The 70694-nt window shown below is 42.6% G+C and overlaps 5 protein-coding genes across 5 annotated transcripts in view; 3 read left to right on the top strand and 2 right to left on the bottom strand.

The window, feature by feature from the left end:
- Positions 1-15848, top strand: part of nlgn2b (neuroligin 2b) — a 31135-nt gene extending 15287 nt beyond the window's left edge. The window contains exons 4-8 of the mRNA XM_070843860.1: positions 10109-10294; positions 12928-13193; positions 13311-13464; positions 14289-14655; positions 14906-15848. Of these exons, the coding sequence (XP_070699961.1) occupies positions 10109-10294; positions 12928-13193; positions 13311-13464; positions 14289-14655; positions 14906-15848 (1916 nt within the window). The remainder of the gene's footprint in view (positions 1-10108; positions 10295-12927; positions 13194-13310; positions 13465-14288; positions 14656-14905) is intronic.
- Positions 15849-22198: 6350 nt separating this feature from the next.
- LOC139213266 (endonuclease domain-containing 1 protein) lies at positions 22199-23819 on the bottom strand. Its single transcript, XM_070843925.1, has 2 exons — positions 23493-23819; positions 22199-23196 (listed from the first exon to the last, which is right to left on the bottom strand). Exons 1-2 carry the CDS (start codon positions 23793-23795, stop codon positions 22588-22590), a joined length of 912 nt encoding a protein of 303 aa, XP_070700026.1. The 5' UTR covers positions 23796-23819; the 3' UTR covers positions 22199-22587.
- A 10220-nt stretch (positions 23820-34039) lies between these two features.
- kdm6bb (lysine (K)-specific demethylase 6B, b) lies at positions 34040-47670 on the top strand. Its single transcript, XM_070843933.1, has 19 exons — positions 34040-34158; positions 35672-35728; positions 35954-36158; positions 36280-36525; positions 36635-36790; positions 36875-37153; positions 37278-39877; positions 39970-40096; positions 40867-40972; positions 41787-41992; positions 42978-43135; positions 43226-43294; positions 43387-43535; positions 43639-43753; positions 43845-44032; positions 44178-44319; positions 44396-44522; positions 44636-44806; positions 47502-47670. Exons 1-19 carry the CDS (start codon positions 34040-34042, stop codon positions 47523-47525), a joined length of 5244 nt encoding a protein of 1747 aa, XP_070700034.1. The 3' UTR covers positions 47526-47670.
- A 4926-nt stretch (positions 47671-52596) lies between these two features.
- Positions 52597-55993, top strand: tmem88a (transmembrane protein 88 a). Its single transcript, XM_070843825.1, has 3 exons — positions 52597-53122; positions 54528-54853; positions 55462-55993. The coding sequence occupies exons 2-3, from the start codon at positions 54545-54547 to the stop codon at positions 55747-55749; spliced, it is 597 nt and encodes a 198-aa protein (XP_070699926.1). The 5' UTR covers positions 52597-53122; positions 54528-54544; the 3' UTR covers positions 55750-55993.
- Positions 55994-57532: 1539 nt separating this feature from the next.
- On the bottom strand, positions 57533-69769 carry pcolcea (procollagen C-endopeptidase enhancer a). The gene is made up of 9 exons (XM_070844058.1): positions 69587-69769; positions 66755-66863; positions 66403-66661; positions 59060-59184; positions 58815-58951; positions 58387-58730; positions 58227-58304; positions 57977-58147; positions 57533-57873 (listed from the first exon to the last, which is right to left on the bottom strand). The coding sequence occupies exons 1-9, from the start codon at positions 69673-69675 to the stop codon at positions 57743-57745; spliced, it is 1443 nt and encodes a 480-aa protein (XP_070700159.1). The 5' UTR covers positions 69676-69769; the 3' UTR covers positions 57533-57742.
- Positions 69770-70694: the final 925 nt, after the last annotated feature.

Here is a 70694-nt window from a genome sequence, read left to right as displayed (position 1 = left end):
ATTAATATGCACTCCTGCAGAAAAAGCAGCCAGGATCTGACTTCACCTACCACTTGGTGGCTTTGGTGCACGTTCAGCCATTGAAAACAGAATTGAAATGTGTCTGTTGCTTTCAGTGTATTTTTGGATTAAGGGGTATTCTATTTGTCCATTCTGTTGGAGCTTTGCAGTGCTTGCTTGGCCGCTGAGTGTGGGCTGAGCTGTGTGTGTATGGGTGTGTGTGTGTGTGTGTGTGTGTGTATACCCAGCCCTTGTGCTGCTGGATATCAGTGGAGTCAAGTATTTACATTCTCCATCATATTTTGGAGGTGTTTGCACACAAACTATCTGTGACTGTCACTGCGGTTGCCAGGGTGGGTAATCAGATCTTGTTTATTGCATCACGCCTGTTTCAACATATCAGAATAATGATAAACAGAGAAATGGGAGTAGTTTAGGACGCCGTCCAAGAGTTGCAGCGAGTATTAACAGAGGGTAACATGATCCAGACTGTTATTGACAATGCCAAAGGAGAAGCACAGGGACAAGGACACACCGAGGACCTGGACCTGCAGCTTTATTCAGCTCCATTTCAGCTTGTTGTGTGGTCTTCTTCACAGCTGCCAGGCAAATTGTGACCGCTAAGAAGCCGAGCATGACATTCGCCGCCAAATTTTAAATCAGGTGTTGTTGAATATAATGTTGAATTACACGCAGATCGAAACGCTTTTCAGCTGTATCTGTATCTGTTTGCCTGCTTTACACACATCTCAACCTTAAACCGTAAACTGGCCGATTTACATTAACGCTGTTGCTGTGATTCGTGCTGGAGATGTTTGAAGTGCACTCATGCGATGCACAGTCTGTTTAATACACCGAACCTCCACACACACACACACACACACACACACAATCATCAAAATACCTACAGAATACATACACATAGAAGTGGGGAGCGATCCTGCTGAGTGATTATGAGGGATGACGCAGTGTCCTCGATTCCTTGAACATTGTTGAAAATTTCGGCATGTGGGCGAATGTGTGCTCGCTCTCTCTCTCTCTCTCTCTCTCTCTCTCCCTCTCTCTCTCTCACTCTCACTCTCTCACTCTCTCTCTAAGATATGCTTTAAATGGGTTACTGTACTAAGGCGATTATCCTTGTGTGTGTTTGTATGTTTGTGTAGCATAAGCATGCACGTTTCAGCACACAGATCTCCCCTTGTGCACGTGACAGTGTGTAAGTGTATGTGTGTGCCACTTGGTTGCGTGCCGTGCGTAAAATGAATAATGCACCATCCATCTGAATTTTTAATAGCACTCCTCTCTGACACTGAACTCGAGTCAAAGTAAGAAACACTAACACACCGTATTTTAATAGTTTTACGTTCTAATCTTTTTGTATTATCCAGTACTTAACACACACTGGAGCTTACACATGCCAACCTCATTTCATACAATGCCTGCGCCTTTAAGAGAGTAATAGGGAGCGAGGAATAAGGGAAGAAGAGAGAGCAGGGAATAGAGACAGATGAGCGAGGGAGAATCATAGAGAGACAGTGAGGGAAAAGGAAACAGAAGGGGGGAGATGGGAACAGTCTAAAAATAAACCGTCAGAAATGCTTTTTTAAATCTGCAGTGATGCAAAGTATTCATTCAAATAAATGCTCCTGCAGTGTGACCACAGCACCCTTGCATATGGTTTAATGCCATAAGCTTTCACTCTGGTGCGACTCATACACATGTAATTTTCCAGCAAATTACATAGTATCTGGACTTTTCTTATTAATTTATGATGCACCCTGTCGTTGTGGAGTAAAATGGGTGAGTGAGAAGAAAATGTCTGCTGCACACAGCCTGGTTCAGAGGTTCGGTGACAGTTGAGATTCCAGATTGCTGTTCGGCTCACCTTCTCCTACCTTCCTCCTGCTCCAGGCCCAGAGAGCCTTCTGATTTGTGTTGCATAGCCATCTGTTCAGACTAATTAACTAATTAACTAATTAATGAACTCTGGGGAAAGGCCCACCATCGTGGGCTCTGAGAGGGAGAACATTTTTCACCTCAGGAAGAGAGATGAAACGCTTCTTCTGGAAACGTTTCTCTGCACTTTCTACCCAATTTCATCTTTTCACTTTTACTTTACTCTACTAAGAGCGCGCTATTAGTATTTAAGTATTAGTCTAAGTATTCGTGTTTATTAGCAAATCAACTACCACCATTGCCACACTTTGAGTAAATACAAGATTTTAAGTTTTGCAAAATTCATTGTTTCATTATGTAAAGTTTGTGCTTAAATGTTTAAGTGGACCTCAGTCTCTCTGCAATTACATCCTGAGATTGCAGAGCTGTTAGGTTAATTCTACAACAAAATTATGAATAATGAATGATTGATTAAATATGTGCTTTACTGTATCATGCTGTGCTCAGTGTACCTGCTTTTTACATTGCTGTTTTAATCTATTTTCATAAAAAACCCTTCCAGGGACAGGTGCTGCAAATTAGCATCTGTTATAATTAACACTATAATATATGATTGGATTAGTGATCTATTCATTAGATGTTTTGACCATTTTCAGGATGTGCATCAAGCTGTAAGCATCACATGTTATCACCTTGTGAAGTTGAGATGCTCGTATTTGTAGCAGTACATCCAACAGACACTGAGCAACAGTAACATTCATCTGGAAGCACCAAGCATGATAGCATTCACAACACTGTGCATCGTTTAAAGCTGGTAAGGCTAACCTGTTAGCAGGAAGTTGTTTATTTACATGTCCACATGCTGTACGTGTTTTGGTCTCCACCAACCCCTGAAGGAAAAATCTGGCTCTGTAGCTCCTAAATGCTTCAGTATGTTCACCAGCTAGTTTGTTTGTCTGCCATTTTTGCACTGGAGAGGAAAGATAGAAGGAATTTATCAGACCGTTTTCCATTGAAAACACCTGCCTGCTGCAGCTGGACACAAGCTTGATGAGAGCAGTGAGACAGAACCAAAACAAGCTGCAAGCTGTAAAACCAAAACAGTGAGCTGAAAGATGCTAAATGGCTGCAGAGTTGGGTGATATGTCCCTTGATCCATTGTTAATGTAAAAATATTGATTAGAGCATCTAAGGTTGATGCCTTGATTAACTGTTAAGGTGTTTGTTTGATTTTTACAAGAAAACTTGAGTTGTTTAAGCTGATGACTAGACTACAGTATTATTTAAAATAAGTAGAGATCATGTAATATCTCAGGCGATCAGATATCCCACTTATAATACCAAATAATGGTTTTGATGAAGTCTTGCTTCCTATGAATCAACACTGATTTATCCAAAACTAATGTGCTCATGCAGCCTACCCTCTTGGTGATGCCCTAGTAAATACTGTTTTGTATGTTAATGAATATTATTTTACAGGCCCATGCACATGAAAACATTTTTAACACAAGCCAAACAGTATCAGAGCTTCCACAACTATAACTTAAATTAGTGAGCCTTGGGCATCAGTTCAAATACTGTTTCCCGCTGTTCTCAGAAACATCCCTTTAAATATGCTGCCTTCTCACAACTCAGCTGTCCCTAAATACAAATGAAACACACCTCCCACTCCCTGCACAGAGCCATAATCTTCCCACTCTGCGAGCAATCGTTAACACTTCTCTCCCTGAGTTTTGCCTACAGTGCGCAGATTATGATGACAGCACAGAAAAACATAATCATTTTGATTGCGTGTCATTTTGATTGTGACTCAGTTCACGTGCAAACCACGATTTTGCATCTACAAATTAAATTTAAACATTACAAATAATGTATTGCTTTTGCAGAGACTGCTGCAATATGCTTAATTCGCTTATCTGCTATCTGGGACTTGTGGCAAGTGCGATGATATAGACTGTGATGAGGGAGTGTGACGGTAAACTCGTGTGTGTTGGAGCCTTCAGATTCTTGAAGAATAAACATGACGCCAAGAACAGCTGCCTCCATCGTATAGGCAAAGTTCACATTGAACCTTAATGACTTATTGATATATTGACCGAAACTGACACCAATCTGCCTCCTCGGCTGGCAGCCAGTTGCACAGCTGGACCAATCAAATACAAGGAAGAAAGCTAATGCAGCGAGTCCTACTTGATGCTCAACATCTTACACACCATAAAAAGTGTCAAAGTCAAATTTAAAATGGCAAGGTCTCCACGGAACCTAAAATATTAACTGTACGTGTGTCCATCATGAATAAATGTTCATAAATCACAGGAAAAGCTTCTTATAGCTCCAGAACTTGCCTGAGCATCATCACAATTTTAAGATTTCATCAATGTCAAAGTAATCCAGGGATAGTTTTCTGTACATCCATGGCTACTTTGCAAAAAGGGATTGTGTGTAGCTAATTCGGCATACCTTTAATGCTGGCAATTTGCCAGAATGTAGTAGCTCACACAAATGCCACCACTTAACCAAGCTATATACTAGAAAATCCTTGATATGACCCCAATGAGTTAGTGTACTTTTAGTGGAGCCAGTAAATAGGAACTGCTTGTATATCAACATTAATGTATTATTAATGTAACGCTTTGCTAATACTTGTGGCACTATCACATATCAAGCTGACACAAGTATATATGATTAATTCAAACAGAATTATGTTTGTGTCATTAGCTTTTGCGATTAAACATTGTAAACAAGGCTCTGTTTTAAGGCTTTAATTCATTCCTCTTTTTAATTCTCACTGAGAATTAAAATTTTCATCAGTGATCAGTGGGTGGAATTTGCTTTGAAAGGCTTTGAAACTCCTTTTTGCAAGGGTGAAGTTTGAAGCATTGCTTTTCAAATTTGCACGACAGCCTGGTTTTATTGCACAGCATGGTACCGTCTCAATGGGCCTTTGAGAGTAAAAATTGAGTGAGATAAGCAAGGTAATAAATACAATGACACTGGAAGCCTATGGGCAGTGTACTGAAATGACATTAGTTCAGCAGGAGGAAGCCCAATTACAACATAATTTCATTGCTGTGTATACTTGACATAGACGGTTACATAATTGAAATGGAGGTGCCAGCAGGTTGTCAGATTGAACTTGCAGTGCCAACAAGGAGACTTACCAGGTTTTTGTTTAAAAAAAAAAAAGAAAAAAGATTGATAATTCAATGAGAATGTAAAAGAGGTGAAGGCTTTGAATCACACAATGGTCATACAGCTCTTTTATATAGTAGAAAGAAATAAGACAGCAGCCTCCAGGGGGTGCTAGCAATACTGTATACCTTAAGTCTCAAACAAGACAGAAAGGTGTTATCATTTAAAAAAAATGAACTATTTAAACTACATCCTTGTTAACGCAGATCCAGACTCTTGTGAGAATGTAACATTATGCTGCACGTTTTGTAATAATGTCCATTGCTGCATTTACTAACTTGTGGATGAGAGTTGGTGTTTTTATTGGCAGAAATACTTTCAAATCTTTTAAAATGAGATGTGAAGTTATCAGTGCATGCTGCACACGGTGCAGAGAAAGGTCACATTCATCCACGCTTACATTCATACACAGTAGATAATCCCCAAGGTTGCCGCACAATACTGAATGATCAAATCCACTTTATTCCAAACATCAAAACAGATTCTTTAGTCTTCAGCGTGCATGAGACATTCACCACCTGCTTCTTTGCCTCTACTTTTGCTTGATTAATTTAGTGACTCGTATATACAGAAAAATTGCTTAGCTTCCCCTCTTCAATTAACCTTTCTGTGTGTACAAAAGGACAATATCTTCCCTATGATTTTTGACTTCTCTCATCATCCCCTGTGTGACGTCACAGTGAAATTACATAATATGCCCTTCAATATATTCCTTTCACCTCTCTGTCATTTAGGATCTGACAGTAGCTTTGGGCAATATTCGTTTAATACCTGTCTTGTGTCTCTGGATTTTTTTCTTTTTTATCCCTTTTTTATATCCCTTCCTACCCCCTACCCCCCCCCCCCCCCATCCCCTCCCTCTCCTCCTGTTCTTTCTTCTCTGTTCACAGAGTTATGTTCACTGACCCACTGCAGCCATTCTGTTCTGTCCTAAAACTCATTCTGCAGATGCATGTTCCCGTCTCGATGGTCAAACAGTCAGATGACTGACCGCACTTCGGTTCGGGACTGTGAATTTGTGAATGGTGCCGGCTTTTACAAAGACGGTCGACAACAGAGGATGTGCTGAATAATGTTAAAGTACATAAAGTACATTAAATGTAGTGAAAGCAGCCTCTTGATGGAAAGCTGCTGCACTTTTTTGTACAATGCACCAAATAAATTAAGTAAAAAAAAAAAAAAAAAAAGATCCTTCTGAAGCATGTCTTTTTCTCTGTATAAATACATCTTCTTCTTGCAGATGCATTACTATATCAGTAAGGGATAATGGCTTTTACCGTTACTGTACATTAGAGCACACTAAGTGCTCCCACTGTTTTTTGTATCCAGTTGTAGCATGTATTATGCTTTCATCACTTCACAAAATACACTTTTTTGAAAGATTTTTTCCATCAATGATCGAGAAGATATATGAGCGGAAGCAGCAGTTGTTATCAGAAGCCCTGGAGGGACATTTTATAGGGCACTTTGCATGATACAATCAGCTGTAAATATTTTTGTTTTAAATTTCCCTCCATCAGTTGCTCACTACTGCTCTGTCATCCATTCATTTCCCCGTCTTCAGCCTGTATCTTTACTTAGAGGGTGATGACTCTCCTCACAGTTCCTTGGCCGTTACCTAAAGCAAGTGTTGAATATGCATGAGTTCAGCCTCATAAACTGCTGCTCTCAGCGCTAAAGTCAGTAGGAAGCCCAACTCAGCAGATGGGGGGGAGGAGGGGGGGGGATCAGAAAGAAAACTTAGTGAAAGAGAGGAGAAGAGGGAACTTGTTTGACTTATCTTCAATGGTGGAAGATAAACCAAATTTCCTCTCTTCATGTTGCCCTTGCACAGAGGCGCTAGCTCTGGCTAGCATGCTAGTCGATCCACTCAAACTGCGTGTGTGTATTCACTCTGTTTTTGTGCTCATGTGCGCATGCATGCAGCTGTTTGTGTACTTGAATATGGGAGTGCTTGAATGTGTGTATGCAAGTGCCTTTGTGAGTGTCTGTCCATATCATTTTGCCTGAAGCCCTGGACAGTTGCCAGGCAACTGTGGCAGGCAGCTCAGCACTCGGCTGGGCAGCCACGGAGCAGACGCTTCCACATGCCTATGGTTTTGATAAGCGGCACAGGTCAGCGCTGATTCGCTACCAGGTCACAGTCACATCAGGCTAAAAGACAGTCAATTGCTGTGATGATCTAAGGATGATACAATTACACTGTAACAGGCAAACTATATATTAATTATTGGGAATAATCCTTTCAAGGTAATATTTCTTCCACATCATTGATACAATTGAAAGTAACATGATTTCGATGTTTTTTATTAATCCATCCAGCACTAAACACTGCACTATGGAAGCCGAGAGCAGCTTCTCTTAAATTCAGTAATCCTATTATCTCTAGATCACAATTTAATCAAGCGGTGGTTTCTCATGATCATTATCTCTTTATCATTAGGTAAGAAGAGAGATTATTGTTTTCTCAAGACTGGGTCAGTGTTTATGGTTGCATATTGTGCAACAAGGATTCATTTGTTCTCTCAAGATTAAAAGATAATTTAATCGTGATTCTGAGACATTGTGAAAGAATATCAGCAAACATGGCTGCCCTTAGCGTCTTTATTTGTGCTCTGTAAGTACAACATCCAGGTCACTGCATCTGTGGACCAACATGAACACATGGCACAGACACATGACATTTTGATGAAGGTTTACCTTAATCTACATAAGATTTAATTATTGCTCTTTGTGCAAACATACTCGAGCTTAAATACTGTCTATATTGTTGGATGTTAGTTCTGTACCAAAGTGCAAAGCCACTGTGTTTTACTTGCAGTTGTTTTTCTCTTCTATTTCTGGACAGTTATTTTTGGCAGCCCACAAGTGTTTTTTATCCTTAATGTGTTTTGCTTGTAATATTCTTGTTCATTAGAAGTGAGAAATGATTATGGGCTGATATATACCAGCTAAAACTGTTTACCAGGGCTTAACCTATCCAAAATAATCTTAATAAGACAGCAGACACCTTCCTCTGCCCCTATGAAAAATGAAAACAATTACAAACATATGAGCAAACACTGCACATTGTTCTCATATTTAATGTCCAAATGTAAATCACGGCAACACACCACACTGAACAAAAATAAAAGAATATGGATGACACTCTGTAATATGAATTAGGATTAAAGCAGATGAACCTAATGAAAACAGTCCAGGCTTAAAGAGTTGTTAACTGTAATGGAAGTACAGTGAAGAGTGTGGAGTGAGATATGTGTGTGTCACGCTGATTGTTGAACTGAGAGGTCAGTTTGGCAGGTTACCATCACCACCACCATCACCATCACTGCTGTTACCGTCATCATCATCACCATCACCATCACTTACATTATTAACACCAACAATAAAACTGAGTTTGCTGGTCAGCACACTTTGTTTTCTGTTGACTCCCTTTACTAAACTTTATGGCTGTCCCATTCTCATTCAGTCACATTAATGTATCCCACACAAGGAAACTTACTGAATTAGGATCACTTTGCAGTAAAATGTGTGCTTGTGTTAAATCTGCACCAGGAAAGATGAAAATGTGTCCAACCATCTTATCCAATAAAGTGACACATTATGGTTGGAGAAAAGAAAACAGCTCCATCTTCCTCAAAGTTACAATTGTCAGTATGTTTTATATTATTAACGTTACTGCGTGTATGTGAAATGGATCGCTCCAAGTGCTGAACCCACAGAGAATTATCCCCGACTCCGCAGTCTCCCTCAATTCTAAGGAGGTGTACAGCATCGTCAGATCTTTGTTTTGCTTTTGGGGCCCGCAACTTGTTTTGGTTCAGTTTATATCAGTTTATGTCTTATCAGAGTCATTTTCAGCCTCAGCAGGCAGCCCTTTTCTGCGTAGAATGCGTGATAAACTCACTGTAGAGCATTTACCAGCCAAAGAAGCCGTATATTACCGTCAGCGGTTGGTGGAGACCAAAAATGGAGCTAAAAGGAGAGTGAATGTTGAACTCACATCAGCTAAGTGGCCAGAAACACGACTCCAAATCAATTATAATGTCGATCTACAACTGGCCACACCTATGGTTAACACTGGTAATGCTAATGATGTCTTAATAATACATGTCCTAGAAATCCATTTAAATTGGCATGTTCAGCAGAACTCATTATGAACTGCTACTCTGTCACTAGTAAGTATAAATACATTTAATAGCAGTCGCAGAATAAATGCCAGCCATTCATAGTCAGAAATGTCAAAAGTTGTGTCATAATAATCAAAATGTTAAGGATTATATTTTAAAAGGGTATGGGCATGGGTACTTGTGGGAAATTCTGTTCATGCACAGGGAGTTACACCAATAATATAATGTCAAAATATCTAATAAAATTTACTATTAAGCCGCACTGTTAATATGAGAGAATCAAGAGGTGAAATTTCATCATGTCCTCCACCCCTACAGTGACTAATCTGACTAATCTGAGGAGTGTGCAATTTACTGAAATCATTTTTGATGCTTTCTGGGTATCGAAGTCATCCAAATGGGAGCTGCTTGAAACTCATGTCATGTACTGTAATTCAGTATCATAAGAACAAAGGATTCAGTGTGTGTGTGTGTGTGTGTGTGTGTGTGGTTGACATTTTGTTCAGTTTACTTTATCTTGTTGTGGGTGTGCACCTACTGTGTTAATGTGTGTCCTGGAAGTAGGTGAAACATGCCTTCTGTTGCTCTCCTCCTCTCTCTGCTGACAAGTTCTCTTAACTGTGTTGTATTTCCAGCGTGGGTATTAAAAATGAGTAATTTGGCGAGCTTTCTGTGCGAAATCTCCTCAGACTTGCAAGGAGTTGGAGGCTGAGAAGTTCAGGATGCCATCTTCTGTTTATGTGGGATATTTGTTTCTTCAAAAAAAGGCAATAAATGCACAGGATTATGTTATCCTGTGTCCCTGAGTTTCTGCCCCGCTCCTCTTTCTGCATATAATATGTCTTTTTTTCCTCCTTTCCTCTCTGTGTTTGTTCTAATTTACCCTGCAGGGTTTCTGAGCACAGGGGACCAGTCTGCTAAGGGGAACTATGGCTTGTTGGACCAGATCCAGGCCCTGCGCTGGCTCAATGAAAACATTGGCCACTTTGGAGGAGACCCAGAGAGAATCACCATCTTTGGCTCGGGAGCTGGTGCCGCCTGTGTGAACCTTCTCATCCTCTCCCACCACTCTGAGGGTAAGGCTCTGTCACTGTCATTGTCACATTAATAGTCATATACCCTGGTGAAAAGGGGATTAACATTTCAGGACAGTGTGGGTAGTGTATTTCTTTACAGCACATGTAAGTAATTTCAATGAACAGCCTAAACCAGATAAAAATGTATGGCAGTAATATTTCCCCAAGTAAGGGCATGCAATATTCAGATATGAGTCATCTACTATTTGCAGATATATAGTATATAAACATAGATATATATGTTTTCAATAAACATGAAAAACTGCAAAGATTCAGTAATTTAAAAGAGACCAGATTGCCATTCTGGACGGTGCTTGAGCCGACAGATGGATGAAAACAGTAAGTTATTTGCCATAAAACCATTACTCACCTTGGGACACAAGCTCTGTAATAATCCCAAATAACGTCATTCCACGAGGGACTAAGATCACTGAACTGCACTGACAAAATTGTCCTTCTCCTATAAAACTAATCCTGTCTGGACAAGGCATTAGGAATAGATACAATATATATATATAAATAGAGCTCATATGTTTTTCACTTTGACTTCAAATGAAGAACATCACAAGCTCTTTCCATATTTATTGTTGTATGTATACAGCATCATATGATTGTGTTTCATTAGGAGATTTGGTGATTCTAAGCAGACACATTAATAATGTGTCTCAGTGAGGGCTGGACCAAAAAGACTGTTGTCTTTTCCAGCTGTATTATAAAATAATTCCCTTCCTTTAATAGATGGGCAGCTTAAAGTGCCCCTTTTGGTCAGTAATCTTGCATTTTGGGCTTCTAAGAGCTAAATAACAGAGTCTTCAGTTCACGTGTCTAATGTTTCACTAATGCTGCAGGCAAGCGCGACTAAGTGGTAAAAAATTTGATTTAAGGAGTGTATTGAAAACACTTCTTCTCTTTTGTTATATAAATACAAAAGCAAGGAGTGCAAAGTATAAAAGTGTTTCCTAAAATCATGGCACCCTTTCACGGTAATTTTTTCCCCACTCCCATAGTTCCAAGTTAAATAGATGTTAGTAATACATGACAAAAATTTATGTGAGCCTATTCTCAACCACTTCTAAAGACAGAGGATAATAGTTTAAGGATATGTTGCTCTGCAGATTAGCTGATAAATACTGAATTTAATCTATCCAATGAATAAAAATGAAGTATGCTAGTTGGTTCAAATATTTCCTTTCATAGGTATTTAAGGCGGTGATGTAGACGTTTTGCCCTACATTTGAAAATAATATAAAAATGCAGTTCATGTCACAATGCAAAAGGATACAAGTAAACCCTGTGGTACCCTTGGCCCGTCGTCGAGGCACCGCCTCTGGAACCACTGCAGTGTACCTCTTATTAAAGACTGTACCATACTTTCTTTTGCTTGTTTTAATGGCAGATCTCAAAAATACCCACCAGATGTTTGGTCACTAATCCTCTGATGTGATCTTGGTTGGTAGAGCTCAGACGGTGAATGACACTATATACAAGAATTCAGATTATGTTATTACTGAAATGTTAACCTTCCCGCTGATAAACTGACCTTGAACAGATAAGATAGATAAAGATGATCTACACAGTATGAAGGAGAGTGTGCGCATGGGGACACACACATATTTTTGTTTAAACATGCAGGAGGACATGGAAAAGCATTTCAGTAACTGGGCAGTACTGGCCAAGTTGGTGGTTGTTGTCAAGGTGCCAGCTAATGCTGGCTGTGTTGCATGCTGTCCACAGACAAGACTAGTGTATTTGAAAGCATATCTTTATATCAATGTTGATGGCACTTTTGTAGACTAGTTTTTTTAGTTCATATTTGATTATTCTGGTCGACATCAGTAAATTTTTGCTCAGTGATAACGGTTGGTTGTCTTTATGGGTTGTTATGCATGGATGTGTGGTAGAAATCCTCCTCTACTCCATTTTGAAGTCAGGCTGTAACACCACAAAGTGGAGAAAAAGTTGGAGGGTGAACAGTTTTTAAAGGTACTGTGTGTGTATGTGTGTGTGTGTGTGTGTGTGTGTGTGTGTGTGCAGTGGAGAGATGAGATGAAGAGTGGAGCTGGAGCTGCAGCTGAGAGCCTTCTTAATTGATTTCACAGGGAGAGGAGCGGGGGTGGGGCACATGCAGAATATGGGGGGGCTTAATTATTAATGACAGAATCTGCAGATAAAACAGAGGGACAGCAAGCCACTTTACATAACAGTGCAGCGGTGCAACAGTGCGAGCAGTTTTCTTTCTCTCTCTGTCTCTCTTTCTGTCTTTCTCGCTCTGTCCAGTGAAGCCATCCAGCCCTCTGCTGTGTGCAGAGTTGTCACCATTTTTCCTGCTGCTGTCTCGTTGTATGTAATGGAGGCGCGGCATTCTCCTGCCATAATTTTCACAAAGATTTTCTCCGGCTATTAAAGCAGCAGAATATCTTCTTCATCTTGCTTCGTATGTAAAACTCTACAATTGCTCCTCCTCCAACATATGCATTATTGAAAGCACTCACACTGTAAGGCCTTGAAGGCCCCATCAGCTGCTTGCAAAAGTGTGTCAGAGGGAAAAAAATAGTGTTGAACTGAAAGAGAATAAGCGATTGCATGTTTTGTGTTGAAGCTATACCTGCTGTGAATGGCCCTGCTCTGTGTAGGCCTGTTCCAGAGGGCCATTGCTCAGAGTGGCTCAGCCATCTCCAGCTGGGCCGTCAACTACCGACCTGTGATGTACACCAAGATCCTGGCGAGGAAGGTTGGCTGCACTCTGGGGGACATGGCTGAGTTGGTGGACTGCCTGAGGAGGAAAAGTTTCCGGGAGCTGGTGGACCAAGACATCCAACCTGCACGCTACCACATCGCCTTCGGCCCCGTGGTGGACGGTGACGTGGTGCCTGATGACCCTGAGATCCTCATGCAGCAGGTCAGAGCTGATTTCACTGGAAATCAACCAGTGAATGACTCTTGTGTTTCTTTTGATAATTTCCTTGCATTTGGTGTGTGACCACTCTGTACTGTGTGTGTGTTTTTGTGACTCCAGGGAGAGTTCCTGAACTACGACATATTGCTGGGTGTCAACCAGGGAGAGGGCCTGAAGTTTGTGGATGACAGTGAAGGAGAAGACGGAATATCAGCAGCCTCGTTTGACTACACCATCTCCAACTTTGTGGACAATCTATATGGATACCCTGATGGTCAGATTCTACCACCTTTTGCCTTTAAATGAATAATTAGTTTAGTACTCAGAAGTACTCAGACCCTTTACTTAACTAAAAGTAGCACTACCACATTGTAAAAACACTCAATGACAAGTCATGAGTGAAATTCTACTCAAGTAAAGCTACATAAGTATTAACAGCATAATGTAGTTGTATTTATCAAATGTGTGATATGAGTGATATTCAGTTATATTGTTGGATTAGTATTACTGATGCATTTATGTGAAAGTAGTATTTTACTGTTTTAGTCCGTTGTGGTGGAGCTAGTTGCAACTATTTTACATACTGTTGTATTCTAGTATCTAAGTTCATCATATGAATGAATGAATGAAATATTTTGCCTTCAGTTGTGGTGAAGTGGAAGAAGTACAAGTACCTCAAGTTTCTACTTAAGTACAGTACTTGATTAATTCTATTTAGTTATTTTCCACCACTGCTGCAAGATGACGGCATAGCGCGATTATAATGTTATAGATAACATGGGTTTGAGTTTGCCGTTTTATTGGGGGGGGGGGGTACAGAGATACAAAAAGCCACTGACTGGACAGATAACTTCTTTGACCATTTATTTGCTGGGATGAAACTACATGCTAATGTAGCAAACATTATATAATACTATCAAGCAGTGAGACAGGACGTGGAAAGAAAATCTAACAACACACCACTGTGGCGATGACTTACTTACATTTACTATATTTGAATCAAAGAAAATTCCATCGAAATCCCTCCACCAAATATTGAACATAACCACGCACTCTGCCTCTACGCACACACTCACTGTCCTTTTTGTTTCTTTCAAGGTAAAGATATCCTCAGGGAAACCATAAAGTTCATGTACACAGACTGGGCCGACAGGGACAACAGTGACATGCGTAGGAAGACCCTCCTGGCTCTGTTCACGGACCATCAGTGGGTGGCCCCGGCCGTCGCCACCGCCAAACTGCACGCCGAGTTCCAGTCGCCCGTCTTTTTCTACACCTTCCACCACCACTGTCAGACCGAGGCGAGGCCAGATTGGGCAGACGCCGCCCATGGAGACGAGATCCCCTATGTGTTTGGGATTCCCATGGTGGGAGCCACTGACCTGTTTCCCTGCAACTTCTCCAAGAACGACGTAATGCTCAGTGCTGTGGTCATGACATACTGGACCAACTTTGCAAAGACGGGGTTAGTATAATGACACATTTAAGGAATGTTCTTTGATATTAAGTGAATTTATTCCGTGTCAAGTAATCCACTGTGTGTGCAGTACACAGTATTAGCAAGGTCATAGCTCAGCTCAAGTAGCACATCAGCTCTTGTGGTTTAGTATATAAGTGTATTCGCAAAACACATGCAATGCTAAGTTAATAGCTTAGTGGTAATTAATCATTTTTAGCATAAAGAATATTTTGATTCTGTTGTTTCTGTCTCCCAGGGATCCTAACCTACCAGTTCCTCAGGACACCACATTCATCCACACCAAGCCCAACCGCTTTGAGGAGGTCATCTGGACCAAGTTCAGCTCCAAAGACAAGCAGTATTTGCATATCGGCCTGAAGCCTCGTGTCAGAGACAACTACCGGGCCAACAAGGTGGCCTTTTGGCTGGAGCTGGTGCCACATCTCCACAGCCTCCACAAAGAAATCGTTAGCTCCATCACAACCCGACTGCCACCCCGAGGCACCAACCACTGGAAGGGCCCTCACAGCCCTGGCACCCACTCTACGCGCCACCCTCCACCTATCTCCACCTATCCGCCTGACCCTGAGCCCGACGGTTCAGAGAGACCCCGTTATTCTCCCTTCCCCAGCGAGACTAGGGACTACTCCACCGAGCTGAGTGTGACAGTAGCTGTGGGCGCCTCGCTTCTTTTCCTGAATGTGCTGGCCTTTGCCGCGCTTTACTACAAACGGGATAAGCGCCATGAACTCATGCAGAGACGCCACCGCCGACTGTCCCCGCAACGTGGCACGACAATGGGCATGGGCATGGGCGTCGGAATGGGAGTAGTCGGGGCCCCACCGCACAATGACCTGGCGCTGAGTCAGGAGGAGGAGCTAATGTCGCTGCAGATGAAGCAGCAAAGAGTGGAGCTGGAGCACGGCACGCCTCTACCGTCCCGCGGCGTCCATGGCGACCTGGAACCCCTGCGGCCTCCCGTGTGCCCGCCTGACTACACGCTGGCCCTGCGGCGGGCGCCGGAGGACGTGCCACTGATGACAGCCAATACCATCACCATGATCCCCAGCACCATCAGCAGCATGCAGCCCCTCCACCCTTTCAACACCTATCCCCCTGTCCCGGCCCCCTCCACTACACCTGTACCCAGCCACAGCAACAATGCCCTGCCACACCAACACTCCACCACCCGTGTATAGGACCAGGCACAACCCCACTCCGGGCTTACAGAGACGCACCACACAAACTGCTCCATACAATCTCCACTCTCACCACCCTCTTTTCTTCTTTACTATATCTTTGTCTCTTTTCTCATTAAGCCCTCAAATAAAGCTGCAGTTTGTAAGATTTTAAGCAGTGAAATACCTCTAAAATGAAATCATGAATCAAGGAGTTGATTAAAAAAGCTCCTTTGCCAAAAGCCTGTCATCACAGGTACATACTGCTTTGCCCTGTTCCAGCTCTTTCAAGAAGTCTTGCCTGGGCGAGCCACTGAACGCAGCTTTAAGCTTGTAGCTCTCTCCCCTCTCAAAGAGGAACCGAGCTGATCACAATCAGTCAATCTTACGTGTAGCTTGGTTGTTTTGCGCATGTGTTGTTGTTGTCAGTGTAAAAACTATGTTTGACATAGAGTACATATATTCATTCTCATTCATTTAGTGAAAAGATAACACAGTAGCGAGCAGCTTTGCACGAGGCGACATATGCCCCAGCAAGCTGTCTGTCATAAAGCGGTGATTTCTTGAAACTTACAAATTGCAGCTTTAAAGGCCCAATCTGGAAGTGGAATTTGGCACCCTGTGTTGAGCACTATGTCCCAACAGCTGTCTCTCTGTTCTGATTTTGGAGACTTTTGTTCAGTGTGAAATGTATTGACAGCACTGGAAGTACAAGGATGAACTATTTGACATTGAAGCATGAGTTTTTCATTGATTTTACCACTTAATTTCTGCTGCTTACAAATTTATGTACCTGTTTTCAGTTATAATGCGGTCTAAATGCAATCCAAATTCCTGCTTTTTAAAAATCTGTATACTCACAAATGCTGCTTTCAAATCATTTCCAGATTGGGGCTTCAACTGTTGGGCGGTACAGGAAATAACTGAATCATACCCAGTCTGTGGGATGCAACCTGGAATCCAGGCTGCCCATTAGAACTCGCTGCATCTCCGCCGCACAGGCTCTAATCACGTCCATTACTGTATTTGTTTCTCACTCATTATCTCTGTCTGTATCTCCATCTCAGCCCATTTAACTGCTTCTCTCTTTTCGCTGCCTCACGCTCTTTCTCTCTACGCATCTGCCCTTGTAGCTCTTTTTATTAAAACCATCGACATAACCCGTTTCCATCCTCACTTCTCTCCTCTTTCTCACAATCACTTCTAGACTCTCTTTTCCTTTTGGAGTCTTTTATACAAAAACACAAATGTAAATGATGTATTATTAATAAATTGTAAGGATATGAATGAAAAAAAAAGATATTCTGATATCTCGTTTTTACCAGCATTCTTGGTGCCAAGTACTGTGATAAAGTTCCTCTTTCACGGGCGTCCAGTGGACCGCCTGGAGAGGTCCATCCTGACTGTATCTTACAAAAGGAATTACCATCATAAAAAGTGCCAACCCCTTCATCTTTCTTTTTGATCCACACACTTTTTTTTTTGTTAAAGTACACTCAATGTTGCACTGTGGCTGGTCTCTTCTTTAAAGGGAAATCAGATTCAATATATCCTCGTTTGAAAAAAAAAAAAAAAAAGAATATAAAGTTTTATTAACTACTTTGCTGTCTGGAATATTTGCATGATTTTTTTTTTTTTACAAAGAGTGTGGACAGAGACATTTGTTTGTCATTTTGATGATTTGCCTTGTTCTTCATTGATTTTCTTTTATTTTGAAAATCATTTTCATTTTCTATTTTACTATCAGCTGCACTTTGTGGTACTTCAAAAAGGTATTAAAGTATTAAGAGATGAATATTGTGTAAAACTATGATTATAACAAAGAGAGTAAATATTTCCTCTTTATTTTTCTTTATTTCCTAACACTGAGGCTGTGCTGCAAAACTACCAGAGAGACTGATGAAAGCCCTTTTCTTTCCTCCCTCTTTTTGCTCTGTTTCTCTTTATCTTTTGCATCTGTCAAGTTTGCAGTCACTGTATCTCAATCTCACCTGAAGATAGCACTTTTTTTAAGTTACAAAAAAAAAAGGCGCAACTACTTTACATGAATAGTCTAAATAAGGTTTTTGTCTGTGACTGACATGAACCACATGCTTCAAGTGTTTGAAGACTGCCTGACAGTTATCTTTTCGTCTGCTCTTTTGTTGCTTCATGTTCCTCCCCCCCACCCCTCTGCACGGTGGGAGACGGGATAAGGTATATTTATGATGGTCAAAAGGTGAGAAAGCCTTGTATGCGCGTTTCACATCTTTCGCACAACTGAACACAGAGACGGGTCACACTCTGGACAATTCTGAAAAAAAAAACCCCAGTGACATTAGGACAACACTGGACAAATGCAGACAGTGATTTAATGGCGATAGCTTGTCGGCTACGGTATGATCTGTCAATGCACAGAGGATGCATTCTAAAAAACCTGATTTTAAAAAAAAATCTTTAATGACAGACATTACTCATACACCATATACCACAAAAGCAAGGCGAGCGGGGTTCCTTCCCCGTTCCTGTGATGTTCTGTGTCCCGTCTGCTTAGGATACCGACACTCTGGAGCCAGACTGCCATCCCTCACACTGGACTGGAGCGAGCTGCGAGGACAAAAGAACAAAAACCAACACATGAAACAAACTGTACATTTTTTAAGTGTAAGAGAACAACTTGGAATTTGTAAATATTATGTTTGTCGTTTGGTTTGAGTGATTGGCCGGATCTTTTCTTTGTGACAACAGGTGCAAGTTTAGATGACTTACATGATTTTTAGCACTCATGCGTATGTTTGATTCTCCTTTATTTCCTAGATCTCAAGGGCAAAATTCCAATACGTAATGGGCACATGAATACATCTATTATCTTACGTGAATGAGGAAAAGTAAAAACATAAAAAATCACAGCATGGTCAAGGTCAGCTTAAACACGAAGAGGAATGCTTACGGCTCAGGTTAGCTCAGATACTGTGGTGATAAAATGCATATATGGCTGTCGAAAGCATAAAGTACACACCTGGCACTATCCCATCAATTATAAAGGCAGCTTTTGAGTGAAATGAGTCCTTTCATTGGTGAAAAAGCCAAAGAACAGCTGCAGAGAACAGACGAAGGAAGGGGAAAACAGGGATAATTTGAGAAATGAGGCGAAAAGCAAGAGATGGGGCGGATGTTTCAAATGTGCTCAAAACAAACCACAAATCAAGGAATTTTGCTTGTGATTGCTGTTGGATTTAATTGTTAGTGTCTCACGTTGTCTTAAGCATTGTCATACAGTATAAACCTGTAATTGGGAGGTTGTGAAATCCTTTGTACTCTTTTGGTCTTATTTCAGACTCTAATCATGGTGGTTGTTTTGCTACCTTTTGCAGTTTTGTCTGCACATTCTGTTTATGGGATTATTGACCCAGCTGTCTGATGTGAGTTTGAGTTGCCCACGCTTCCACAAGCAGCATTACAAGGACAGTATTTTTTGTTTTGTTTTGGGTTTGTTTTGTTTTTTTCAAATAAAGGTTTGGACAGCCAACAGATAATGGAAGCACACTCACCAAGTTTACATGTTTACACTACAGTTATGATGTTGGCTTAAGGTAAGGAAAAAAAATCAGAAAAATAAAAAGCATTACAAGGATCCAAATATCTTCTTACTATAACATTTATTGCTGGGATGGTAAAGTGAAGGCTTGCACCTGTTTGTCTGTTTCATTTAGTCTGATTCAGTAACCTGCTTGAAGCTCAAGATACTGTGAGAGAGCATAATGACCAGAAGGGGTTGAAAGAATTAAAGTTAATATTTCTATTTCAAATAGAGGCTATTACACACTGTATGTTGTGTATCTGAACTGGAAAACATTAAAAGACATTCTTAAACAAATTCTTTGCCATTTTTGTGACATTGTCAGAGTATTGAAGATGTATTACATATGCTTGCCACTTGGTGGCAGAAGAACCCAAAAGAGTGACGGTTAACTGGCAGATGGTGATTTACACAACCAGCAGATACTTACTTCACTCTAAGTCATGTTTCTGGCCTCCTGAATGTCCAAAACACACTTAACTTTTAGCTCCTGGTTTGGTCTCCACCAGCTCCTAAATCTGGAGTTGGCTAAGCTAGCTAGCTTAGTTATTACCATAGTCAGTTTGCTATTTGGCAGTGCACAGCAGCAATATCAAAGTGTATGGCTCATGTTTGCTGCCCATCGCTGCTGGAAACAGTTGACAATGGAGAGCCTGATTCCAACAGTGGCTAAAATGCTCTGTAGGTTGTTGGTTGTTTGGGTCCGTCACTGCCTGCGACTCCTCGCACATCAGGTCTTTGAACTCACTGACAACATTTACAACAGCTGCTACCAATATGTTTTTGTCTGGTGTGCCCCCACAGACCTGTAAGATGAGCTCACCGTTCCTCTGAGTTCATTTTGAAATCAGTTCAAACTGTTCATTTGAATGGCTTTTAAACTGGATGCTCTTTCAACCATCTATCCTTTATTGTGAGCTGATTTTTTTTTTTTTTTTTTTTTGTAGTACTTTCCACACTCTTGATTAGAACATAATTCAGATGTCAGATTGACTCAGTATGTGGACATATATTTTTCTTGAGAACATAATTTCTATTTTGTCTAACTATCTGAGCTACTGCATACTTTTTGCACCCCTGGCAGCTGTAGGAGTACCCTCTGGGGTACGGGTACGCCTGGTTGGGAATCACTGCTTAGTTAAGCTTGACAGCAGTGATGATGGTTGTTGCTTGTGTATCCTCCTAACGCCCAGCTTCCCATGATTTCTTTCTCTGAGCCAGTGAGGTCTGACTCTCGCACCATGAGGTCTTCAAGTTATCTGAAGGATTTGAATTTCAAACCCTAAAATGACATGGCAGCACCAGTTTTATGAAAGGAACTGGATCTGTGTTTCTTCAGCTGTTGTGCACAACAGATCAATATTACAGTGAGCACACTGGAACAGACGCACTGGTCCTGCTGGATAAAGCATTTGTGCTAATGTACGACTTTCCCTCCATTCAAGCCTTCTTTGCCACCAGATACTTATATTTCTGAGCTGGTGAATAAGGACCTATATACCCCAGTGCACCACTTTTTACCTCTCCAGAGTCACATGTTGCGCTCTACTCAATTGGTCTTTTTTTGTGATTACAATCTTTGGCATTATAAAGGGGTAAACTACACATAATTACCTTGGCAACTAATGAAGACAGACCACTTTAATAAGTAAACCCTGCCTGCAGCTATGTTGGAAGTATTTTGTTTGGATTAATGTACAAGAATTCTGTGAAGGAAAGGGGGAAAAGCCCAGTCTGACCTTACGCTTGTGAACAAAACTACCATATATCCATGTTTCAAAGCTTTTCTATATTTAACAGTTTTTCAAAACTTAAACAACAAACTCTTACTTTAGGATTACAATACTAGCTTGAATTATTGCTGCAATAAGAAGCAAGTTATTAAACCCCACTGGGTCTAATAACCCTTGTGGTGGATTTGCACTGTATTAAACACAATCATCATTGTCATAACTTGTGCAGATTCATCGTAAATAGACTTCACAGTTGTTTGGATGACTGTTGCTTTCGGTGACATCGTAGCATTTTTCTTTTGTGCTCATGCCTATTTACCTGTGCAGATAGTTACTGTTAGTTCCCATGTAAGCAGCGAGCACAGAAAATACTTTCCCTCCTTCACTAGATGGCAGTGTGCAACTACAATGTATAGAAAAGGCCTGCTGCATCACAAAATGACTGCCTCTGACCCGCATAATCATAACCTCTGTTAAGGCAAATAAAACTCTGCCTCACTGCCCTTCCTGTCATTTTGGGATGATGACTGGTGCTCTAACAGGTCAGAGAGGATCGTCATCATTAGAACTGCACATAGAAACGTCATTCACAAAACGCCTTTTCACATCTACAGAAATAGGCGTCACGTGGAGCCAAGAACTGTCCTTGAAATGATGAGGTCAAACATGCCTTTATGATTCCATGTCCACAGAGATATTCACATATACAGAAATCTTGCGTTGGATTTCCGAATCTTGGCTGTCTTTAAATGATGACGTTTTTAGGGTCTCAGATTCTGTTAGTGCTCTATGGAAACCTTAAAGAACTCTGCAACAAATGTATGTGACTGTATTTGACTTTTTAAAAAAATATTATTATTATTATTATCATCAGTCAGTGCTTTAAGTCGACATTTTCCAAGAATTTAAAGTAAATGATGACTCTAGTATAAGATGGTGGCTTTTCTGTCTTTTAGCACACGTGTGATTTTTCTCTGCTGTCAATACAAACTTGTGTTCATCCTCCATCTGAAGTTCAGTACTTCACACATTCAAATGTTTAGTGCATAAGTGATAAACGTGACACAATCACAATTCAGATCAGGAAACTGAGATGTTTTATTAAATGAGCCAATTTGCATATAAGCTCCCACAGACATCAGACTTACAGTCCCTCACCCAGCAAAGTAACTCTCCTGTAAAATCTCTCCTTTTTTTTAAATTCTCTGTAAGAGGAGAAAGAATGAAAGATCAGATCCATCAAAAAAAATTAACAATTTAGTTGCTTTAGAATTTCAAGAAGTTTTAAAAGAGCACAAACACCCTTGTTTCCCCTCCAAAGGAATAACTGAGCTGCAGGGGAAGTTGTAAATTAACATTACAGGGGATCATCTGATGAACAGGACTACTCTTGAGCAGGAAAGCACTAACTTCTACTATTGACCAAAGAGGAAAACCAACAGGAGGTAACCCAGAGGTGGGAGAGTTTTCAGATGGTGTGTTGGAGGTACAGAGGGAGGGGTGATGGAGAGATGCAGTTGTCATAGAAGATCTGAAGGTTCTGGTCGACATCCATGTTGTTTCTCAGAAACATCTCCAGCTCCTGGACCGACATCTCGTGGACGCTGTTGCCCTCTTTGGCGTTTTTGGCCCGAGCCGCTTGGGACGGGAAGCGGATGCGCACGTCGTGGGGCGCGTTATGGTCGTATTCGGTGCAGCAGTAGGCGGACCACACGTCCTCGGGGATCGACACCCGGTCCTGGTTGTTCCGGCGGATCGTGTTGCCCCTGGTGGTCACCCCGGTGACGACGAAGGCCGTGCCGCGGCAGAAGTTGTTGAGACGCACCCGGATCCGCTCTTCGTACTCGCGCCAAGGCCCGATGTTGAACTCCCGGATCTCCGGGACCACGTTGGTGAGGGTGTAGGTGGCGGCGCGGTCGTGCGGCGTGGACTGGTGCTGGTCCGGGTTCAGGTGACCTCTCTCGTACAGAACCACGTCAGAGTAGTCATCGAGGACCGCCTGGCTGTCCTCGAACTTCATGTGCAGGTATCCAGTGGGGAAGGGCAGCATGTTTCCATTCCCATCGATTTCTGCCAGCTGGGGAGACACAGAAGAGCACTGACAGTAGATGTTTGACATGCTGGGAAATTCTACTCAGCCACAGTGGTCTATGAGGCCTACTGGTTTCCCCCTGATTCTGGACTAGACCTATTCCAAGCCTCTCCAGCTGCTGCCAGGCCCTCTTTGACATAGACTTTAGACCTCAGATTGAGCCCCCTGGTTCAGCAATGGTTAAAAACAAAGACTATTGAATGAAACCCCTCTGTACGACTTAAGTTTTTGCTATTTTTTCAGAACAAACTGGAACTGCTGCTCAAAGTTGAGCCTCTGACCTGTGGCTCATACATCCAGGGGTAGTCCACCCGCCTGTCTCCCTCTGTCTTCTTGAAGGTGTAAGCTGAGTAAACCGGAATCCTCTTATGGGGGTCATACAGGGTCACATAACGAGGCCTGTCCGCGTAGCGTTGGCAGATCTTCTTCAGGTGGACGTCCATGAACCCCCTCGGGGGTGTCCCCATGTACAGGGAGTCCTTGCATCGCTCCACGTGATTGAAATCTTGAACAACGGTTGCCGACGCCGGAGGCAAAAAGCGCATCACGATGAGAGCCCAGGCCAAAGGCGTTAACGTGTTCATGGTTCAGGAACGTCTCCTCTGTGGCTCCTGCAGCATCAATGACAGAACATGTTCGCAGATCTGATTTAAATGTCACAAAGCAGATATGCAAAGCAGGTAGAGAGTGACCAAAAGACAGGCCTTGTAGCACAAGTGGGCGTGGATGTGCTGGTCACTGCATTGCCCTAACCTCATGTTCTATGATTATATAAAAAGCCGTGTTTCTTCTCTTAAGTATTATGCTAAAATGTGATGTTTTGTAGGCTTTATTCTCTTTTTTAAATAGGACTACTGCACCAAACCCACGGATCTATTGGTCAGGTTAAGGGCATCGTCTCATTGGCTGTTTGAACTGAAATGGCAGGTTTGTCATTTCAGTTCTTCATAGTTCAGTCATAGTCATTATTCTACATATTCCTCTTAATGGCACAAGGACTTCATAACCAACACAGCTATAATGAAGAACTAGCAGCCACTACACCTAGTGGTAGCACAAAACTACCTGTCAAAATAACCTGCCCTTACAAAAACATTTTGACCTCGCAAGATCCTTTTCCTTCCAGTGATGTCAGCATATTTGTACCCTACTTTAGAGGACGACATCTTTTTGGTGGGTAATAATAAGTAATAAGTGAAAGTCATTGTCATAGATGCCTGAATTCTGCAGAGTGCGGTGGTGAAACACAGGACGGCGTAAATGGGAGAAGCGCTATCAAAGTCATGGTAAAATGCAAAAACGGTCCAATCTGCCTCCGTGACGAACAAAAGGCCTTCAGTGACCAGCGAGGTTTACGGGTACTATGCTGCTCATCACGAGTGGTGGAGATAAAGCGTAAAAGTTTAACTACAACATAGCAACAGACATTATCAGGGCCGAGGTCTGAGCATAACCGTTCCTGTCCATGTTTGCTATCACAAGCCAATCGAGTGCCTAATAAACCAACAGTGAGGATGATGAACTTGAAGAGGCAAAATAAGAAAATAATAAAGCGCTCTATAGAAGCTGAACAAACTTGAAGGAGTATTGCATAGCAAATGGTTCAGTGTTCTGCCAAAAATGGGTGCTTGACCTATTTTGGCAGCTCACTGTGTTCAGAGCAATTAATCAATCTGACGCTCTCTTCCTGTTTCCAAAGTTTATTTCTTCATGTAGTCCTTCATAACAGCTTGGACACATTATGGAAATTCTTCTTCTTATCAAACATATTTAGCACCACAGTTTGATGGCTGTGGCTGCACAGTTTTCTCTCTTCGCACTTCTGCAAGGCATTGCAATCAAGTCAACAACAGGCTTGTGCGGCTTGGCGGTTCTATTATTTATAACAGAAGGGTCAGATTGGTCAATCACGTGTCCTGTCGGTGTCCTCGATATCCTCATACGAAGAAGATCATCACATCATCAAAATCAGTGATTGCCAAACAGGAACATCTGCACTCCCTTTCTATACGTCCACCCACTGCTGTCAGTTGTATCGCTACACTCTGGTCTTAAAGTGCATGAAAAGTTGAAACAGCTAAAAAATGATGAGCTATGTGTTTCCCTCCTAAGAACTCATGATTGGTAACTGAAACTGTTGGATGCCCTTTGCTGTCAAGAAACATCAGAGATTTGATCAATGTGTTATCTTGATACTGACTAAAATTTAAACAAGTAAGCTAAGAATAATAGTTCAACTGTTTGCTAAAAGCATCCAAATAACACCCTGACATCATCCAATCATCATAACAATATCCACCTTTTTATCCACCTTTTTATGTCTCATGCAGATGGCAACTGTTTGTCAGATTAGCTGCAGCTACAATCCTTCACTGCCCTAATAAGTCAATTTGAGAGACTGAGTGTTGTTATTCATGGAGGGCGCAGCTTGCCTCTCTGATCTAATCTTGAGTTATGACAATCATAACTTATGTAGCTGGGGCTGATGATGCACTTATGTGAACAGACATTTTTCAGCTGTCAGCATTTTTACCAATTAAAATTATAAATTCAGACCAAATGCAAACGCAGCTCAGCTGCCCTCTGCTGCTTCTCCAAAGAGGGAGAGCATCTCATCTCGCTGCTCTTTCATGTCTTCTTCAGTACAAACTGACACTACCGGCCATGACTGCCCATCAAACCGGTCTGAGTTTTCATCAGACAGCTATTATCAGCTTCTCTTGAGTGGATTAAAGATACTCAGGTCCTTTACAAAATAATAATAATAACGATAATTATAATAGATTCCTCTATTGTTTCTGTGTTTCTCAGACTGGCTTGGAAATGCGGTCAGTCAGAGTAAAATATAAAGACATGACAGATGAAAGATGTGTAATAAGCCCAGTAGAGTGGAAAAGTGTGACTGCTCCAGGCTCTTGGGGGATTTAATGGCAAAGCAATTAAAGCTTGATTCTGGCACTGAGAGCCACACAATATGTGATGGGAAATATAACTTCATATTCTCCAGTCTACCTCCATGCAGTAATACATACTGGCCACTGGGAGGCAGTGTAGGCTTGATTGTTACTTATCCCCGTTTCCTGAGGATAGAAGTGCACACATTTTTAAATCCAACAGCATGTGCAAGACTGAAAAGTGCAAAAAACATTATGATCGCCGTTTTGAACTGAAACATTGAGTCGACACAAACATGTTAAAGCATGAATCCAGTCTGTTTGGGATTATACTCACAGTTGTCAGGGCGTAATGGAGATTATACAAGTACTGTGTTATAAACAGGTTAATACATGTGTTTCAATTATGAAAGTACTCATAAATAATGTTATAAATTCATATCTAACGTCAGCTAAGAACATGTTGTTATTAATTAACCCCTTAATCAGAATCAGAATCAGAATTACTTTAATAATCCCCAGGGGGAAATTGCTTTTTGTTACACACAGCTCCAAAAGAATAAGAATAAACTTCAAACACAAAAGTAGTAATAATGATAATAATAATAATGATACAAATAATACCACTAATAATAATAATAATAATACAAATAATACCACTACTAATAATAATAATATAATTAATGTCTTGAACCATGAAATAATTGCCAGAAAATTCTAATTTTTTGAAACTGGAGTGTGACAAATTACAACAAAAACAATTTTTGTGCAATTTATTGCTCACAGTTTGTTTCTCTTAAACAAAACATATAAAACACAGATAAAATACTAAACACAACAAAAAAATATCACACTGATGATGTAGAGGTGTATGTATCAACTATGATACACTTGGCGTTAAAGGGTTAAACAAATCTGTTTTAAAAAAATCTTCAACACATTTGTTGTTTATTTGTGGTGATATTAAACTGGTGTTTAATGATGTAACTTTTTAACATTAAATCCGCATTAGTATGACACTCACAGTTAGTTTTAAAACATTTCCTGCATCATTACTGTATCATTCCGCCTCGAGCATGGCATCCTTATGGTTATAGATGGGGGCAGAACAGACGCCCCACCTGCAGGAGGCGGTGTCCGGCCTCCACTGGCCACCAGGGGGCTCCGCTGAGCAGGTACTCCGGCCTCTGAAGCGGTCCCCGCTCAGTTCTGCACCAAAGCCCGCTGATTGGTCCGAATACCCACATGGGGCTGCGCACTGACCAATGGAGTCGGGGCTGATCGGGGGCTGTTGCTAAGGCACTTCAGAGGTAAAAAAAAAACAAAAAAAAAACCTGTCAGCAGCTTCCTCCATTTCACCGTGACTCTGCCTGCTCTGCAGCTCTCCCTCCGTCTCCTGCCTCTCGCCCTGCCGGCTCTCTTTGGTGTGGGAGGGTGGCTGAGACAAGCCCAGCGGTGCTTTTTTGCTTTGTGAGCCACAAAGACTCAGTAGGCCCTCCTTCACCAACCTGGAGCTGTAGCCCCACCTCCTCCCCCCTCCGTTCATCCTGTCATCTGACATTTGAGCTCAGCGTCTGTCACCATTTCACTCCGCCTCACCTCCCGACACCCCCAGCGAGGGGAGGGGACTCCAGCATTTTTCCTGCAGAAACCGGGATGTGCAATGTCATTCTTTTCTCCTTTAATGAAGTCACTAAATATCACCAATATGTGGGCAGATAGAAGTAACACCAAATAATTTAAAGTAAAATATGACAACCAGTTGTAGTGATTTTTTTTTTTTTTTGGTGGGGGGGGGGTGAAGCATGTCTGTATAAGCTGGAGAAGCTTCATGTACAGCTGTGGACAGATTTAAAATATCTACTGTACTGGCCATGTTCCAACTCTCACTCACTCACTCACTCACACACACTCACACACACACGGAGGGAAATAAAGGGCCCCCTCCATGCCTCTGTCTGCTGTTTGTCCCCTCCTCCTGCCTCCTCTGCTTCGCTGCAAAAAAATGTCGATAGATAAGAGATTCGGCGCCCTCATTGGCTCACGCCGCGTGATTGGCAGCCGCGTCGGCCCGCCTCGCCGGTGTCCGTACATGGATGAGGTCTGAAGCGAGAGCCCGAGCATCAGAGAGTGGAGTGGAAACAGGAAGAGGAGGAGAGGGGAAGAAAGGAGACAGAGGAGAGAGGATCGGGTGAGACAAGGTGGCGAGGAGTGAAAGAGAGGAGAAGGGGAGCAGAGGGGCGTGTGGACCAAAGAGAACCGAGACAGGAAAAAAAACGAGGTAAAGGAGGACCGGAGAGGAGCAGCAGCCTGCTGGTTATTTGGCTGAATGTAAATGCACTTCATGCATTGTGCAGTGTGAGCGTGTGTTTCTCCTCCTGTTCATCTACATGTGTTGTTTTTCTGTGTGTTTTCTGTGTGTCATTGTCCTTGTTCTGTTCTGTTGGCTGAACATACTGCAGTGTGTGTCTGCAGACTGTGCTGCACGTTCATGCATGAAGCCCCCCCACACACATGCACACACACACACACACACACACACACACACACACACACCAACATACAATGCTACCATGCAGACTCTGTGCAGTGCAAATAGCAGAGATGTGCCATGATGGATGTAGTGAAGGTGAGCTGTCACAGTTACACTTGTGTTATGGTTACATCTGTGGAGTGTTTAACTGTTGAATACAAGCCTGTGTGTGTGTGTGTGTGTGTGTGTGTGTGTGTGTGTTTGTGGGAGGTGTACAGTAGTAAGAAGCTACAGTGTGACCAAGAGTGATGATTAATCTTCATTTAGAGTAATGTCACATGCAGCACTTTGCTCCACTCAAAGTTCAGCTTAGTGTCAGACACACATCGCTCTGAGACCTTTTGGCTTTGTTGTGTTGCTGTGAAATAATTGGCTCCAGCATTTGACCCAGACGCTAATTTCTGAGTAGTTTAAGATAGAATAAACAAAAGGTATCTATGGTTACAGTCGCTAACGTACAGCATGTACCCGATGTGTGCTTTCAGTTATGATTGCCAGCTTAGGAAACCCACCTGGACGTGCAATTCTAGGTTACCGTTCCTCACACAAGCCAGCTGTGTGACACACATACACACACACGCACACACACACACAGACACACTCACATTCATCCAGCGCCTTCTTCGCACCCCGTTAACCTGCTTCATTGTCTTTGTTCACAAAAAGCTGTACATTTTGCATTGTTTGCAAAAGACACCCCTCTTTCTTGTTCTTGACCTTGCCTTGGTACATTCCAGTACTCCTCAGAGGGCTGTGCTTTATGGAGCATACACCGGGAGAAGCTGCTATTATGGAAAGGGAGAAGGGGATAGAGCAGAGGGAAGCAGGGCTGCAGGGATGTTATTTTTAGAATTGTGATTGATATTCGGCTCATACTGTACGTTCTTTCTCTGTGATCGTGGCGCTATTTCGGGCCTGAATCCAATGAAATCATACATGTGCATGCATTCACGCTGGGTTGTCGCTTCTCGCTTCCCCTCCATCTGTTCTCTTCATGTCTCTGCTCCTCGTGTATAAGCTAGCACCAGAGCCACCAGAGGCAGGCCTGGTCTGGTGCAGCCCATCCTTCCTTTTATGGTATAGGATCAGTATCCTTACTACTCACACACACATGCACACATGAAGTCTCAGCAAGAGATCTGCAGTGGCTCCACTGCAGCTAGCAAGCAGCTCCACACGGTGTGAGATATGCAAGAATGTGAGAGACTGTTGATTTGTCCAAATGAGGACACAAAGTGGTGTGTGTTTGCAGGTCTGCAGCAGCTCTTCTCCACACAATGAATGTTTTTTATTTAGCTGACAGAGCAGCTCAATAAAGGCTGAAGACATCTGAGAAGAAGAAGAAGAAAAATGTGGAAGTAATGGAAGTATACCCCTGCCCCATCACCTCCCCCCCCTCTCTCCATGTCAAAATCACACACACACGCAAACACTCCCCTCCTTGCTTGAGGCCTTGCTCCCAGCTCTGGACTAAATGATATCATCGGTTGCCAGGGATACAAGGACACAGCGTGCAGAGAAAAGGGAGGGTGAGGCATAGGCAGAGCCATACACATAGCCTGAAAGAGAAAGGAAGAGGCTGGGATATTGGATATCAAGAAAGAAAAGGAGCCTTGTTGAAACAAGTAGTGAGGATAGCTAAAGCTGTGAGGCAGGGCTACGAAGAGGAAAGACAGGGGGGGGGGGGAGAAAGCCTGCCAGCCTGTCAAAGGTTACTGGCCCATCCTTCCTCTCCTTGCTGTCTTACATCTCATTTCACTCTCCTTCTTTGTCTGAAGAGGGTCAGGTTAGCAACAGTGCAAACGTGTGTGAAAGCGTGTGTTGCAGGAAATGAGTAGACGAGAATAGACGGGAGGAGAATGGCAGCAATACCTGAGGGATGGAGGGGAGATACTGCCCTTGATTTGAAACAATAAAACCTTCTTGTCTTGTACATCTGCGCACCAACTGATGATGGTATTTCCTCACTCTCTCTCTTCTATGTGTGTGTCCGTGTGTGTTTGCCAGCTCGCGGAGGATGAGCATGTCTATTTAAAGGGATCCGAGACTGCACGGGTCTGCTGTCTTGCTATTCCTGACTGACAGCATCATCAAATTTAGACCAGAGTCTGTCTCCCCCTTTTCTCTCAGTGCTCATTGGAAGGTAAGACTGGTTACAGGGATGCACATGCACATTCACACGCACTGTCAGGCTGCAAATAAATGTCTCCAATTTGCACTTCGTAAACAGGATTAGTGGGATGAGATTGTAAAAAGGTTAGACAGCACAGGCATGAATGGATGCGTGGCTTTCCCTCTGTGGTGACCGAGGGAGCGACTTCCTTGGTGACAGGGAGGAAGCAGGCTGAGGGGTGCAGGTTAACCTTCCAGTAGGTGTCAAGAACACACATTCATTTGTAAAATGCAAGTATTTCACTATACAAGTCTTGAACAGGAGTAAGAGTGATGCCCAAATTTCATACAGCTAGTGTTTAACCCAATAAACCTCCTATACTGCACTGCTTGCATTGCACGCTCTTTTCTTAAAGTTATCTCCCTGTGAAGCACAGAGTTTACCCCAACAGCAACTTAACCCCTTTTGCACATGACATCATTTGGCCCTGGAGCTAAATTCCAGATGTCTTGAATTAACCCTGCACACATGGGTTTAATATTGGAAGCACAGAGCCATTGTTGTGTAGAGTCAAATTTAAGCTGCTGCTGACTGACAGCTCCCCCCACCACACCGTAACAAAAGTGTGGCCCATTGTGCAACAGGGAGGGTCGACAACAGATGGTCTCTCTGCTGTATGTGTAATGTTGCTCAAATGCTAACAAGCTCAGGGTTAAAAGCACAGTGAGGTTTTGTCAAAGAAACAGGAAAATTGCTGTAGTGCGTCTAAATCTTCTGTGACGCTGCACAACCCGTGAATGACCGTTTACAAGGTGCTGACATGAATTAAGCCCACAGTGAACTTCTTTATCACAGTTCAGGACATGGGTGTAAGCTGCCATTCTGTGGCACCAAACTCAAGCAAGTGTGAGGATAAAGTTGTACAACCAGCAAATAAAGCTTTTAAGATGTTATTTCAGCAGCAGCAGAGAATCGAAGAAGCTCAGGAAGCTGGTTTGTCTCAGAAAGCAGATTTTAGTGGAACAGGAGGTGATATGAGGATTAGGGTGGATGTAACCAGACATGCTGTGTCTATTGTACAGCTTTGTGTAGCAACTGACGGCATTCAGCGCTGTATGTCAAGAAAGAAACATTCAGTCTTACTCTACTCTATGTTTGCAGTGTGATATTGTATGTACATGAAGGCCTTCTTTGTCCTCTGTCTACTCTAAAAATAAATCAGACTCCAAAAAGCCTAAAGCCACAGCAGTAAGGTCTGTCTGGCCTCAGTTGCTCTAGCAACTGGTTGGACTCTTGGAGAGGTGGCTCACTTAACTTATTCAGCACTCACAGAAAGGTTGTTATAGCTGCCACGGTCTAACCTGCACAAACTAACCTGTATGAAACAAGCTCGTACTGCGAAGGAAGTGGTAAAAAGAAAGCCGCCCACCTCTGAGCCTGGTTCTGTTTGAGCTTTCTTCCCGTTAAAGGGGAGTTTTTCCTGCCACTGTCGCCTAATATGATATCTGATGCTTGCTCATGTGGGGATTCTTGAATCCTTGATTTTGAATTCTTGAATCGTTTGGTCTCTCTCTTTATTAAAGAGTTTGTTCTAGACCTGCTCTTTATGGAAAGCGTCTTGAGATGACACTGCAATGAATTGATGCTATATAAATATTGATTGATGGATTGATTGATAAATAGCTGTGGGAAATGGATGCAGACAGAGGTGCAACCTATCACTGGTAAATGCTGGTTTCAGCATCCAAAGTTGTTCACTAGAAGGCCGGCTCATCTCTACACAATATAATGAAGAAATGAAGTGTTTGACAGCAGCAATAGACACAGTTTTCTTTTCTGCCCATGGTAAGAGAGACAGCTGCATGCAACAACTCTCACATAATCAAACTGAAAATGTGCAGGAAAGGCAGAGGAGGCTAAGGAGTATTGTGATGTGTGAGGAGAACTTCTGCAGAGACTCAACCATTTAAACACCTAAGCTGGTACAGTGGTTGAGCGCTCAGCGCGCAGCTGCAGAGCTCCCTGTGGCTCTGCCGAACTAGCAGCTGATGACGAACAGTGAGGCTGGATGGAAGATGGTGGCTGATATTAGATACATTCACCACCAGTTCTGTCTTATACAGTATGGTGAGAAAAATACTAGAGCAGAATGTCAGAATGTGTTTTTTTTCCTCTGCTTTTCTTTGTTCTTAAAGCGAGGTTGCCATGGTCCTTCGTCTTAGCTCCATGTTTTTTTTCCCCTATAATTGGATGGCCACTAGCTGTGGTGGCTGCTGGGTAGCAGTGATTAGAGAGAGGCTGAATGCACAATGCAGCTCTGGCTGACTGATGATATGACTGCTGAACAGATACAGTGCAATACAGCATGAGGGAATAAGAATCTGCTGGAGATACACAAAATGACACTTTGGTCTCAATGTAAATCCCAGACCCACAAGGATAAAAAACACATTTTTCATTGCACCAGAAGAAAAAACATTTGTACTGTATAGAAATACATGTTTCTCTACCCAGTCACACACAGGTTGTATATCTCATCCTTGTGTCTGGTCCACAGGCTCGTTTTTGCTCTCAGGTGTGAAGTGGAGGGCCTCCCAAACACAGAACAAAACTGGTAACCACACATTGTCTGCACTTTGTGTGTGTGTGTGTGTGTGTGTGTGTGTGTGTGTGTGTGTGTGTGTGTGCTCACATCCAAACATGTAATAAGTGCGCTACTGTAACACTTTAACATATCACAGTAGTGTCTGCCACCTTAAGTGTGCTGACACTCCAGTTAAGAAGTGAGGTGAAAAGTATTGTCAGTGATATTTCAGGTGAAGACAAAGCTTATCATTTACTGCAAATGTCACACATAGTAGACTGGGGATGCACAAATGCACATGGATATAGTTTCGCGCTGTGCAGTGCGATCAAACCCTGAATGTATCCATGTGTGTGCTGCTGCATGTGGTGTTTTTTGTTAGTGTCGACCGACTGCTGTAATTGGATTGTACTTTACTTGATTACAGGGCCCTTCCTGTAGGCCTTTTTCAAATAATGAATCAGTGAGTAGAGCAGTCTTCTAAGTAAGCGTCACAGAACCGAGGCCATACAGTATGTAAGAATTATTCACAATTTAAAATGAATGTATGAGAGGTGGGCTTTGCCATCGGATAAGCTGTGATTGGTTGAAAGTGGAGGCAAGTCTGTGTTGCATTTTGTGAAGTCAGAATTTCCTGAAAAGAGATATCACAGTTATTCGTTCAGCACCATGCCCATTAGAGGAACATCTGTGTTTCAGGCTGCATGTATCACCCAGCAGAGCTTTACTCTGGCCGTAAGACATGGGACTCCTATCCAGCTGGAGGACCTAACAGAGGACAATGGGCTCCTGTAAACAGTCGCCCCTGGAGCCACACACAAAGGTCAGCAACACCCTCTCACACATACGTATAATTTCAGATGCAGTGGATATAGTCTATATACACTGTTGCCCATAAAGTTGGAATAATTGTTCAATACCCCCAATTTTGTTAAAGCCTGAATACACAGTTTGCAAAGGTTAATTGTGGTTTATGTTTCACTGTGATATGTTTGGAAGAGTTTGATCAATAAAGTTGAGAAGATATACACTTTATTTATCAAGAATAAATCACAGTGTCACAATCATTTCATGAGAAGAGGTAAAAAAACATTTTATTCCAACTTTATGGGCAACAGTGTATATATAAAATGTACATATTATTCCCATGTATTCCCATCTCTTAACTGATCATCCGATTTGTAAGACTTCAATAAGACTACATTAAACTTCATTGTTTCATTGTTAGCTGTAACAATTAAGAAAGTCGGTACAATAAAAATTCCTTGCACACCTAAAGAATTGGGGGGAAAATGTGCGAAGCCTTCCTGAAAAAGAATTTAAGCTCAGTGGGAGTGGATAGTGGAACAACTTGAGGCTTGAACTTCCCCAATAGGGGTCATTCCAGCAGGTGGGACTCAGGCCTTTGTTGTCTGGGTTGATTCAAGATAAGGACCACTTTAGGGGACTGACTGATTAACTGAAACTGTGATGAGCATATTCATGAAAAGCTCTTACTTCAGCTGCAGCTGTGAGCAGGAGCCCATCTGCAGTTTAAACAAACAGGACTGAATGAAAGTAGAACTTCTTCAGCTGCAGCTGAGAGAAGCCTTAGTTTAACTATTCAGCTGCAGCAGTTGAGCTTGGCCCTAATGAATATGATTGTATCCATTCATGGTAATATTAACGATAATAACAATAACAACTATTGTGGCTCCCAAATATATATAAACACTAAACTATAAACACTAAATTATTTTTTGGAAGAGAAAGGCAGGTTGTGCACTGAGCGACATACAGTACTGTAGGTTGGTAAGTTGTATTAAAGCACCACAACGCTCCTTTCAAGGTCAAATTATGTATGTCTTCATTGAGAGAGAAGAACTTTAATAGGGTCACAATGACAACGCTGTCCTCTCTATGGAGTGATGCTATGTCTCAACCAGAAGTGCTTTATTAACAAGCTATGCATGGAAAGTGTATATTCAATCATGATGTCAATGGAGTTTATTGCTTCAAAGGTGGATGTTTTTTCCTCATGACATATCAAAACAAGACAGTAAAAGTCGCTAAAAAGAAATGCCCCTGAAGTAACATCTCATTCTTGAATGCTGCAAAATTAGCAATCATTGACAAGGAAGCCTTGATTAAGACATTCAGAGAGAAACAAACTGATGGCTGGTTTAATCAACAGTCAGGTAAAACAAGTATGTTTCAACCTGACTTCCAGTCACTAGCAATAAGGTTCAGAGCTCCCAGATTTGTATAATTCTCACATGAGCTTTATTCTTTTAACTCTCAGCTGCATTATTACCTTAAGACACTATAGTTTTTCTGCATGTTTTTCATTACCACAGATGCCAAGAAGGGCGCAATCAATCACATCATCCACCATCAAGTCGTCTTTATAATAGGTGAGTAAAATGGTATGAACATCAGCCATACACTGTACTATAAACATGTAACATGTTCATGTAAACAAAGTATTGCTTTTTTCTGGAGAACCAGCTTCACTTGTAGTCTAGTTGCCGCTTGAGCAGCAAAATAGTAAAAAACATAGTGTGCTGTTAAGTGACTTTTGTGCCATCAGTATCTACATCGTGATACTTGTTGCTTAGTTCACTTGGCCATTTCTACAGAGGGGAGAGAACAGTCATCCATGTCCAGGACAAGAGTGTCTCGAAAGGGCACAGGCAGCCTCTACGACTCTGGGATGGGAAAGAGCGGCCGTTTGAGGCCCAGAACTGGCATCACAACTCCACACGCTCATTCCACAACCGAGCTGGCACCAACAATGGTTACCTAACAGCACCAGTCGAGCGCTACGCAAACTGGGACAACAATGTCAGCAACTCTGTGGTGAGACCTGCAGATCTGGGACAGTATTTCTACCACAGGAGTTCATATTGTTACTGCAACTACAAGTGTGTCATCATTGAACTTATTTCCTCTTTTTTACAATTAGCATGGGGGTCCTCGAATGCATCGCAACAACAGAGAACTCCAGTCCCTGCCAGAGCGATGGGCCCCCTCAGACTGCCGGCGGAGCTTTCCAGGCAGAATGATAAACAACAGACCCGGACCCTGGAAACGGCCAGCCCCCCACCAACGACGAGACCAACTGCACCAGCACAGTCCACCTCCACAGCACCCTTTATCCCCAAGGGAAGAGTGTCCAGCCAAGAGGAGAAGGGACTCTGGCCTTGATCAGGTTGGTGTAGCCTATTTACATGTATTGTTCCTTTAATTTCTGTGCAGTAGCACCACCCATTGGTAAAATCCCATCTAATAAGACAGAGTATTTATACTTCTCTGTTTAGTCATCTCATCCTGGATCAAGGCATTTACCTTTATTTACCCACGCCCCATCACCGCCTCGCCACCACCGCTGCAACCAAGACGACTGGAAGCCTCTTCATGACAGGGGGGGTCATTGCCACCACTCTGACCACAGGACCTCAACAACACAGCAACAGGTATGCTGGTATTATCAATAAGTAATAAAAACTGAATGGACATGGTGATCATTGAAATTCTATTATTGGTTTTGTCATCTCCAGGAAACCTCTAAACTGCGAATTGGGGGCTTCAGTAACAGTAATCCAGCAGCTCCTAACCAGAGCTGTGCCAGCAGACCGCCGCATCATGGAAGCAGAGGGAAGGTCGACAGGAAAATCTCGTCTTCACCAGCAGACCACACCCGTGTGCCTTACAGCCACCAAAACCATCACTACCACCATCAACGGCACACAGGCCACGCCAGAGCCCTACAGCACAACCCACCGCTACACCCCCTTGAGGAAAAGGACTCACGGAGTCATCACCACAAACAAAGCACAGTGAGATATGAACCTTTAACTAGCTCTTACTTAAGTCAGTATAACAGCAATGAATATGATTATATGTCATTAAAAGTTCTATACCTGAACATAAGTCTAAACAGATATAATGCTACCTCTGCAGGAACCTCAGCGCACTCATCAAAGGGGCATTTCACGGGATGCATCCCTCTCCAAGTCTTCTGGTTCAGACTCTCCTCCCTATCCATCCCTCCTCTGCAGTCCTAAAGATGGAGGTTCTACTGCCAGTAGTCCATGTGCTCCTTCCAGTCCCTCGTCATACACGGTGGCCAGCAGTAGAAAAGACCCATCAATCATTTATCAGTGTAGTCCTGGCCTCAGTGGACAGCAAAAACTCCAGGGAAGCCCTAATCACACCCTGAGACCTGGCCTGACCTCCACCACCTCTCTTACATCTCATGCTAGTCCAAAATCCAGGTTTTCAGATGTCAAATACAGAAAGACCTCACAGCCCCTCTGCTCGCGGCAGTCCCCCCATAGCAGATCAAGAGCAAACAAGCCTGAGGAGTTGGAAGAACACAAAAAACCTGATAAGCCAGTGAAAAGGGAGCGAAAGGGGGACGTTCAAAAGACAAACAAAAAGGTTGAGGAGAGAAAAAGGCGGAAGAAAAAAGAGGAAAAAAGGTTGGCTGAGAAAAAAAAGAGGAGGGATAAAGCAGCCAAGAAGGAAAGAAAGTTGGGCTTGAAAACTAAAGTCAAAGAAAAGGAAATGTTTACTTCCATCGCTACTTCCAACTCTTTAGGAGAGGCCAAAGTGATTAAAGTGGAAACTACAACTCTGTCCCCAGAGAACCAAGGCCAGTTACCACACAAACACAAGCACAGGGAGAGGAGTGAACGAGCAGAGAGGAAACACAGGCCATCCACAAATACTTCAACCCAGCCATCCTCAAAATCTGAAAACCACAAAATGCCCAAGAAGAAAAGCAGTCCCCCCAAACCCCCTGCCATGGAACAAGTAATGCAGTCTCTTCCCAGGAGCACCAGCCCCAACCAGACCAGCAAGAATCGCACCATCGTCTCATCCCAATCAGAAGACGGACCAAAAGCAAACCCCAGTGATACACTCCCCTCCCTTTTGTTTGAAGCCCTAGCACCTCTCACTACAGCATGCTCTGTTAGCTTAGAGCAGCCCATCCATGGCAAAGAAGGTGGGCAGGGAGGTGTTCTTAACGCCCCGGACCTACAGCCTGTGGCAGTAATGGGAAATTTGCAGGAATTGGGAGACAACCTTGCCAATACTCCGCCTGTTCTCAGCTGGCAGGGCTCTCCAGTATCAGTTCTGGGGGAGGATGAGGAGGAGCTAGAGAAGGGAGTGATAAGTAGACCTGTCCTCCAGCCCAGCCCCACCCAGTGCTTTTCTCCTCCTCCTGTCGACAGTGAGAGTACTGATGATATGAATAAGGAGCCTTGTGAGGGTCCTCTGGCCGACTATTCCCCCAGCGGCATGTCCGAACCCTGTGATCTACCCTGTGCAACTGAACAAGTTGCTGAGGAAGAAAGGGAAGAAGAGGTAGACAGCAGCGGTGAAACTTCTGGCTCGCTTCTGCACGAGCTTCGTCTCCATAAAACAGGTGTGGATGATGTCTTCAAGAGCCTGGCCACTTTTCTCGGAGGTCCCAGGGTCACATGTCGAGGCGGTCCATTTGGGGGGCCTCCTGCTAGCACCACTGGAGGAGTAAAGTACTCCTCTTCTCTTGCATTGGCGCCAGAGATCCACTGTCATGACCATCAGGATCTTTCCCCCAAATCTGATCCTACAGCATCCTCCCAATCTGGCGATGAATCACCAACTCACACTACCTCAGACACCCGCAGTTCGACAGATCTGCAGGAGCCTGTCACCGACGCCCCAGTGCAGGAGGAGCAAGAGGACATTGAGAACAATATGAAAGAGAAACAAGAGGGTAAGGATGCAGAGGTCCTCACAGAGAAAGCAGAGTCATCTCTTTTGGATGGGTCACTGAGCGCAAAGCTGAGACTGACCACGAATCACACGGCCTCTTTCACCAGCCTCATCACTGTCTCTACCAAGGAAGAGAGAGGAAACAGCGAAGGGACAGAACACATAGGTACAGACAGAAAGAGAAAACAAAAGGCTAAAGACGGAGGAAGGGCAGGAGAGATCAAGATTAAGATAAAGGCAGAAGAAAGCAGCGTCATCTGTTCTAAAAACAAAGCAAATGATGTAAGAGCTTTGGAAGAAAGGGATGTTTCATCCTCAGTGCTTGTCATCTCCAGGAACTCACCCAGACCTCCGAAAGATAGTATGAAGGGCCAGATTCCTCAGGAAAATCAAACTTCACATGGCAAAAACGTCCACAGTGAAAAAGTGAACACAGGGAACACTGAGGGAAAGGTGATAACTGAGAAAAAGGAAGATGTTGATGAGTTAGAACATAAGATCTCCTCAGCAGCCGGAAATACCAAGACCTCAAGCTCAGTGTCTGCCGAAACAATCAATACATCCAAATTATGTCCGTCCACACCAGCGAGTAAACCTCCCAGCTCATTAGCTCCCATTGACCCACTAAAATTGAAAGCACTATCCATGGGCTTGTCTAAGGAGCTGAAGATACTCTTGATTAAAGTGGAGAGTGCTGGAAGACAAACATTCAACATATCTGAGGTGGAGGAGCGAAGAATCCCACTTTCCAAGATCACCATCGAAAACACAGCCGCTGACGTCATCAGAGCTTGCAAGTGAGTACTGTGGGCGTCTCATTCGTCTATATGCTGCAGGTTTTAGATCCAAGTCGTCCCTCTTGATGTATTTCATCTTCATCTTTTCCTAGGGGGACGAGGGTGAAGGGGAAATTCAAGGAGTCATACCTGCTTCCCGCCTTCTCTGTTAAACCAAGCATTGCCATCCAGACCCCCATTCCTCGGGAAAAGCTTAACCCTCCCACACCAAGCATCTATGTGAGTCCACACAGATCAGCATTGTCAAAAAGATCCAGCCCAATAAGTAATATCATGTACTAAATCCTAAAAAGGTGTTATTAGCCATGCTCTTGGGATGGCAACCGCTGGTCAGTCAGCTGGTCAGTCGGCTGGCCCTTTAGTCCAAACTGAAATTTCTCCACAACTGTTAGATGGATTGGCACTAAATAGGTACAGACATTCACGCTCCCCTCAGAATGAATCTTTGTTGATCCCTCAGCCTTTCATCTATTGCCAAGATTTTAATTAGTCTAATACTTAATACTTCATAATACTTGCTCGACTAATTACATTCCCATCAGCCTCAGCTGACCTTTGTGTTTACTGCCAGTTAGTAAACGCTAACATGCTAACATGCTAAGCTAAGATGGTGAACATGGTAAACATTATTATAAATATATGTAACAACAGTGTGCTAGCATTGTCATTGTGAGCATGTTAGCATGCTGACGTTAGCATTTAGCTTGAAGCACCACTGTGCATACGTCCAGCCTCACAGAGCCACTAGCACGGCTGCACACTCAGTCTTGTTCCTAAATCAATCAAAAATCACCAGCAGAATTCTTTGAATTAATTTCAAATCACTTGAACTATTTCTTGGATGATTTTCTCAATAGCAGCAGAGAGAGCTACCTTATCATACCTTGTTAGCATCCTACTGTCACTATTTTACATTTATTTTCAAGATTGAAAATGTAGTTCTCTGATGCCTTCAAATGTTCATAATTACACAGCATTTTTTTCTGCAGTTGGAGAGCAGGAGGGACGCCTTCTCTCCAGTTCTGCTTCAGTTCTGCACCGATCCCAAAAATGCTGTTACTGTCATCAGAGGCCTTGCTGGCTCTCTCCGCCTTAGTGAGTTAATGCACCACACACATCTCAGCTAATTTACCCCACTCCATTTACTCTATTTAGCCCAACAGAATTTATCAAATTCCATTCACCCTAAATGAGTTTTTGCCGATTAGTAACACATTGCTATTAATTAGGGCCTTTTTTTTTGTGAAAGTTGTAATGCAAGGAGCAGTGATCGAGAAAGGAAAGGAGAAGGAGGCATTGATCATTCAGATATAAATGAATAAATCACAAAACTGTGGGGCTTATTTTAAATGTAGTGGCTATTTTATGTGTAATGCTTTAGACTTTTGATATATTGAGTAATTTCAGTAATGAAAATATATGGATAGGCTATATGGCCATCTTTGGGTTCTCTGGGCATCTTTCGTACCCATTTCGAGAACAACCTGCAAAACACAGAGTGGGGGTGAAGGCTTGACAAAGCAAAACCTGTGGGCTTTTAAATGTGCTGTGTCTTGAAAACTCTGCATAACCATACCACCAACAGGGTAGCGTACAGCAACATATTTTCACAGTTACATCACTACTGCGTCTTTATGATCCATATTTGAATGCAGATCTTGCATGCTCAGCCCTGACGCGATGGCTGAGCCACTGGGAGGCTGTATGATCGAGGGTTGTTGCTTTGAATATGTTTTGCATTTTTCAGTGTGTGTATTTTACAATCATCCAGTATAGATAAACTAGTCTTCTATTCCTGAAACTTTTCTTACCCTGTCTTTATTGTTTGACATTTTAAGCTTAGATTAATGATAATACATTATTACATCTGATAATTATCTCTGTTCTCTGCTTTCTTCCCCCATGTGAGACCTTGGTCTGTTCTCGACCAAATCCCTGGTGGAGGCCAATGCGGAGCATGCGGTGGAAGTGAGAACTCAGGTTCAGCAGCCCGCTGATGAGAACTGGGATCCCAGTGGCTCGGCACAGACGTGGCCCTGTGAAAGCAGCCGCTCACACACCACCATTGCCAAATACGCCCAATACCAGGCCTCCAGCTTCCAGGAGAGCCTGCAGGTAGACATTTTCCCTCATGGCAAACATATGTACACACGTGCTAACAAATGGTTTAACTGACTTACATCAGCCTGTGTGGCAACTCTTTTGATTCAGATGGAATCACAAACCAGAAAAGACGAGTCATGTACAAATAGCATGTCTTTGACACACACACACACATTTGACCTGAAATCATAACGCTTTCATCTGCCCAAATATGGAGTTTAAATGTATACTCAAATGAACTAAAATAAGATGCAAAACTAAGACAAACGCAATGCAAAATGTACATTCTGTTCAACACATCACCATCATCAAGACTCACCGATTTACTGAGAGGCTCTTCAGCTTTTATTATTTTAACTTGCATATTCCTACACGGTTGTTTGGCAAATTCTGTCACTGCGACAGCTGCCTCAGGCTCTTTATGCAGGTGTCTGTCCGGTATCATTCTCTGTTGCACCCAACAGTGTAACATCTGTAGGCTTTCTGTTTTTTTAGCATCTAACTTCGTGCTTATTGTGCATCGAAAAGAGCAGCAGATGATACAGATGATTAACCCTGTTGCTGTTGGTTCGCTTAGATGAATAACATCTTTTTGAATGTCTGTGTTCAAAGCAATGGACAATACATTTGAGTGCACAAAGCATATATGTAGCCCTATTTACTGTTGCCAGTGTGAAACAAGGTTAAAGTTGTGTTCTATACTGAAACCATTAATTGTATTTAATGTTGGTCTGCCCAGTGGTTACAACAGCAGAGAAAAGCAGGACAGTTACTCACATCAACACATATATTTTCCCACAATGAGCCCACTGCTACAAGCGTGTATGTATGTATGTATGTATGTATGTATGTATGTATGTACGTGTGTTGGGTAAACCATGATCTATCTCATACGATCTTTGTTCATGACTGACCTCGACAGTTAACTGTGATTGAGATTCATCAATTTTTAATTGTTGGCCAAGCTGTCAGCTAAGCTCATGTAGATGTGTTATAGGAGGAGAAGGAGAGTGAGAATGAAGAGGAGGGAGAGCAGGCCTCAGACGCACCAGCTACCACGAAAGCTGCTCTGACATTAGCCTCGACCACCAGTAAGGCCAATTCAGCTCCAGACTTCAGCAAAGCCCATCCTCATAATGCTGCCAGCACACCCAGGTTAGCACCAAACGGTGATCTGTTTGTGTGAAGAATTCACTATTTTCCTGTGTGAACAACACTCAACTTGGACTTTGTTCTTCTCCCCAGCTCAGAGCAGAAAGGATCCGGAAAGATAATAAAATTTGGGACCAATATTGATCTCTCTGACCCTAAAAGGCGAGGTTATGTTCTTAAATTCTGCCCACAGAATTTGAGCTCGCTGAGGGTCCTCATCATTTTAACATTACCCGTGTTGTGTTGTTAATAAGGTGGAAGCCCCAGCTGCAGGAGCTGCTGAAGCTGCCAGCTTTCATGCGAGTGGAATCCAGCAACAACATGCTCAGTCACGTCGGCCACACCATCCTGGGCATGAACACCGTCCAGCTCTATATGAAGGTGCCAGGCAGCCGCACGCCAGGTCAGTGTCTGACAACACAATCGGGCATCAGCTCTCCTTTTAGAAGTGGGTCTGCTCTAATATTTCACATGAGGGATGGTTTTGCATCACTGTTTCTCATCAGGTCATCAGGAGAACAACAACTTCTGCTCAGTCAACATCAATATTGGGCCTGGTGACTGTGAGTGGTTTGCTGTCCACGAGCACTACTGGGAGGCTATCAACAAATTCTGTGAGAAGTGAGTGAAGAGGCTGTTACATTTAACAATAGATGCAGTGAGAAGCTATCTGTGCACGCTGAATTGCGTTGTTGCAAATTGTTTCCTTCAGGCATGGAGTAGACTACCTTACTGGGTCCTGGTGGCCAGTCCTGGAAGACCTCTACAGCTCCAACATCCCCGTATACCGCTTCATTCAGAGGCCGGGAGACCTGGTGTGGATCAATGCAGGGACCGTGCACTGGGTCCAGGCGGTGGGCTGGTGCAACAACATCGCCTGGAACGTGGGACCACTCAACTGTAAGTTACAACGAGGGCCAAAGAGAAAACTAGCAGCTTAAAACCTGATGGATAGGTGTTGTTTTTTTTCTCAAATTGCAAATTAAACACACTGTTTATTATGCCGACTGCTTCTGGCCTCACAGCTGTTTTTCTGCTCTCCCAGCGTACCAATATCAACTCGCCCTGGAGCGCTTTGAGTGGAACGAGGTGAAGAAGGTTAAGTCAATCGTTCCCATGATCCACGTTTCCTGGAATGTGGCTCGCACCATCAAGATCAGTGACCAGGACACCTTCAAGATGCTCAAGTAAGATTTCTCTCTGTGTGTGTGTCAGTGTGTGTTTGTTTCCATCTTTCACTGTCTGCTCCTCCGCCTCCCTCAGACACTGCCTGATGCAGTCCATGAAGCACATCCAGATTCTGAGAGACCAGCTGGTGGCCGCAGGGAAGAAGATCTGTTACCAGAGTCGCGTGAAGGACGAGCCAGCTTACTACTGCAATGACTGTGATGTGAGTCCCTCTTCCCCCGGCCTCCCGAACTGTAAATTGCATATTTGTGTATGTGGTGTAGCTGCATTACAAACACGATAATGAACCGTAGGACCGAAACGGTGTCTGTGCAGGTGGAGGTGTATAACCTGCTGTTTGTGACCAGTGAGAACAGCTCTAAGAAGAGCTATGTGGTTTACTGTGAGGACTGCGCCCGAGCTAAGAGCCCATCGCTGGCGGGAGTAGTCGTCCTGGAACAGTATCGGATTGATGACCTGATGAGAACCTACGACAGCTTCACGCTGGTCAGTCCTACTTTCTAATCTTATGCACTAACAGTAATGCCAGAGACAAGTTCTGAGGGTAGTTCAGGGACAAACAGGACTCCATAGCGCTTCATCCATATCATATTGTCACTCTCCTCAGTAATGGTGCAGGCCAAATCAAATCACATACCAGACATGCCAAAAACTTCAAAGCATAAAGTCAGATTAGTCAGTTTAATATGAAAATCGGCTTTAAGAGTCTTGAAGCTTGCTTGTAACAGTTTTTGGTTGGTGAAATAATTCCTCTGCAGGTCAAGAAGGAATCCAATTCTACTGGAAATGATGGGGGACAAACTCCACAGTTCATATTCAGTGTAACAGCGACTTATGAAGTTAAAGCTTCAGCGTTTTGATTAACACAGATCAAGTGGTTATTTTCAGACTTTTTAGTGTGAAATTCATTCTTTGTGTTTCAGTGTTTTTGTGTGCTGAGCTCTAGTGGAGGGACACAAAGAGGAAATTTCATAGTAAAGAAGAGAATACCCACATTCATATATCAACAAAAAAAAACTGTAGATTAATTAAATCAATTAAAAAGTTAGCCATTTTAATTGATTTAGTCTCATAAAAATGCTAAACTATCAATTTGGAATTATGTTTTATAATTAATTTAATAATTACTACCAAAATTACCACATTGATAGCTAGCTGAAGGATTTTGGAGTTCTTGACAGTGTAGAGGTTGGCAGTATTCACCCTTGTACAACATTAAAGGAGACAGCAGGTCTTAAAACATTTATTAAAACAGAACAAAAATCAAACAATCTAACTAAGTGTGACTAACTAACAAACCATAGGGAGAGTGTGTGTGTGTGTGTGTGTGTGTGTGTGTGTGTGTGTGTGTGTGTGTGTGTGTGTGTGTGAGATAAGGCTGAGGAATGTGAGGTAGGACCACAAAGGTGGGGGAGAGCCCAAATGGTCGTGGCCAGACCCCCTGGGGTGTGGGGCAGAGGAAACAAAGGAAAGCTAAGTGCTGTAGCTGTTAGCTTAGCTTTGTCCCTCAGTCTAGGCCTGTTGTAAACTGTGTGTGTGAGTGTGTAGATAAAGGTGCCAGGTTAAGAAAGGATGGTTAGTTGTGTGTAGACTGTGTGAACAAACTAACATCATCTAAACTTAATGGCTGCACAGTAACTACAACACATCACAATAACCAAACTCAATGATCATTAAAGCAAGTCAATACATTAACAAGGGTAAACCATGTATGCAGTAATGCTATGCTAATTATGCCCAGGTAGAGTTTGTTACCAGTCCTTAAAGGGGGAGAAGAAGAGTCCTTGAGGTGAGCTGCTTTCTCAGCTCGTTGCTGGAGAAAAGGGTTTGGTTCTGTGTCCTTTGCTGTGTGGTTACAGGCTGGAGGATCCGGTCGCTCCTTTGTTCCTAGCTAGTTAGCAGCTTGATGCTAACTTGCTGGTGTGCTCCTGTTGCTCTGGTTATCGGCTGGCAGACTGGGTCGTACCTGCTGGCGCTGATCTGCTTAGTTCAGGCAGGACTTTGTGTCGCTACCATGAAAGAGGTGACTGCTCTTGTACAGGCCACACTGAGGCAGAGCTTAGCTCAGTTGAGAGCTGGTCTCTCCTCTTCAGGAGAGATGAGGGGAAAGAGGTCTCTCCTCCTTGGGAGAGATGTGGGAAGAGCTGGCCTCTCCTCCAGGAGAGGCATCCGAAAAGAGAGGGTCTCTCCGTTCAGTGGGGGTGACTTGGTTTTGTTGGCCTGAGGTCGTAAAATCATGTGTCCCACTCTGGCCAATGGTGGCTGTGGAGCTGGGTCCAGGAGTGATTTCACACCTATCTGTGAAACTTGGGGACACTGGGGAATGGAGTCCATAGTCCCACAGACAAAGAAACATGTGGTCTTCACCATGTGGTCTTCACCGTGTGGTGAGGCCCAACACTTTACATACTGTGTAGGCATGTGAGTGCTGTTTTTAATACCGACTTGAAAAGATGTGAACCTGTCCTTTTAATGAGATTTAAAATTTGAGGGTCTGCTTAATAACAGCAACTAAATTGCATCCTTTAACACGTGTATGTGTTCGCCTCTGCTTGCCTTCCTGTTATTAAAAAATCCTCTCTGCGCTGCACTGACAGAAACAAACTAAATGTTAGCTCCGGTGATATAACCAGAACAAATTTCAAGGGGATTTTCATATCGTTTGGCCCCCACAGACGATGTGTACTTAACATGCTTGAACATACAAACCCACCAGAGTGCCGCCTGTACCCAACAGCTGCAGTGAAATCTGATAAAAACACAAGTCATCGCAGTCATCCATTCCAACACTGTATATTGTAGCATTTAGAGCAATATGTGGAAAAATATGATTGTTAAGTGACATGTAAGGGATGTAATAGTGTCAAAAAGTTATTTAAAACTTAACGCTAATGTGATTCAAAAGGATTTACCACAAAATATATAAATAAACACTTGGGCAAAGAGTATTTCAACAAAAAACTGGAAAATACAAATGATGATGATGGATTATAATTTATTACAGCATTTTAGATATTTTGCAGATGCATTGTTTAAGAATTAATAATTTCCTTCAAGTGTCTCCAAATCATAATTTCATGTCCAAACACACACACATACACACACATGCAGCTTTTCCAAGTATCCAGCTGAGCTCTCTCTCCTCTCTCTCTCTCTCTCTCTCTTTTTCTTCCCCCTTCAGGCTCCATCGCCCTTTTCAAAGTGAGGACTCCTCCCTGGTGTCTTTCAGCCATAACCAAAACTCCAATGGCAGCACAAATGTTGTCTTCAAGGCAATCTATTCCTGAAAAACACTCTCTGAATCAGCCAATCACGTTTACTCAGTATTGTTTACATCACACAATAAGGTATGGATACTCAGCCAGTCCAACTATAGCTCACTGTCTTCCCCATACCAGCTGCTGATTGGACGTGTGTTTTGAAATAGAATGACTAGACTGGTACTTCTCATGAAAAGCATTTCAGACGTGTACAAAAAGAAAAAAAATGTGAGCACTGCTAGCACTGAAAATCAGGTTATATGTTCAACGGACACTGCTGTGATTCAAAAGCGTCAAGTAGCCAGTTCTGTGTAATAATTCAGGTACTTTTATGCAAATTCAGTAGAACTTTTTTACACCAATCTAGTTATTCTATATGTCCATGAATTTGCTGTGATTCTGTTTTACCAGCAGGGGAATGGCTCCACAGGAGAAGTAGCTGATTGTCACACTTGGCATCGTATAGGTTCCCGTTTTTGTTTTGGTATTCAGGTAAACTCTGGCATTTGTAATTCCTGTCTGTATACTCTTTGAGGTGCTATTCCAATCTTATTTATTCTCGTTAGATACTTAAAAAGTTTTACCAGCCTAGAAGTACACCACATTGGCCTTGCGAACTATATTTAGAGGAGAGGTAATTAGAGGATTAAACACACACACAAATGAGGTTTTATGTAAGTATTAAAAAAAAAAAACAAATCAAAATCTTTTATCAGTTTCTCTAAAATACGGGTTTACTAGAGGACTAATATGGTTTCATTCTTAGTTGGAAAAGTATGTAGATGGAAGATTTGATTTTTTTTTTGGTTTTTGGTTTTTTTCACAAGTCCAGCTAAATAGTTGTTGGTGCAGTTCTTCGATACACGCAGAAAAACATTGTGTCATTTTTTTTTTTTTTTTTTTGGAATGGGAAAACAATCCCAGTTTTATACCTCTTTTTTTTGTTGCTATGTTCTTGTTTCTAGATGACAGAGAAAATAAATAATTGTAAATTGTGAATGAATTTATGGGATACACAGTGGTGTGCATAGAGAAGGGGGGAGGGGGGGGGCGGAGTCGCTATCGATGTTTGTGTCAACCAAGTGCCACAGTGTGAATAAAAGTAATATGTCCAAAGAGACACACAATCATAATCTTATGATGCAAAAGCCAATGAGGCTTTGAGTGGCACCCCACTGTTTTTTTTTTTTATTTCACCCCAAACATCCGCCCTGATGAGGCTGAGCTCCACACACTGCCAGGGTAACGTTTAATATGCTGTATTTCCAGTTATAACCCACTGAAGAGCACATGGATTTCAGTCACCATTCAGCATAGCCCAGTTTTTTAGATAGCCCTTCAAAGTAAAAGCCCTCATTTTGTTGCAAACTGCTTTAAATGTAGTAATAATGCAAGGGCAGCAAAATGTATACACCTTCAAAGAAGAACCCGACCAATACTGGCTTTTAAGGCCATTACTGATATTGCTATTTGAGATTTTTTTCACTAAATACATACACAGACATATTGTTAGATTCCTGCAATAAGCTAGTACTGGCTGGTGAACTGACCTGGCTGTTGGTGGTATAGCTCTGCATAAAGTTCTTTCAAAGGCTCTGGTTCCTACATACAATTACATTGTCATGTACTGCATTGGACTGTATTCACATGCAGTGGTTGCGTAGATTAAGCCTGTTTTTTTATCATTTAAATGGATGTCCAGCATTACTGCTCTAGTAGCTTCCATAATAAGACCCTCACTAATGACAGATTTTAGATCTTACCCCTGCCCTCATTAGTCTGTGCACACCATCCCATGTACATACTGTATCTGTTTTCAGGTTTACTAGAAGACTTATGTAATTTTGTTCTCAATCAAGAATCTAATTTGTATATGGTCAAATTTGTCCACCTCAGTCACTTGTTTTTGTTGTTGCTATATTATAATACACCCTGAAAATATCCTGTTTCACTGTAGTTAAAATTACTGCAATGGGAATTTCTTCCCACTTTTATACCTCTTTTTGTTGTCAGTTTCTGTTTTTTGGATTACAGAGAAAATGGAAAATTGTAAATTGTGACATTATTTATACTGTACATGGTTGTTTTCTTATATATTTATTGCATATCAAAGGGTACTTCACTTGATAAGGGGCTACAAGGTATTTTGAAAATGTAGTATGGTCATGATGTGTGGATAGGGGAAGTGCAATCAGGGGGGCGGTTTAATTTTCATGGTGCTAGACCCCTCCTTGCCTCAATGCCCCGTCATCAAACAGCATATAATGATGTATCAACAGAAGTCAGAGACACAACTTAAACCAACCGATTGGTGCTTTGAACCATTTCAACGCAGTCACTGGTAACAGAAATGGAATGATGTCTTTGTACTGTATCTAACAGATGAATACGAGATCTTTTAAAAGGTTTTTTCCATTGTATGAAATTCATAATCTTGTGAGGCATTAGTGGTTTTATGATGAACATTAGCAGTAGTTGTAATTATTGACACTTTTGCAGAGACTTTTAGGGATGTGACTTTTAATGACGTCGAGGTTCGGATTTTTTATTTTTTTTTTTGTGCGTCTTGTCCTCATTATTAGTATTATTTGAAGGATGTAATGATGCTCTTTTTCCTCTTGACATGTTTGATTTATGCTGCACTTATTGTTTCAAAAAGAACTCACATAGAAGAAAACCTGAGCCAGACCTGTCTTAAATCCCTCTGTGATTTTTCTGTGACATATTGTATTGTTGTTCAAGAAAATAAAATGTTTTGATAAATTATTCAACATCGAGTCTTTTGCCTGTGATTTCCTGTCTGTGGTCTCACCAGTTGCCTTCGGGTGTGGAGAGCATGAGATTAGATCGATCCAGTCCTGTCTGCAGGTATCAGGGTATGCTCTGTTCATAATAGTATTCTGGGTATCAGCAGGTTATCAGTGTATACCATCAGCTCTGGACATTTCTTTCTCTTTCACTATGAGTTCTGAGGCCTTAATCAGTCCCAGCTAATCAGAAAACTGGCTTCCATTTAAAATGAGTTTAATACTGTTTAAGGGGAGGTGGAGGTGGAGGTGGAGCTTGAGCGCGTGCGATAGGACCCGAAAGATGGTGAACTATGCCTGGGCAGGGCGAGGCCAGAGGAAACTCTGGTGGAGGCTCGTAGCGGTCCTCATGTAACAGTACGGGATGAACTACCATGAAGTTTCACGCAGGCATTCATGGTAGACGCAGGATGAATCCTAATGATTTTGGTGATTCCCTGACTTACTTATCACTTCTTTTATTTATTTCATTGCTCAGTGTCACCATCGTGTTCTTACTGTGCACATGACAAATAAACATCTTGAATCTTGAATCTTCTTTTGTGAAAAAGCTCAATATCTACTCGATGGATTAGCAAAACACCAGCGTTCATGGTCCTCAGAGGATGATTTATGATGACCTGACTTGTCCCTTGTTGCCGTCATGAGGTTTTGAGTGGAATATCTTAACAGCTGTTGCCATGGAAGTTGGTACAAACATGCATGTCCCCTTCAAGATGAACCACAATCAACTACTCCAAATTTTCATTCATCCGATATTATGTACGATACATTATTAGGCGTAAAAGTACCGACATCCCTATCAGCCTTTTCCTAAAGAGGACAACAACAGTAGTAATCTAGTAATATTTATATCCTTGACAGTACAGTATATCAGGAATAGGGCATTTACATGTTGAAGCTGCCCTTTAATCACAGTGCACAGCTGATGCCACAGGGAGGCGCCACTGGGCCAGTTTGCTGAAAGCTACCTCCAGAGTTGATGTTGAGGGAGGAGAGGACATTTTCCTGAAATCTGTTTTCCTTTTTTTTTCTTCCTTTTTGGCAATTGTGAGGCCAAGGTGATTTGACCATACTGGTCATACTGAACCTACAGCTTTTCTACTGTCAGTGATACAAACCAGGTTATAAACTAGAATAACACGACAGACTAACAGTATTCCGGGGTCAGAGTTGTACCTTTTCTACGTGTTAACCAGACACTTTTCTTTTGCTACTTTCACCGTTTATTTCTGTCTCAGCTCCAGAGGACATGTGATTGCCAAAACTGTAGATGCAGGGACATCTCATCACAGAACGTGGGACACAGCAGCGGATATCCCGGTTCCAAGGACAGGAAGGCCGCTCTTCCTCTACCAGCCCCCTCAGACATTGACACACACATATAAACAGCACACTGTGGCACTGTTAATGGCAAAACCACCCCTTGCTCCCACATTTTTTTTACCCAGAGCACTAATGCGGTGGACTCTTTGATCATTTTTCTTTGTTCCAACTGTTAAAATGCCCTTATTCTCTCTGGGGAGTGTATATAACTGCCTCTGTGAAGAAGTAAATAAACAATGATGCCCAGTGTGGGATAAAAAATGAGACTTCATATCAAAATACTAATTTCACTCTTTGAACTGAGCCCCTCTGGTTTCTTATCAGTCCCATGATAGCCTCTCTCCCACCAAATTAGTCAGCGCCCCCCCCCCTCCCTCTCCCCCATCCTCATTTCCTTATGTTTTCTGAAAGCGGAGCTCTGTTTTTCATCTAAAGGTCAAGGGCCAATACTCTGTCATTCCTGCATCTGAGATGAATCTCAAGCAACTCTGGCTCGCCCTTTACCTTCTCATTTCAGAGCTTTGTGTTTGTGCAGAGCTGCTGTCTGGCTGTTCATGCCCTCATCAGTACAAAGTAGTGTGATGGTGAGTGTGGCACGGCCTACATCTTATGTAATGGTCTCAAAGCAGCAAAATGACTTTTTCTGGCAGTTTTCTGAGTTTTTTTTAAGCCTTGACATCAATATTACACTAGCCCAGTTGTTTTGGATTTTGAAACCCACCTTATCAGTATTTGACAGAGGAGTAGAGAAAGTCCTCAGTGAGGATGTAAAGTGCTGTGGATTGGGCAGCATGCCCCTGCCTCCTCTAATCTAGCCAAATAAACACCTCCCTCCCCCCAGTTCCAGGGGTTATCACAGAAACCCCTCCACTGCCCCCCTGGCCCAGACACTTTAACACAGCCCAGCCTGCTTTCTGTGCATTCGCATCAGAGGCAACACAGGATACACACACACATGCACACACTCCTAACCACTCACACACTCCATCATATCTCAAACTGGAGTCGGAGTGAGGAAACAGAATGTCAGGGAAGGAAGCGCTGAAGCCAGTGGGAAAGCAGAATTTGCCTCAAGTCTGCACAGCTCTTTTCTGACCCGCTCTACACGAGGTCTGAGGGAGAAGTTTAGACTCATAGCAGTGGGCCAGTACCTGATGATATTTTTGGACATAGGCCAGGGCACAAGAAGGGAGAAGAGTTTACATTTATTTAAGTTATAGAAATTTTACCTTCACTTGGATACCACCCTCTAGATCTGGATTTTCAGACAGAGAAGACATACATCAGGAGGAAATTCTTGAAATTCTCTTTGTCTCTGACCACACACTGCTCTTCAGGTCTCTCAGAGCCCCGTCATCTGCTGCCACCAGCGCACTGCAGGAGGACACATCATCAGGTTTTTCAACACGGTGAGTACAACAAACTCTATGGCCATGTCTTTTTAAATTAAACCATGGTAAAGAAACAGAGAAATGTTGATCCTTACCCTTACGAAAGGGTTTAGTTTCCTTGAATGCAGGCAGTGCCTTGCTCTAATGAAACGTCCTGAATGTGCTGCCTCACTAATGTTACTCCTGAGATTGTGGAGGGGTAGTTTGGATTTCTGAAACTAATCAATCTGGGAACAAGAGAGCTGTGTTGATGATGTCATCAGACGGCAAGTGTTTGAGCCGCTCCACGATTGAATGGAGGACAAACACTCACAAACAGAACTCCATTCAAAATGAGAGCAATTCAAAACATATTCTTCAGGCCACAGGATTGTTGGAGAACTTATAAAACTCTTTTTAAAAGAAAATTCGAAGCCCTCTGAAGTTATTTATGCAATCGAAAGAGAGGACACAGAACTGGAAGAAGCCAAATGAAGTCTAAAACTCGTTCCCAGCAAGACTTCTGAGGATTTTTATACAACCCTGGTTTCCTACTGAAGAGACTTTGTTCTTGTTCAAATATATTTAAATGTCTATTATTATTGAATTTGCTGTGTATGAATCCAGTTTTAGAGAAGATTTTCTCTTTATGGAGCATCACAAACAAGTGAGGTGATGATGGGAGGCAGTGGTACGAATTTAAAGGAAAGGACTTAAAACAATGTTGACAGACAGAACAGAAAATGACTGACTGCTTGTAAAACACATGCTTTCATGTGGTGCTGGGATGAAAACAGTAGCAGCCTGGAAACACAAGAACAGAAGGAAATTATGGAACTTTTCTACTATTCACTTTGAATTTGTCATGTGGAAATGTTTAGCTGTGCAGCTGTTGTAGCACAACTTTGCTATTTCGAAATCAAAGTCATAACATTGCTCTGACACTCAGATTGGTGATTAGTGGGATTTTTCAGAGTTTTCCAGCTGTTCCTGGCTCATTGTTCTGGGTCGTGGTTATCCTGGAGTTTGGAGGTGGGGTCACTGGAGCCCATTTCCTCCTGCACTCAGAGCTGTGCAGTTATCTGTGTGTTGACTTTCCACACCTTTCACCACAGTATTTAAGGAAACCATTGCTTAATGGATTAACATTCTTCAGCTTTCCATGTATTTGCTGGATAGACTGAAGAAATCAGGGCATGAGGGGAGGAGAAGAACTGTTTTATCTTTCCTTTTCAACAGCAGACCGAAGTACAGACCCTTAAAATAATTGGCACACTCTGATAAATACACATCATGTCAGCGTTGTGAAACACAAATTTGCAGATTTCCTCCCAAATGTGAACTTCCAGTACTAAAAGCAGGGTCAAAACAAGGTCACTGCTGTCAGGGATATTGAACAGATAAATAAACTATATGAAGTTATCTGTCTTTTTTTTTCCCGCAGCAAAGATCACAAGGAAGATGAGCCTGTCACGGAACGGGACGCTGGAGAAGACGATATCTGAGCAGGCCCACTCTGAGCGGGGGTCCCCCTCCAGAGCGGGGTCAGGGGTCGTGGTGCCGCCTCCATACTCCCTGGGGGGCAGCGAAGCCGCTGATACCCCCCTGGAGTTAAGGGGCTCCCTGGACTGCTGGGCGTGCTCTGTGCTGGTCACTGCACAGAATATGATCATAGCACTAATCAACGCCGGGCTGGCCAGCATCGTGTTCGGCACCATCCTCACCCCTGCTCTTGCCATGATTATATTCGGCTTCCTCTGCCACTCCACGGTAGGAATCTGCTGTGGAAATGTTTGGTTTTTGCTGGCAGAAGGGGAAGGAGAGGACGCAGATGATAAAGTACAGAGTCAGACTGGTGCTGAATACTCTATAAAAACATACTAATAGTATATAGTTATAATATAACGTATTATAATAGACGGCTTCTAAAGTTAACATGCAAGATATTGTTTTTGTACTAACAGGAAATGATGCAGACTGTCAATCAAACTGTGATTTTGGAATAGCACCCTTATGTTTTTCCAGAAATTTGATACTGTTTTCCAAGATCTTCATGGATCTTTCTGGAGCTTAATTTTAATTTTTTGCAGCTGTGACTAAGCTGCTCTTGTTCTTTGTGTTATACATTGTGGGGCAATAGTGCACCCCAACAGCACACATGGAAAAAATCCAACAAGTTTGGTACATTCTTTTTTGAGTATGGTTAATTCCTCACTTTTCCAGTGTACAGACTCAAATCCTCCTTAGAATTAATACTGTACTATGGATCTGGTTGGGACTTAAGTGGTGGACATACTGAAGGACCAGAGGTAGCTTTGTGCACTGTTTTGATTTTTGCATCCGTGCCATTGATTAATTTTGCTCCTCTTGCTCTCTAGGTGCAGCCCCATGGAACATCTGTGTTCTGCTCAGATGTGCTGGATGACAGTGGCTGCGTGGCCCTGCTGGTTGTGGGCTTTCTGTTGCTCACCCCTCTGCTGGTCCTGGCACTGGCCGCCTACTGCCGCCTGGCCCGACACCTCCAGCTGGGCCTGTGTTTCATTCCCTACAGCCGCGCCGTCTACAAGAACCTGCCCACCACACGCCACCGGGGGGCTGCTGCAGGGGGCTGCTGTGGCCAGAAGGGAGCCTCAGAGAGGGAGGGGAAGGGAAGCGTATGGGTGTAGGACGGGAGAGGAGAGGAGAGGATTGTATATGGTTGTAATATGTATCCCTGTTTAGTGACCAGAGTTTGGCTGCTTGAGTTAAAGCAAATAGCAGTTGTATTTCTTTTTCTAAAGCCATTGTAAAAATCCATCACATTTCCTCATTTATAGAGATTGTCTGTCATCATTGTTGCTTTTTGTATACAATTTCAAAGTATTGAATGTATTTTATACCTTTTTACAATAAAGTGTTGTTCGACCTGCTGAGCATTGTGTTTTTTACACCTGCAAACTGAACATTTATGGAATGTAAATTGAAGCAATTACATTTAACAGGAGGTGAAAAGGGAATAAATAGAGTAAATAAATAGAGTAAACAGGAAAAGGATTTGTGTCCCATGCAAACTTCCATAGAACATCATTACTGTGAGTCTGCAGATTTGATTGTACTATACAGCATGTGAGTTATTTTACCTGAGCAGAGACTTACAGGACAGCTGTTAAACACATGTTGCCTGATCTCTACTGTCAGTCTTTATGGCGTATAAATCATTTTGTGATCCCAGACAGCTTAAATACTGTGTAACATGGAGATACATCCCATCCCATGTGCTCTCGGGTTCAAAGATTACTGTCTCTTGTGCTACTTAAAAGCAGCAGGTCCACTGTAGATACAAGTGGTATCATTTCATTTTGACTTACATGTTAATTTCACATGTTTTTTCAACTTCTGAAAAAGTGTTCTAGTCAAATGATAATTTGTTATAAAGTAGTCAGACCAAATGATTGGTTGTCAAAAGATGAGTCAATAGAAAGGAGTTTAGTTTCTAAATTCTTGACCTTCACCAACCTCTACTGGTCACTGGTATGCATTGCATATTCTCACCCTTCTATCTGTCTCTCTGTGGCAGAGTGTAATAACAAGCCAGAGAACAGACGCTGTGTTGGTTTTTAGCTTTGTTTTTTGGAACTCCTGCATATTTACAGAGCTGTTCATACAAAGTGCACATTTCTTTGGCATAATATATTAGTAGAACAGACAGCAGAAAGTGAGTTATATTTGCATTTTACACCAAAAATATGGGCCTAGTTACTGCATTTTGACTTGGTCTGATGGGCCATTTGTGTTTGTTCAGGAGACAGTTCAGGAGAGTGATATTAGCGATCTTATACGTGCCTTTTGTAACAATAATATTCACAAATAATTATTTGATACAGCTTGTGACTGAGCATTAATAATCAGCAGTCAGTACATCAGCAGTATGTATAATGTTTTTGCACTTATTATATTTATATTATTATATTATTTGTACTTAAATATAATGATATTCTGTCTGTTTGGACCATAGCAACATCAAATCGTTTATTTATTCATGTTCTTCAGCTGCTTATTTCTTTTCAAAGTGGCTAAGAGCTGATCCCAGACCATCATGAGGAGGACACCAGGCCATGGTGGGTACCAAATAAAGCAACTCTGGGAGCAAGTGAGTGCTTTGTTTTTTAGCTCTGATAACACAACATCTGACAAAATAACACACATTTACTGTTCTTATCTTAGTCCTGACTCCAGTTTTAAAACCCCAAACAAACACTGTGCGATCATTCATCTCCATCTAAAGACGCAAAATCTTGATGACTATTGTTCACCTCATGTCACAGGATTTTAAATCTAGACTGAAAAAGGTTGTCAGGATTAGCAACAGCTCAATTTGAGTTACCCTTTAAATCCACTAGGTGGCATTAGAGACACAGTTTGAGAGAGGGTGAGAGCTACAAGGTTATAGATAAGTATGCAGTCAAACCATTTGAAAGAGATATAAAACCTTTATTCATATATAAATTACAAACGTAAGGTTTGGCAGGTGTTTGTATAAATTTGTATTCCTTTAAAATGGTCGATAAACACGTGTTTTACTGTGATATTGTGAGTTAATAGATCTGTATTTCACATTATGATGTCTGGATTTGTGTGCTTGATATGTCATCTGGGTTCATGGCCTGGACAGATGTGACGTTAACAGGGTTGGTTGTTGATATTCATTAATAATTTCTGATGTTGGGCTTTGTATGGAGCTGTGAATGCACCGGGTTCCAAGGTACCGCGTCCGTCTTCATTCACTTGACCCATGATAATGTAGTTGACCCCTATTGGAGAGGAAAAATGACCATAGAGTTTGATCAGTATTGCACTTAGTAAGTAAACAGAAATGTGAATAACCTGTGGTGTGAACAAGAAAGACTCTGATACCTCTGCGGAGCAACGGGCACTTCTTGCACTGTGACACCAGTTTAACCGACATGGTCTCTCCGACTTGAGTGATTGTCAGTCGACCTGCCTTGTAGGTCTTAATTATGGAGACGCCGATGTGAAGAGTGCCACGGGGCCCAGGGGACAGAGAGGTCACCTTCCCGGTTATCACTGGAGGAAGGAAGGCCTCAAATCAGAACCAAATATCTGATTGGTTACTTGTTGTGCATGAGAACGGTAGCAAACTTACCAAATTCACTGGCACAGAAACTGGTCTTAATGTTTCCGTCTCTTTTACAGGCTTTGGCACACAGAGGATTTTGGGGGACTGAAGAATGAATAAACATACATTAGATCAACAGTTTCTGCACATTGGCGCACAAGCATAGCATCCACATAACTTCACTCACCAGGCCTCTTTCCACTTGGCCTTGTGACGGGCACCCTCCTGTCCTGGCCTGTGGTGACGGGTCCACGGCCTCTTGCAGGCTTGACCGGTTTGGGTCTCTCTGTGGGCGCATATTTTGCAGTGGGGACGGGTGGCTGCACAGTGGGTGGCTTAGCAGGACGTTCAGGTGCAGCTGGTTTGGCTGCAGGCCTCGGAAGGATGGGCCTTGTACCGGCTCCCATGTCCACTGTTGGTACCTGAGTGCCAGGTCGGACGCTGGTGTAGTAGGCGAGGAATCCATCAGAAGTCACACTCAGGTCAGACACAAACTGGACCAGTAGCACGTTGCCGCTGGTTATAATGGGCCTGGAAAGGAGACAGGTAGACAGAGATTTGATTTAAAATGACTTTAAAGGCCAACAAACAGCTTTAGAGCTACCTATCACTTACTGTGGGGCCTCATCGCCGCAGTATTTCCCAATCAGGCGTGAATTATCTTTTTCTCCACCATTAAAGAATGACACATAGTCAAACCGACAATAGGTGTCAGCTTCCAAGAGGAACTTATCAAACTTCACCTGGATAACCTGGAACCCAAACAGAATCAGAAATATCATCAGTAGTTTTCCTTTCTGAGTGTGTAAAGACTTTGGAAAGTACAATGTTTGCATGCTGAGAGTGAGTGGGCCGCCAACCATATCAGGCTCCACTGTGATAAGCCAGGAGCAGGTGGCTCCTGGTGGGTATTTCTTGTCAGGCCAGTTGGGCGTCTTGATCTCTCCCTGGGCCTTTGTTATCTTCCCCCCACAGAACTGCTGGTCTGAAACAAGTCGGACACACTCCATGAGAACAATGGCTGAAGATAACAGTAAACTGTACGCTTAGAAGTATACAAAGTACTGCTTTTGTTCAGCAACTTCTGACAACATTTTAACTGGGAGGTAAAGCTCTTAGTTGCACAATTAAGAGCTGTGGCTCTTAATCAAACTATTATTGTTGGCAGAATCAAAAGGGTAAATACATTGTGTAAGCTCTGCATCAAAGAATTGCTTTAGCCCATACATCTGCATCATCAGGGTTGTCAGTAATTTTTGTTGTGCTTTAACAAGTGGTAATGTTCAATTTGGCTATCAGAAATAATTAATAGTTATCAAAGATAATTAATAATTATTAAAATAAATGAACTTTGATTAAAGTCCACCTCGATTGGGGCACCACCTCGAAAAACGAGGAAAAGACAGCCGTTTTAATTGATTTAGTCTCATAAAAATACTAAACTATCAATTTGGAATTATGTTTTATAATTAATTTAATAATTACTACCAAAATTACCACATTGATAGCTAGCTGAAGGATTTTTGGAGTTCTTGACAGTGTAGAGGTTGGCAGTGTCCACAGTTGTACAACATTAACGGAGACAGCAAGTATTAAAACATTTATTAAAACAGAGCAAAATTCAGGGACATCATTTGTTATGCATTAAGGACTTGTACTTTGGTTGTAAGTACGGCTGAAGCAGAGTAGGTGTTAAAGACATCTGCTGTTGCAGAAACAAAATCAATCAAACAATCTAACTAAATCTCTATGACTAAACTAAAATAATATGAGTGTAAGAGTGTGTGTGTGTGTGTGTGATAAGGCTGAGGAATGTGAGATGGGTCCCACAAAGGTGGGGGAGAGAGACCAAATGGTGATGGCCAGACCCCCTGGGGTGTGGGTCAGAGGCAGACAAAGGAAAGCTAAGTGCTGTTAGCTTAGCCTTGTCCCTCAGTGGCCTGTTGCAGAGTGTGTGAGAGAGATAAAGGTGCAGGTTAAGACAGGATGGTTAGTTTGTAGGCTAACATCAACTAAACTTAATGGATGCACAGTAATCTACAACACATCACAATAATCAAACTCAATGAACATTAAAGCAAGTCAATACATTAACAGGGGTAAACCATGTATGCAGTAATGCTATGCTAATTATGCCCAGTTAGAGTTTGTTACCAGTCCTTAAAAGGGGAGACGAAGTGTCCTTGAGGGTGCTGCTTTCTCAGCTTGTTGCTGGAGGAAAGGTGTGGTTCGTGTCCGTGCTGAGTGGTTGCAGGCTGGAGGAATCCGGTCGCTCCTTTGTTCCTGTTAGTTAGCAGCTCTGTGCTAACTTGCTGGTGTGCTCTTGTTGTTGGTTCTGGTTATCAGCTGGCAGACTCTGGGTCGTGCCTGCTGGCGCTGATCTGCTTACTTCAGGCAGGACCTTGTGTCGCTACCATGAAGGAGGTGGCTGCTCTGGACAGACCACACTGAGGCAGAGCTTAGCTGAGTTGAGCTGGTCTCTCCTCTTCAGGAAAGATCAGGAGAGCTGGTCTCTCCTCTGCAGGAGGAGAGGGAGCAGGAACCTGGTCTCTCCACTTCAGGAGAGACGATGAGAAAGAGAGCTGGTCTCTCCACTTCAGGAGAGACGATGAGAAAAAGAGCTGGTCTCTCCACTTCAGGAGAGACGATGAGAAAGAGAGAGTTCAGTGGGGGTGAACTGGTTTTGTGGGCCTGCGGTCGTAAAATCATGTGTCCCCTCCGGCCAATGGTGACAGTGGAGCTGGGCGCGGGGGTGATTTCACACCTATCTGTGAAACTGGGGGGCATTGGGGAAAGGAGCCCAATAGTTTTACAGACAAAGAAACATGCGGTCTTCACTGTATAGTGAAGCCCAACATCCCCCCTGCCATCAGGATGTCACCTGATGTGGGATGCTGATGGGATAATTGTGCATGTTTCGGCCATTGTTCATTTTTGTCAGTCCAGGTGAAACAAGTTGGTAACTACTGGGCAGTTTGTTGTCCAACTGGGCATATGCTGAATCTATCTTGGCTAAGCTAGAACAGACATACATTACAAAACAGTTCTTCATACACAACAATGACATACTGCATCCAAATAACCTGTGTTTCTCAGTTGTTAGTGAGGGTTAGTGGGAACAGGAAATGTCAGTGTGTTATGTAGCAGAGATAGAGGCACCTAAAATGACAAAGTCATAACAGTGTGTCCTACGTGTGTTTTGTATGATTTTACTGACAAAATGTGAAGTTGGTCCAAGTGTACTTGGAAGTTGAGCAGTGGTGTTGAATCCAATCAGAATTTAGGCTTTCAGTAATGTTTGTTTTATTACTGAGTGCTCAAATGAGTTTGCTGCTGTTGCTAACAAATTCAAATTTGCCTAAATAACTGTAGTGAAGGTGGGGTAGATTGGGTGTCTGTCATCCGGTCAGTGCTGCCATGACCAAAAAGAGTGCGCTCTAGAGCTCTTATTCTTTCTTGGCCCAGGGCTGTAACGCTCCTGGTAGCCAGAGGGAGAGAGACATTCAGAGTCACTGTCAGTGTCTGGAAGATTATTACCATGTTCTGAGCTGCAGTCAGAGATGCTGTAGTCATCATCTGACCCGTACGCTACCTGGTCACTGTTCCTTGCCTGGATTTCTGCGTATGGCAGTCTCCTGCTCCTGTGCTCGGAGTGTCTATCCCTGGGCAGTGGATGGACCTGGTGGTTACACTCAGTGTCCCTATGTGGTCTTTTGTCACCCCCCTTTCGTTGGTTGTGAGGGTGAACTTTTGGGGCAGCTGACCTGTCTGACACCTTGGTGTGTGAGCTGGGTGGCTCACTTGTCCCCCCCCTTGCTTTGGAAGAGACAATAGTTTCCCAGACTACCTGTGTCATCTTCCGGATCTCCTGCAATGAGGGGTCACCTTCTTGTGTCCTGAGTACAACGTGAGTACGCACACATGGGTGGAGGTTTCTCAAGAATAAAGCTTTGAAGGTGGAGCTTTCTTCTAAGCCTGGTGCATTCTTTCCCTGGAAATATGCGTGTCTCAAACGTTGGTAGTACTCTTTTGGATGCTCACGACGGGCATGTTTAATTTGTAGGGCTGCAACTATTGCTGTGGTGTCGTCAGTAGCACAGGAAAATTCTTCTGTCAGTGCTTGACGTAGCAATTTATACTCATTTCTGACACTGGGAGGTCGTGACTGTATAAACTTGTGGACCGCTTTAGAGCCGGTTTTCCACACAAGTCTAACTTTCTCCCTTTCAGTTGCATGGGGTAAGTCAATTAAGTTGTAGTCTAGCTCCCTGAAATAGTCCTCAACTTGGTGATCACAGTTATCTGGATCAAACCTATCAATGCTTCTAGCTAGAAGCTCAAGCTCTTCAAGGCGGGGACCCTGTGAAGGCGAGACTAAGCTAGTGTCATTGATATGTAAATCATGCCCTACACTTCTCTGTGGTGGAAGAACAGGGGCTGAACAGCGGCCACTCTGACGGTGATGCAGAGAGGAGGCTGAGCAGTCCTGGACTGTTCTAGTCCCATCTTTGGAGGGACAAGCATGGAGAAATGTGTCGTGCAATGACATGAATGAGGGACTTGGGACGGAATATCTTCTAGAAGATATGCTAGACAACTCCTCTCTGTCTGCTTCAGAGGAATGGGAAGTCAGGTGGCTTTGAGCTCGGTCTCTCAGCGGAGGCTGAGGAGCTGACTTCATTCCCAAGAACTTGTGTTCAGGTGGGAATAATTCATGTCCTCTGTTTGGGGAAAAACTGAACCTGTCACTGGTAGAAGAGTGTGAATCGGAGTAACCGGAATCACACTGGCTGATCGACTCTGGTCGGGCCAAATGTTCTGACTTCAGTCTATACATTTCTTCCTTCTGCGAACAGAGATCTAACTCTGCTGTGTGCAGGTCTTCTAAGTAGCGCAGGGCTTTCTTATTAGCCGTCTGAACCTCATGGAAGAGGCTAGCATTTTGCGCTCTCAGGATTTCTACCTCCTTCTCTATGGCTGCTCTACTCTGAAGGGCGAGGCTGGTTTGCCTGTGGAAAGTCAAAAGCAAGCATTTTAACAAGGAGCCCTTGGATGCAGTCTGTGCATCACACCTGTCGTTTAGTAGGGAGTCTATCTCTTCTGTACACTCACTGAAATTCAACTTGTTAATGAATTCGGGGTAGCCAGGCTTTAGGCTCTGTGCTAGGGAAGAAATAAACTGCTCTACACAGGGGTTCTCCATTGTTGCCTGAAAAGGGGTGAGGTAAAACAAGTTATAAAAGTGGTTGGCTGTGGTGTTGCGGTGGCAGACACCTTGAAGTGTAGCTTGGGGAATACTACTAGCCTAACACTGTGGTGGCCTACACTAGAGGGTAGTTATACACTATCTAGTGGAACTGGTGGGGATAGCAAACTGAGGCCAATTAAGGTAAATGTAGATTTACACAAAATAAGTTTGCTCACCAAAATTATGACTCTCTAACTGAAATGCACGGCAGTAACAGTCAGGAATGTCTCTTTAAGTTACTCAAGCTGGAACACGTGGCAGTTGCAGCTAGGTACTAACTTCACAGGGCTGATAGCACGCTGTGGCTCTCTCTCAGGCTCTATTTCTTAATCAGGCTGAAATGCACGGCAGTAACAGCCAGGTTCAAGCTCTACGTTCACAGGGCCGGTGGCACGCTGTGTCTTAACAAACAGGAAGCCCTTTAGTTAACAGCGAATGGACAGATTGCATTGAATGTGTGACATTCAAATGCAGAACCAAATTCTTCCTACAGGATAGGTTTACCTGAAAGGTTAGCAGCAGTAGCAAGCTCTAAATGTAACACTATGGGGCTTTCAATGTTTGCTTTCAAACATAGGCACCAGTATTAGCATTAGCTTTAGCCTTAACTCACAGTAACACTAACTCTTCAAATTGTTTTTGCTTAATTTAGTTAGATTGATTTTCACCACAATGCACTTGAAAGTACAGCTGGAAGTACTTCTGTGACTGACTAGTGGTTAAAAATGATAATTTTGCTCGTTTTAAAGTTTTTTCAAAAATTTTGGTTTTGACCAAAATTTTGCTGAAAATTAATATTGTACAAATATGAACAATTGCCAACAGTACTCTGCCTCACACGGGGCACCATTTGTTGTGCTTTAACAAGTGGTAATGTTCAATTTGGCTATCAGAAATAATTAATAGTTATCAAAGATAATTAATAATTATTAAAATAAATGAACTTTGATTAAAGTCCACCTCGATTGGGGCACCACCTCGAAAAACGAGGAAAAGACAGCCGTTTTAATTGATTTAGTCTCATAAAAATACTAAACTATCAATTTGGAATTATGTTTTATAATTAATTTAATAATTACTACCAAAATTACCACATTGATAGCTAGCTGAAGGATTTTTGGAGTTCTTGACAGTGTAGAGGTTGGCAGTGTCCACAGTTGTACAACATTAACGGAGACAGCAAGTATTAAAACATTTATTAAAACAGAGCAAAATTCAGGGACATCATTTGTTATGCATTAAGGACTTGTACTTTGGTTGTAAGTACGGCTGAAGCAGAGTAGGTGTTAAAGACATCTGCTGTTGCAGAAACAAAATCAATCAAACAATCTAACTAAATCTCTATGACTAAACTAAAATAATATGAGTGTAAGAGTGTGTGTGTGTGTGTGTGATAAGGCTGAGGAATGTGAGATGGGTCCCACAAAGGTGGGGGAGAGAGACCAAATGGTGATGGCCAGACCCCCTGGGGTGTGGGTCAGAGGCAGACAAAGGAAAGCTAAGTGCTGTTAGCTTAGCCTTGTCCCTCAGTGGCCTGTTGCAGAGTGTGTGAGAGAGATAAAGGTGCAGGTTAAGACAGGATGGTTAGTTTGTAGGCTAACATCAACTAAACTTAATGGATGCACAGTAATCTACAACACATCACAATAATCAAACTCAATGAACATTAAAGCAAGTCAATACATTAACAGGGGTAAACCATGTATGCAGTAATGCTATGCTAATTATGCCCAGTTAGAGTTTGTTACCAGTCCTTAAAAGGGGAGACGAAGTGTCCTTGAGGGTGCTGCTTTCTCAGCTTGTTGCTGGAGGAAAGGTGTGGTTCGTGTCCGTGCTGAGTGGTTGCAGGCTGGAGGAATCCGGTCGCTCCTTTGTTCCTGTTAGTTAGCAGCTCTGTGCTAACTTGCTGGTGTGCTCTTGTTGTTGGTTCTGGTTATCAGCTGGCAGACTCTGGGTCGTGCCTGCTGGCGCTGATCTGCTTACTTCAGGCAGGACCTTGTGTCGCTACCATGAAGGAGGTGGCTGCTCTGGACAGACCACACTGAGGCAGAGCTTAGCTGAGTTGAGCTGGTCTCTCCTCTTCAGGAAAGATCAGGAGAGCTGGTCTCTCCTCTGCAGGAGGAGAGGGAGCAGGAACCTGGTCTCTCCACTTCAGGAGAGACGATGAGAAAGAGAGCTGGTCTCTCCACTTCAGGAGAGACGATGAGAAAAAGAGCTGGTCTCTCCACTTCAGGAGAGACGATGAGAAAGAGAGAGTTCAGTGGGGGTGAACTGGTTTTGTGGGCCTGCGGTCGTAAAATCATGTGTCCCCTCCGGCCAATGGTGACAGTGGAGCTGGGCGCGGGGGTGATTTCACACCTATCTGTGAAACTGGGGGGCATTGGGGAAAGGAGCCCAATAGTTTTACAGACAAAGAAACATGCGGTCTTCACTGTATAGTGAAGCCCAACATTTTTGTACCACTTTGAAGCAAATATTACTGAAATAAATCTTTCATATTTCCATCATGGTCATTTAGATCAGCATTGTGTCAAGGCGGCGACCCCTCTGGGAGAAAGAATAACACTTTCACATAAAAGAGAAATCACTGTCGAGATGAGCTGATTTGTTGGGTAAAATCTTTCACACTGAGATTTGAGGCATATAAGATGTGAAGGTTTACTGTCAGTGTGGTAAGCTTTCATGGGAGGCTGCCAGAGTACAGTCATTATTTAGTTGGTCCTTTAGTTCTCAGCTCATATTACATGTGCTTTATTTGTTATTAAGGTCTAATTTGTAATTACAAATTCTAATGAATAATTAAAATTATGTGAGTGTTTTGTACCATCATTTGAAAGTGCATTCTGGGCCTAGTTGATTTGTGGTACATTGTAAACCCATACAGGCTGGACACATTTGTGAGAGAAAAAAGAAAAAAAAACATGTTCATTATCACTCTGAAATGTGATCACATACCATCCACGTACGGCTTGGCTCCACTGAAATGGGCCACAAACCCTCTACCCTGAGCCCCTGCATCAGAAACCATCTCCAGCATCATGGTGTTTGTGGTAGAAATAAGAGTGCCGGGCCGGAAAGTTCCACAAAAGCGACCTAGTTTTTGTACCAAGTTGGAATGGCCGTTGTAAACATCCAGATAGTCGTAGCGACATTGTGAGTCAGCCTCTAGGTCAAAAATGCGGAAGGAGAGCATGACCACGTTTCCCTCTGGGACCTGGAACCACAGAGATTGTATATGAGTCAGATAGTGAGAGACAGAGTGAGGAAGGAGTCAGCCTTTAGACATGGTGCAGGGTAAGTGACTCACGGTGATCCGCCAGGTGCATTTGCTGTTGGGTTTGTAGAAGCTTGGGAACCCCTCACTGCCAACAAAGCCTGAGTCCGAAACCAAGTCTCCTCCACAGTAGAACACAGGCCTGTGATGAGGGAGACAGTAAGACCGTGGGGAGAGAGCGTCAATGGTATTTTAAGTCTATGAGACAATAGAGACGCATTAAAAGTCCACTGAGACTCTTTGACCTCCCACAGATTTAAGCATGTTGACTCCTTCAGCATTCTGTAAACTGTGACTATTTGAGGCCACTGAGGTATCATAGAATTTACTGGAAAAATTGAAAATTAAAAAGGGCTTACATCATCTGACCATCAGACCACATGTTACCTCTAACCTCTGCTGGGTGTTGCTACATTACTTGTGCATAAAATTTCCATAATCAAAGTTTGTAATTAGCTGACCTAATTAAGATTAAAGCATGTAACAAGAAAAGGAAAAGGAAAATAATCAAACCACCATCAAGCTATTTGTGCCAACACTTAAACTCTGTAGCAAGAACATCAGGATTAAGATTATTTATTATCACAGGCTCATGTTTTCTCACACTCATTCATCTCAGTCATGAAATATTACAGCCTTAAAATAGATGTGAGGCCTCACTAAATTTGAAAGGTCAAGTGCTGATACTGATTGTTATGTACGGAGACCCAAAGTGTGCAATATAAAATAAGTAAATTAGTATTTATAAAATAGTCATATGAATAAACTGCAAAAAATACCTAAAATAATCAATAGGCTACGTTGTAAAATAATACATTCAGACAAACAAGTGTGAAATAATTTTCATTTTATTATTATAAAATGTTATTTATCATTCCTATTTCCGCAATGACATAGTTTTATATGTTTATTTTATACCGGGCTAACAAGCTAAGTGGAGTTTAAGCTTGGTAGCTAATACTTTCTAATACTCTCGGTTAGCTAATACTAGCTAATGTGTTCCTATAAGAAATAAACACAACTCTGCCAAAATGAAGCAGTTTCTCTCTGTGCTCGCTCCAGCCAACAGGAGGTAGCTAACACTGCTAACACTGTTAACAATGCTAAGGATGCTAACACTGGCTCTTTGCTTTGATACTTTCAGTGATAAACTAGCCTAGCTAGTTAGCCAGCTTGGCATAGCAGCGACGTTAAGCTAATGCTTATAAGCTAAAACCATTTAGTTATTGTGTCTGTGTACTGTGTTTTTTTTTTTACAGCAGCAGCCTCTAGTTGGTTTAATCAGAATAACTGTTGCTGCTCAAGCTAACAGGAGCTATATTTTTCCTTCTAGCTACTAGGAGCTAACAGGCTAAATTTGGTTATCTCTTATTGAGTGACAGACAGGAGGCATGAGACAACATCGTTGTCATGATAAGTGACGTTATAAAATTAAATGTGACATGAAATTAAAGTATAGTAAAAAAAAAATGCTACTATACAGATACTATAATGATATCTGTAATGAAATAAACTGATATAAAAAACATATAACATGTAGGACTATATATATAAATATATATTACACCATTTGTTAATATGAATATTAATTTCTTAATGTCTTTCTTTATATAATGGTGAACAGTTTGGGGTTATGAAGTGCTATAAGATGTAATTCTATATAGTTATAGGTTAGAATAAAATTTTTATGTATGTCTGTATAGTGTAGTGAGTAAATTATCTTATTGTGGTTTGGGTTGACAAAAACCTTTCCAGAATCTACAGAGCAAATTGTCACAAAATGTCACACAAGTAACACATTGTTGATTATTTTGTTCCCTGGTATTCAGGTACCAACAATGTTGTCTTTTGTTGTTTTACGTATTAATAATGTTTAACCACATTAGACATAAGACTGCATTTACTTAAACATGTTTGTCCAACCAGTAAACATCAGAATTGCTACAAATAATAAAAAGCCCTATTAAATGTGAAGTTATGCCATGGCCCACAACAAAAACATTACTCTGGATGGGTGCCATGGTTTAAAAATGTTAGGGAGCTACTGCTTTAGAGTCATAGAAATGAACAAGCATGAACCAAAAGGTAGCTGTAGTTTTTCACATAGCGCTGACTCTGTCACTTCATGTGATAGGTTGCTTTTCTGTCTCATTTCACAGAGGGGAAAATTTTCTCCTCCAGGCTGTAGCCAACAAGACACATTTGTTTACTTGTGAGCCAAGAAGAATTTGCCTGATGTTATGAAATTATTCTGGTTTGGCGTTTTACAGTATATTTATGGAGTGGAGAGTAGTTGTTTTTGGCTCAGATGTGAAAATCACCGCTGTTACTTGTGACATCTTCGTCTCAAAAAGTGAGAAAGTTAGAAGTGTCATCCCACATCCCACACAAGTGAACATATACTTTCTGTAGATGCAATGGGGGGGAAAAAAGAAGTTTCTCACAAACTACGAAGTCAGACAAGCGGAACTCCAGAAAAGTCAGACGCTTGCTGATTAAAGCCAAGATGTCCAGAGCGAGAGCCAAGTAACTTTGATTCGACCCCACAGGCAGAACCAAAAGCATTAACATCTGGCTGAGCCACTGCAGACTCAGCGTGCCTCACATCATGAGCCAAAAACCAACAGGACAACTCTGTGCCCAATCAAACAGTGAAGTGGAAAGAATTTACTTACAGAAATGGGAAAGAATTCACAGTGCATTTTTTCCGACAGTCACAGACTGTTAAAACTATGAATAGCACCCTCAACTAAAATCTCAAATAGGTTACCTAAATGAGGATATTTAGATAGTGTCTATTTCAAGAAGACACTTTCCATGACACAGCACTCAAACATACACGTTCACCACACAGTCCAACCTCACCTGGTGTTATTGGTCTGCTGAGCCTTCGTCCATCCTAAACTCAGAGACAGGATCAAGGAGAGACCCCAGATGGAGCCCACATGCAACATGATGCAGCATGCACACAAAGGCGACTGCTGCAGAAAAGGGAAATGGTAGCACAAGGCAAGAGGTGTAAGACAAGCGGGGGGGGTTGAGGGTTGACAAGGAGGAGGCCTCTTGCTCAGGATGGGCGGAGAGAGTGGATGAGTGGGGAGGAATCGGAGGAAGAAGAGCGTGGATGAAGAGACGGACAGAGATGCTGAAAGGCCAACAGAGGTGACAAAGGGTGACGTGAGTGGGGAGAGGGGGAGGGAGGGAGGGAGGAGAAGGCTTTAATTAGAGCCAGATGTGTCTCCATAATAACCCTGGTTTCAATATAACAGAGAGGGCATCTAGGAAAGCAGGACATAGGGGAGGAGTATCAGAAGCTGTGGCTGAGGCTTTTTGTGGACGTTCGAAAAAGGAGTGGTTCACAGCAGATGGTTGGGGTTCTTCACGTGGCTGAAACTTCAGTTAAAAGTGCTTGAAATTGGGTTTGGATGGCCATTAACTCCATCAACGTCCATCCAGGTGGGGCCACGGCCTGAGGCTTAAGTAGTGTCATAAATCACATTCCACAACAACATGTGAGACCTTCACTTCAGCCGTGTGGTTTAAACAAAACACATACAGGACCCAAAAGGAGCTGGATAAAGAAGTATCATAAAACTAATGATCTCTTTCCTCTTAGCGTATTTCCCCAAGCCCCGGGGGCTCCCTTGGTTCCCTCACAACTGAGCCAGAGAGCATCTATTGACCCCACAGTCCACCGAGGAAAGAATAACACTCTAGAGGGGGGAGTATTCATTCTCTGATGAGCCAAGCCTCTGGCCTACATTACTGAGGCCTGTGGAGGGGATGCTGTTACAATAATACTGTCAAATCAGCCACTTTCACCCACTACAGAGCTGCAGCACCGTGATCAAAGTGTGGAGCGAGCAGGACGGACAGCTCATAAAAGCACAAAGCAAGGTTTCCACAGGGAGATGACTTTAGCTGATTTTGTTCCACAGAGTTTGAATTTCTAATCCCCTTTCAGGTTTTGCAG

Source organism: Pempheris klunzingeri, chromosome 14 (genome assembly GCF_042242105.1).
Source record: "Pempheris klunzingeri isolate RE-2024b chromosome 14, fPemKlu1.hap1, whole genome shotgun sequence".
Taxonomy (NCBI): Eukaryota; Metazoa; Chordata; class Actinopteri; order Acropomatiformes; family Pempheridae; genus Pempheris; species Pempheris klunzingeri.
Note: the sequence above shows the minus strand (reverse complement) of the source record. Positions and strands in the feature narration are given on the sequence as shown.

What these genes read in the sequence shown, in the direction of transcription:
- pcolcea (XM_070844058.1), bottom strand. Translation starts at nt 69,675, where the DNA reads ATGTTGCATGTGGGCTCCATCTGGGGTCTCTCCTTGATCCTGTCTCTG. An exon ending in CAGCAGACCAATAACACCAG is followed by an intron (nt 66,864 to 69,586) that starts GTGAGGTTGGAC and finishes CCCTCATCACAG; the next exon opens with GCCTGTGTTCTACTGTGGAG. An exon ending in TTTCTGTGCCAGTGAATTTG is followed by an intron (nt 58,148 to 58,226) that starts GTAAGTTTGCTA and finishes TCCTTCCTCCAG; the next exon opens with TGATAACCGGGAAGGTGACC.
- kdm6bb (XM_070843933.1), top strand. Translation starts at nt 34,040, where the DNA reads ATGTATCACCCAGCAGAGCTTTACTCTGGCCGTAAGACATGGGACTCC. An exon ending in CCCTGGAGCCACACACAAAG is followed by an intron (nt 34,159 to 35,671) that starts GTCAGCAACACC and finishes TCATTACCACAG; the next exon opens with ATGCCAAGAAGGGCGCAATC. An exon ending in ACGCAAACTGGGACAACAAT is followed by an intron (nt 36,159 to 36,279) that starts GTCAGCAACTCT and finishes TTTTACAATTAG; the next exon opens with CATGGGGGTCCTCGAATGCA.
- tmem88a (XM_070843825.1), top strand. Translation starts at nt 54,545, where the DNA reads ATGAGCCTGTCACGGAACGGGACGCTGGAGAAGACGATATCTGAGCAG. An exon ending in GCTTCCTCTGCCACTCCACG is followed by an intron (nt 54,854 to 55,461) that starts GTAGGAATCTGC and finishes CTTGCTCTCTAG; the next exon opens with GTGCAGCCCCATGGAACATC.
- LOC139213266 (XM_070843925.1), bottom strand. Translation starts at nt 23,795, where the DNA reads ATGAACACGTTAACGCCTTTGGCCTGGGCTCTCATCGTGATGCGCTTT. An exon ending in CCTGGATGTATGAGCCACAG is followed by an intron (nt 23,197 to 23,492) that starts GTCAGAGGCTCA and finishes GTGTCTCCCCAG; the next exon opens with CTGGCAGAAATCGATGGGAA.